This window comes from Seriola lalandi, unplaced genomic scaffold (assembly GCF_002814215.2).
Source record: "Seriola lalandi dorsalis isolate HSWRI2012SDOR001 ecotype SW California unplaced genomic scaffold, Sedor1 jcf7180002053753, whole genome shotgun sequence".
In the NCBI taxonomy this organism is placed as follows: domain Eukaryota; kingdom Metazoa; phylum Chordata; class Actinopteri; order Carangiformes; family Carangidae; genus Seriola; species Seriola lalandi.
In genome coordinates this window covers 92298-153245 of record NW_019524306.1, presented here as the reverse complement: position 1 = coordinate 153245, position 60948 = coordinate 92298, and the positions used below count along the sequence as shown (strand labels likewise).

Here is a 60948-nt window from a genome sequence, read left to right as displayed (position 1 = left end):
ATTATTTTCTTTAATAACAGATTGACTGGCCAGTGTGTAAGATGTCAAAATAGAGAAACATGCCATCCTTATTCCCTGAAGCGCAAGTTGACATATTCAAATTGCTTTTTATTTCTGATCAACCGTGAAAACTACCCCCGGGGTAGTTGCCTGTTTTGCCCTGGTTCCTGTTTTTAGAGATGACTGTGCATAATATCTCATGGATTAGTACATGGTGGAAATAACTCAGTGATGTCTGCAGGCTATAACCATAACAAAGGCACAAAACACACTCAACTCTGAGGTGTTTGTACTTCAGCTTTCCTAATCACTGCTATATTCTCTTTTTCTCTCACACACACACACACACACACACACACACACACACACACACACACACACACACACACACAAAGCATTTAAATGGGGAATCATGTGATAAAAGGCTTTATTAACCAGTCCTGCAGGCTGAGAGCAGAACACCACGCCCCACTGAAGGGGTCAAAGCCTCTTCACACTCAATTCAACATTCAGTAAATACAACAGAAGATCAGGTCATTCAAGCTCAGAGAGGAACAACCTGTCATTTCTCTGCGCTGTCACCAATAACGACCAGCTTTCTGGCCTTTGGTCCTTTTCAAACAGACTCGTCAACCTGCAAAATCACAGGGAGCGCAAGACACGAAACGTAGTGTATTCTCTGTGGAGGTGACTAGTCAGGCTTCATCTCATGACTTGCAAATGGAGTGCAGTCGCTTTCAACATGTACGCTTTGGCTTGTTTCCGATTAATGCTGGAGTGTCGGGTTGGCTTTAACTTTTGTTTTGCTTTCATCACTGATATGATACGAGACGAGCGCAACCACTGTAGCAGCTATCACGCAGCCTACTTGCTCTGCTCTTGCTAGAAAGAGATTTATTGCTTCATTAAAAGCTTTTTAAAAAAAAAAAAAAAAGCATCAGAAGCACCTCAGAGACACTGCCTTCTGACTCGCTCAGAATTAAGTGGCATCAGAGTCAAAAAAAAAGCCTCGCCAAGACGTCAAAATGAAAGAAAATACAATGTCTTTTTCTCGGTTGCATACGAGTGGGTTGATCCTGTTGGACATGCCGTGGGAGCAGCTCTACACGGTAGGCTGCAGCAGCTCCTGTAGCTGACACAAGGTGTCCTTCAGGGTGCCGGCTAATGTTTCTGCGTGAGTCTCCTCGCAGCAGTTGAAGGCGGTGATGGAAAAGTGGACGTGGTCTGCCTGGGGGTTGTAACAAATGGCGTAACCGTCGGGAACGAGAGGCCCGAAACACATCACGCTGTCCGTGTTGGCAGGCACCTGAGGGGACAATAGAGAGGAGAACATGACTGCACAGATTGAATGTAAACACTAGAAAACTAAGACTGTTTCTGATATCAACATTTTTAAAACAAATGTTTTTCAGCTTTAAATAGTAAAAATACTAAACACTTGTGTTTGGACCTGCTGTTTGAAGATGTCAACTTAGACTTCAGCAGCTACATTCCAACATTTTTTCGCCTAAAGGAATAATCAATCAGTTCGTATCGGGCACAATAATCACTAATGAAAGTCGTTTAGTTGCAGCCCGAAAAGATAACAGAATATGATCATATCTCTCTACATTGCCCAGCAAAATGAGATAATTAATCTAATTAGATAACCTAAATGAATTAAGAAATTCCGGGTAATCCAGAGGATCTTTCAGCTCTATTGTTGGTGAAATAAAAATGGATGAGGATGACTGTCTTGCTAATAGATTTTACTCTGCAGCCCGTTGGCATCAGCTCACAAATTCAAATCTACGAACAAAACATTCTTAAACTGGTTAAATGGGAAAAATATTAAATCCCTTAAAATTAGAGCATATAAAAGTGTTGGCTCGTAGTGTCATTATTCATTGTATGTAAAGGATATGTTACGCAGTCTACACTGAACACAGTGTGAAAGGGTGAAGTACTGACAAGTGTTGACCGTGATCCAGAGTGATTCACCAGATTAAGAAAGAGCACAGCAGAAGACAGCAGCTACAACACAATATGGGACTTATAATAAGCAGGAGCATAACAACAGGCCATAAAAATCACATGAACTTCAGCTTTCAGGAACATGATTAAAGCCAAATCAGGAGCAAACAAGACAAGAGGAGCAGCTTGATTACTGGAAACTCCCAAAATGCATTTTGTTGACGGTAAATGTGCCACATTAAGAGAATATCACATGCTCCAAAACAACAGGGGAAACTGCTGATAGAAAAACTCCTCTCATATGATGGGAGAAAAAAAACCAAAACAATTCTCACTTCCTGTTGCAACAGGGCTTTAAATACCATCCGTAAATCAACAAATAGGAACGCTGTCACACAGGAACACACCTGCCCCGTTCTGAGTTTCCAGTGCGTTGCCAGCCCGTACGCTGTATCCATGAAGATTTTGGGAATGCTCAGTCCTTCCTCGATGGCCTGCAGCTTGAGCCCGAGCAGGTGGCGGTCAATGCCGTGTCCTTTAAGTGCCTGAAAGGAGCAGGAAAAAAAAAAATAAATAAAAATAAATATATATATATATATATATATATATATATATATATATAAGCATTTATCAATTAAAAACAGACAAAAGCTGTTTGAGATTGTTCACTTGGCTTTTACCAGCTCAGTCAGAGCCGTGTAGGCATCAACCGCTTCTCTGAACAGCTGCAGTTTTGCTTCCCGCTGCAACACAAAAATAATGCATTCACTACGATTACAAGCAACTCCACATTTCCAAACTGTTAAATCAACCTGAAACCGAATAAAATCTGCGGAACAATTCCCTGGTATCATCGTGTTTCTCACCGATACAGTCGGATCGTCAAAGGCCTGTATGAACATGAGCGTCTGATTGGTTGGCGAGCGAATAAATTCTGTCCGTCCTCCTCTAAACATCCTCTGAGAAGCAATATCACAGGCCGGACAGACCTCATTGTGAACTCTAACAACAAAAAAAAAAGTATAAGGAGTAAAATATAAGAACAAAAACATTGATAATTTCAGTCTTTGGTCTTATTTGTTCATCACGACTCGTTCCAGCACAAACATTACAGACAGAAATGATCTAAATCAGAGGGTTTTTAAAATATGACACTGACAATAATAGTGTTGGTTTTCTAATGGTGGATTTTTCCTTTAAATATAAACAATCACAGCTTGACTATGACCCAAATCTTTTGATAACGTCTCATTGCTGACCTGTAGTAGGCGAGCTGCAGGGCGACCTGGATGAAGGAGTTCGGACTCAGGTTGTACTTCTTGGGAAGCTCCTTGCCGAACCTCTTGAAGTTGAACACGTTGACGTCGAGGTCGTTGATCAATCTGCAGGAAATTCATAAAAACATCATCCTGTGTTTCTAAACTCAAGGTTCACTAACTGGCTTTTTCTCAAGCTTTTGGCCGTATCTCACTGTCCTTCACAGCAAATTAACTTGTTCAGGTGTCATGTGATGACAGGCGGTCGTACTGCAGGGGAGATGCTTCAGGGATGATGACAATCTGAGCAAGTCCGTTGGCTGAATTAGGCTGTGAGGCTATGTTTAGGCTTTGTGTTCCTCAAGTTGTTAGACTCCATGATATCAGAATCAGAATCAGAAACAGGTTTATTATCCAGTAGGTTTTCACATACAAGGAGGTTGTGGTGCATAAGGCAAGAGAAAATATGAGCACCACTGCAATCATGAATATAAAATAGAAATTTACATTTAAAAAATGTGAATATCCTAGAGGTATACAGTATTTAATATGCTGCTCAATTATGACATTTTTTTTTTTTAGCACTTTTCATATTGTACTTTAATAAATTTTGGATTTTTTGAGACATACGAGTAGCTAGCTAGTTTTTAGTTTTTTTTTTCTCCGTCTTATAAAGAACTTGAAGCTGCAATCTTTGTATGAAATGTGCTATGCAAGTAAAGTTATTATCATTACTATTATTATTGTTATTATTACATATAAATTCTTAACAAATACAAATACAGTATGTCTGCTTGCAATTATATTGTAGTTTGTTATACCCCCTTCATTAAACGTTAACATACTACTTATAAATAGGGGGGACAAGGGGTCAAGTTAAGGTAACAGCTGTCCAGTTCAAGTGCATGTTAGAAAAAACGTTTTCCGCATTCACATCCTGACAGCTCAGTGATTTAAGGGAAACAGCAGACTGAGGGAGTTGTGTTTGAGTTGTGGTCAGGAAATAAAGGCCTGGACCACAATAACAACTTCCAAGTGATGCAACAAAGGCAGTGGATCCAGCGAGAGCTTTCTTTGCATCAAGGTTACATTAAACTCAGGAGGAGATAAGTGTGTTTACACTCCTGCTGCTTTTCCTTTTGGCCAAGTTCACTTCAGCTTTGCTTGATCGGAAAAGCAAACACCCAGCTTACACTAAGCAGCGAGGCCGTTCTTCTCTTATCATGATAAGTATTCTGCAGAGACCTTACGTTCACTCACTCCACCCAGTGCAGGAGAGTAAGTGAGGAGAGGGAGAGCTTACATATCGAGGTTCTGCTTGGCGTGCTCAATGTCTCTCTTGATTTCTCGGTCTATGTGAAAGTAAAGCTTCTTGGGCATCGGCAGAGGGACCAGCGGCGCCCTCTTCGGGTCTGGTTTCTCACTGTGGTCAAGAAAACACACATTACTTGCTCATGAGTACATCGAATGCAAAGCATAAATCCAGCTATTTTCCACCTCATATTATAATGATCCATTTCGACAACATCTGCTTGAGTTTCTTCACTACAGAGACACATTTTGTGTTGCACGTGTTAACAGTTGTTCTGTAATGAGACATTTAGCTGCAGCTTAAGTACAACCTCTGCGACTCGGTGCCAGCACCATGCAGCCTCTTCCTCCAGCGCTTTTTCACAGGAAAAATATTACGTCACGTTGGACAAAAGCGTCCACCAAATAAGCGCTGACACTTGTTAGGTTGTGGATAAAGGGGAAGTCAAAAAATCCATAACACTGATGCAAATAAAATGATTTCCTGCCAGGAATCATTCTTTTTTTTTTTTTTTACCAGCAAAAAATAACTTTAAAAACTCTAAATGTGATGAGATGTACAGAACCAGTGACATATGATTTTCTTATAATTTCTATCTAAATCAAATGAACTTAATCGGGGCCCCGCCGAAGGAGACAAGGACAAACCAAAGACTGTGTATTACAGAGGAACTCAAAGTGTCACAGGTAAAACTTTTTATCTGCCAAAGACAAAATTATCCACCAGACAAATTGTACTGACATTTGGTGCTTGGTGGCTGGCAAATTCAGACCCAATAATGAAAATAATTCAAACACAAAAACAATATAAAACACCACAAAACATCAGGACAGGACAACCCCACTCTTTATTAACCCTTTGTCTCACCAGTACTCCAGGATGTGGTCCAGCAGTGTTGCTATGGGTGGACCCTCAGCTGTGGCTTGTTCATACAGAAGACCCCATGAGCCGTCCTCGCCCACCACAAACTGTTCAAACAAACACAGACAAGAGTTAGTTACTTATGTAATCTAACCTTTCCTCGTGTGTGATTCTTCCTGCTGCTCACCTGCAGCGTTTTGTCGAACCAGCGGTTACCGCTGTTGGAGAACGTCCCGCCTCCGTGCAGAATCTGAGCTGCTTTACGGCTCGCGTACCTGCCAATCAAAGTTGGAACAAACAGGAAAAAACGAATTACGAGAAAAAATATCTGTGATATTGAAGTTATTAAAGATTTGTGAAACTCAAATCAATAACTGATAACTGATTAATTGTTTAAATCAATTTTTAAGCAAAAATGCCAAATATTTGTTGGTTTCAGCTTCTCCGGAGGATTTGCCATATTACCAGACTGAATATTTTGGTTTTGGATTTAATTATTACATATAATTAATATGCTAATGTTTTGCAAACCGAACAAGCAACCGATTAATCAAAAATATAATGAGATACTAAACATAAGTTGCAGCCAAATCTAACTGTGTAACACACTTTAGCTACAAAGCTGCCAGCAAGTAGAAAGTAGGACGATATTTAAAATGGAGGAAGGGACAATTGTAAATTGTTGCTTAAGATCCAATGTCAACATTCGACACAATTATATCTGAGCACACACAGAGGATTACCCAACATATTTAGCAAGCACAGACATACCTGAGTGTGGATTATGGTGTGTGTGTGTGTGTGTGTGTGTGTGTGTGTGTGTGTGTGTGTGTGTGCATGTGTACTTCTCATCTGATATCCTCATCACTGGAGAATCCAGACACAAGGAGAAAAGTCCTGTCTCTATCAGCCGCACTGATTCCTTGTTCAGTTTATCTGCGTCACACACAGAGAGAATAAAACCAAACACTGAGCATTCAACCATGTCCACATTTAAAGTTGGAGCCGTGTCTCTTGTTTTTTTGTCACTGTGCTGACACACAACAAAGACATTCAGAACACACAAGCTGAGGACATTTACCGTTTACCTTTGCAGGTCTGGATTTGTGCTGCCTGGGACACGTCGTTCATTACATTTAAATAATAGTTTTGATTATTTTGGCCCATTAACTACAAATCGAATACACTTTGACCGAAGTGTACCATTGATTTCCTAACTGGGATTGATTACCAGGTTCCAGTTCATGCCAGTATGGTATAAGAGAACACTTAAAACTTACTTGAGATAGGTAATCAATCAAAGTGATCAATTACTCAGCTTCCTTCTTTTCTGTTAAAGTCATGCTGAGAATCTGGTAACTGATGGTATTTGTTGTAAATGTTTTAATTATTTTATCTTGTATATTTGTATATTTTATGTTTGGGATTGTATTACCTTTATTCTTTGATAGTAAATGCTACATACAACCATTTGATGGGAGTGTGTGCAGTGCTGCTGTCTACCTCTCAGCAGGCGGTTGTAGGCCTGTCCCCAGGTGTGGCGGTGCTCGCTGGTCAGGATGCCCATCGGCTCCTTGTCGGTCTTCCAGGACTGAGACCTGATCCTCAGCAGCTGGGCGTGGATCTGACTCTCGGTCATCCGCGAGCCGTCGCTGTTGTAAACCTCCAGCTGGAAGAACTGGTGACAAAAAGACATCACCAGACGCTAGTGAGTATTTAGCGGCCAGTTTAAATTCATGTAAGTGTGGAAAGAGAGACGTTGGTCCACATTCGTTAATCATGATTTACACAGACCCGCAGACAATCATGTAAATATTTGCTGCTTTTCTTTTTCCGCTCTGATGGTAAATTAAACATTTTTGGGGTATGAACTGTTGCTTGGACAAAACAAGAAATTTAAAAATGACAGTTTGGGCTTTGTAAAATTGTGTTTTTCACTATTTTCTGATATTCTGTTGACCAAATGATTGGTTGATTATTTAGGAAAACAACTGACAGATTGATTAATGAATCAATCAATCAGTAGAAAATCACTCTGCAGCTTTTCTGATAATCAATTAATTGTCTATTGATCACAAATGCCAAACATTTTCTGATTTCAGCTTTTCAAATGTGAATATTTGCTGCTTTTCTCTGATTTTACATCACTGTGAACTCAACAAAACAACATTTTTATCACTATTTTTGGACACGATATAAAACAAATGAGTGATCAAGACAATAATATGCAGATTGCTTAATTATTAACATAATAATTTATTGCATTATTTTTGATTGTGAGCAGTAAATGTGAGGTAAGGGCTCATAATACAGAGATGACCATGTTTACAAAAACGTAGCAGTTTAACCTTTAAAACCTTTTATCAGCACTTAGTGGATCCAATTCTTCATTTTCACACAGAAATTCAATTGTAACTCTACCAAGCTGAGCATGAGGTGTCAGAGGCCGAGCCTGTATAACACTTGGGTTAGTGTAGTTTATGATATCAGTGCCAAATGTACCAAAGGAAAGCAACAATGTCAGCTGAAAGTCATTCTTGGCATTTTGCAAGAGGAATAGACTTTAAATTCAAAGGTTTAAGATTAAACTTCCATCAGGCTGAAAGCTGAGACGACTGAGATCTGATTTGTTTTGATCCCTCCGTCTGCCAGAATCTCTAGTCCCACAGGAAGAGCTGCTGCCAAAACTCCAATAAAAGAGCTTCTAGTGAGCCCACATGACTTCTGTTTACAAAGCTTGGTGCATGTGCAACTTGTTTAAAACTCCACCTGACGTGACTGCTATGTCGTAGAACCTGTAATCAGGCAGCCTGATGGATTATGCCAAGTCAACAAAAAGAAAATTATAAATCTGACAGCATCATCTGCTGTCTGCTGGCTCATCGTACCTGGTAGTTCCTGACGACCGTGATGTGTGTTGGCGAGCGCCGGGAGCGGCCGTGGCGGGCGATGTAGTCGTGTTTGGGACCGGGGACCCTGCAGGAGGAGAAGAGGAGCGGGTAGAGCTCCATGCACAGAGGCTTCCCTCGCATGTACTCGGCTGGCAGCTGGCCACTGACGGGGGAGAAGGAGACAGACGTGTCTGTTAATAGTGACTTTATTTAAGAAATTCATTCATTGCTCTGGACACAGGGTTTCGGTTCAGCGAGTTAGGTCTGCGATGCAGAAGTACCTCAGATACCACTCTGATATGTGTGCTCACTTTTTCACAAATTTAACATGTGCATACCTTAGTGCCAGGAGCTCAATGGAGCCCTTTGGTTTTAAGGTTACATGAGGCCAGAGATAGCTGCGGCACTAAAAGCAGAGTCAGTGACTTCAATTGATGTACGATAACTACTAGTGGAAACAAAGAAGCTACAGCACTCTGCAAAAGGCACTTCAGATGTTTAGACTCATGTCCACCATCCCAAACTCCTCCTGCAGCAGGACAATGACCCCAAACATGCAACCAGACCAAACCAGGAAGGAAACCTGCTTGGAAAACCATCTATTGACGCTTCCCTAGTTGTTATTTAGTTGTTATTAGAAACTAATAAGCCGCTATTATATAGTATTCTATAGATTAAAATATAAATATAATAGTACTTAAGACAAGAAACACTTGATTCCTGAGCTATGAACTGTAAATAATAATCAAATTAAAGTTCATTTTCCTCAACAAACTAGTTAAAATGGATAAGAAAGCTGAGAGACCACAGATTATTCAATAATACTATTATAAATGTCCTGATGTGGTTAACTTTAACACACTAAAACGAACACTGACATCTGTTTATAACTAATATTTCACGTGGGTCTGGGCCAAACAGTTTTCCCCACAGAGATGTTTCAGTAGTGTGCTGTTGGCTTTGTAAATATCCTGTTACGAAGAGTGGGGGCGAATAAATTTAGACAAAGATTAACTTCATACAGCAGAGAAATAGGCGATGCCAGCCGGGCTAAAGGTAGAGCACTAAAATAGAAGCTAATGAAAGAGACAGTTTAAACAACAGATTAAAATGACAACAGAGGATTAATGTGGCATCTGAGCAAACGCTGTTCAGAGCTGTGAAATCGGTTTATGGTTTATCACCATCTCTAATGTTTGTAGCAGATAACTATTATAAGCTAGTTTAAATTGGAATTAGAGAATATCCTGAACTCTCTGTGCTCACGAATGCTCACTGCATCTAATCCCACAGAACTTTGACACTGACTAAATTAAATTATTAGAGATTAACAATCTTGCAACGGGATCTCACCAGCAGCGACGGACCACATCTATCTTCGAACTTGACCTTCACTTCGACCTCAATTACACGCCTGTGAAGTTTTTGTGACTGTATCTTGCACCGTTCTGATTCATCACACTGACAAAAATCTGTCCACAGACGTATAAACATCTGCCAAAGTACCTGTTAGTTCCCGCTACAGTAGGTGTCTCCAGGACACACACACACACACACACACACACACACACACACACACACACACACACACACACAAACACTGAGGTCAGTGTGACATAGGAATGCATCTGATCCAGTGCAAAGTAGGCTACATTTACTCATATATATAATCTGTATTTTGTTGATTATTTTTCATACACATCGTATGATGAGCTTCTGAAACATGACACGCCGCTTCATCGAGTGCTTTTATATGTATAACAATATAACACAGATAACGCTATGATTACTTACTTTTACACTGCGGTATTACTATTTTCACTGACATTTAACATTTAAAACATGTAAAGGATTAAGTGCTACATTAATGTTGTCTTAGATTTGCTTATTAGCAGTACTTTTTATCTGGCTACATCTCAGTCATAAAATCAAGACTTACTTGTTTATTTTGGCCTTGAAGTCCAGAACTGCTGCGATCAGTTTGGATGCAAACCTATGTGGAGAGGAACATGTTGTGGTCAGTATTTTATCATGTAACACAGTCAGTCAGATTTCCTGTTATGGACATGCAGTGCTGGAAATCAATCACGGTTCATATTCAGTAAAAGCTATTGAATGTGTCGTATTAACACTCAGGGTTCACTAATGCAGAACAGAGCAGGACTAAAACAGCACCGTCACGGTTTTTCAGGTGAAAATGATGCATCATCACATCGGTAACTTGAAAGAAACTCCCCCAAACAACCAAATATTAAGCTTGACCTAAATGAATTTTCTCAATGTAATTAATGCAATTATCTTGGTAAAGGCTTAAAGGCTGTGGAGTTTCCCTCAGCACATAACAGGAACACAAGTTACAAGGTCTTAATGACGACAGTCATTATACACAAAATAAACAGGTGTGTGTATCCACATCATAGCAACACTGGCTAAGCAACTCCACGCATAACTGATGACCCAAAGACACAACACCAAAGTACACGCATTTTTTTTGTCTGCTCTTACTATTCTGCTGAGTGTTTAACGGTGTTTATACTGACAGAATTCAAGCTGATTAATTAATTGATTTATTGGAAATATGTGTATCTGTACTATTAGTGTTCCTTTGCATGTAAATGCAGTCATGCAGAAGAGGCTCTTAAAATCGAGTGCTTGTTAAGAAAGAACGCATATTTTAAAGTATTGATTGTGATAACAGAATTCAGTTTTTCAGTGACACCTAATATCTCACTGCCTATTTCTGAAAAAGCCAAGGCCAGTGTCAAACAATATACACCAGACTTCAAAGAAAAAAAATTGAATTCATAGTAAATTATCCGGATCTGCCCCAAAATCTAACAGGTTCTTCCCTGGCCCGTGCTCTGTCCCTCCACCAAGTTCGGTGTGAATCGGTTCTGTACTTTTTGCATATTCCTGCTAACAAATAAACAGACACTGGTGAAAAACAATCTCCTTGGCAGAGTTGACAGAGCTGGGCAGCTGCAGTTTTTATATGTTTTTTCTGTAGGAAACTGGGTTTATTGTGCTATGAAACTATCACCACATCCCTGACGTATATTTAAACACATTTAAATAATCGCTCCAAGCATAAGGACCGACATGTCACCCGCTTTTAGTGTCTACTCTGCTGCGCTGTGTCATTGTTGGCAGACCATATCAGTACGTGTTGACTCACACTAGCTGGCTCCTCCAGTCGTTATAATCTCTTCTCGGCAGAGAGATGGCCGGGTTCGAGTGCACAGGCAGGGGCTGTCTGCTCTCCAAATACGCCCACTGCACCCACCAGTCTGAGATCTGCAGTGGAGAGACCACACACACATGAAGGACTTCATGATTCTTCAGAGAGAACAGCAGAACAGACTTTGTCAGGACAGTCGGTGTAAACTTTATGGCTGGAACAAAACCACAGCAGTGATGTCAGATTTTTGGGAACACTGCTCACCGCTCAGATTTACACAGGAAATGGGGAAAAAAATTGTCTCTCAAATGAACAAATATATCTTTACCAAGGAAGTTGTGTTTTATACTAAAATACTAAATATAACATAAGTGAAGAAAAAGAAAACCAACAAATATTCACATTTGAGAAGCTGGGATGAGATTATTCTTCAATATCAACAGACTAATTAATTCACATTAATTGACTGTGGAGCCTTGTCTGCGTTTTCTGAATGTTTTCAAGTTGTTACATGTTTTTTTAATTGTGAAAGTTTTGTATACAAATAATCATAATAATAATTATTATTATTATAATAATAATAATTATTATTATTAGTAGTAGTAGTAGTAGTAGTAGTATTATTAGTATTATTATTATCAACGTTACTGGATTCACTCATGAATGCTCCAAACACCAGCTATATCTAAACTTTAAAACACTCCCACACAACACCTGTCAAACTTCCCACACTGATACAGGAGACACATACCCAGTTCTTGGTGTGTCTGGCTCTCCTCTCCAGCCCCTCCTGCAGCTGTGTACCCAGGCTGCCCGGCCTGCCGAACTCCTGCACCATCCTGCGGGTGTGGCGGAGCTCCTCGGGGGGCAGCAGGGGCTCCAGTGCCCTCAGGTAACCCTGCAATGTGTGGGCCAGCGGGGGCACCGGATGGGAGGGCACAGAGGAGAAGAAGCACACCTCCTGCCTCAATGAAACCTGGAAGGAGAGGGAGATGGTTACACATTGCTGCTAAACTGGGTGAATTATATTTATGTTATGCCAAAAAATAAAAAAGTTTAAAAGTGTAATTATAGCGTTCGCACAGTAGCTCTGCGCGAGAGCTTAACTAAACGGCAAAAGGGCACGACTAGGGCGTATCAAAAGTAGGAAGTGTGACCGCAGGAACATGCCCAGCTGCTTCGTACTGTTTAACTGTAATAAATACATTGTAAATGAGATTATGTGTCAGCTATATCCAACTCTAAAAGCAGAACTCGACTCACCCGAGACAGCCAAGCCCTGCAGGTTCCTGGTTGAATTTTCCTGAAAATCATGTTGCTTTAAATCACAAATCCACTCTGTGTTGCATCTGTGTGACAAAAAAAAGCAGCTCTGTGTTTATTGTCTGGTAACTTTTGCACAGTTTCCACAGGGTCAGATCGCCAAAACGAAGCCCAGCCCTCCTCCTACTTCTTCTCCACGGTGGCTGTGAGTGAACGTCGTCATCGCTCGATATATCCTAGTTTGAAAACATATGTGCATGCGATGAAAGGCAGACAACTCCACGCGGTGGTTTTGTTTCTTCAGACTGTGAACATGCAGATATTCACGTACCGGACTGCACTGAAGCTACATACAAGCCCACACACGTGTTGACGTAAAAATGTTTCCGTAAACAGCTACGTGACCCAAAACTTCGTGTGCATTACCGCGTCTGTCCACACGGTGTCGCCGTTTGAACTCAGGATGGCGTTGTGCTCTGAATGTAGTTCCGTGTTTGTTAACCTGTTAAACAAAAGCTGGTGTTGGATTTTTAAATGGCATTTCGGTCTGAGTCTTTTAAAAGATAAAAAACTTTCAGAAATTAAGAGTCCAAATAAAAGTAAATAAATCAAATAGTGGTTCCTGCTGGTACTAAATGTAGGTGCAGTGCAGGAGAAAACAACGTCATGGACAACACTGGAGTAGCAACAAGAGTAAAGGCAACTCTTTCAGAAATGCCCTGGGCCACACTCACACAAATTCTATCTCTGTGAAATGATATCACCCCTCTTAATATGGTCATGAAAAGTTCTGAAGAGAAATTAATTTTCAACCTCGATATATTTCATATATTTAAATTTTTTTCACCAAATTAAGATTTTGGGGAATTCCAGCCTTATTTGATATCAACAAACAACAGAAGACAGAAACCCTTTTTTTTGCAGAATTGTTTATTATTTTTTTTCTCTTGAAGCCAGCTTCTTCAACTGTCATAGAAAAAAAATATTTTCAAAGAATTTGCAGATAGTTTGCATATAACACATCTTTTACCAATTAAAATATTCATTTACAAACAAGAAATATTTTGTATAGATTATATTATAAAGGTAATACAGCCAAAAGTCAGATAGCAGCTGTAATATGACAAAGTTAATCTGGTAACTGAATTGTTTATATTATACACTCTTCTTCCTCTCAGGGACTTCCACACACACAACTCTCTCCACTTCCACATGACAAAAACATCAGTTTATATCCATACACATTAAGTGAACTGTTACCAGACCTCTTTTTTTATGAACAGTAAGGCTCAATTAAACCCCACATAAGACATAGGACGCCACACACATTGCACCATGACATGTGCCTGCACTGTTCAACGCAATGCCCGCTGAGAGGAGATTTTTCTGAAAGGCTTCAGACAAGAGTCAAATATCTACATGAACTGATTCATATCATCTGTATGGGCAAATCCAGCAGGCACATGAAACCAGATGATATGAACATCACTCTTCTGTGCTGAGGCAGTGCTGACTTAAATTTAGAAAGTAATTAACATAGAAGAAACTGTCAAATATATTAACTAAAAATAAAAAAAATCTTAGCAGTTTCATTATATTGCATAGACAAGTGATCCTTCATCAGCCAACAGTGCACACCTGAGGGTCTTTTATAATATTTTTACAATATGTACCATTCCTTTACATTCATATTTGTCCCTCAATTTCCCTGAAAATAAACTAGTTAATATTTTGTCCAGTAAACACAATTATGTCTCTTTACAACTGCATAAATCAAACTGAACTGTACATTTCCTCCACAACAATCATTCATCATGATGCTATTTACACAAAACACCACAAGGATTACAAAACACTCACGTCAACACTTAAGTCAATTATTCAAATGAAAGAAAACAACAAAAATCACAAAATATTGTTTTAACAGATGTCTCATCACATGGGAAACTTTGGCGAAGATGACTGGCTTCTACCGAGGGCAAGACTCATCTGGAAGACAGAGAGGTGGAGATGGAAGGTAAACAAGGTGAATCTAGGATTTTATTCTATTTTATTTTTTATATTTAGCGCTGATTTATTCCCATTCACCAACAGTGACATTTATGGCTTTGTGAGAACCACAAATGCGACATTATACCATTCCATTTGTTCTCCAACAATCATGAATTTTTCCAAATTTAGTTTTTAATTTTTTAATTTAAAACCAATGTAGCACAGGATTTTTCATTATTATTTCTTCACTATGCTGAAACTTGCCCACATTGCTATCCTGCCACCACCGACAAGATTCTGAAAATTGGTCAGTTTGTCTATTTAAAAGACAAGACTGGTGTTATTCCACATTTTTCTTATTGCCATGAAACTCCATTACACAAAATATGCTGAGGCCCAGTCACACCAGCATTTAATATTGTGAAACTTTGCAAACACAGTCTGTGGATTCACTTGTGGGGACCATGTAAATCTGTGTGATTTTTTTTGTGTGTCTAGTTCAACTAAATTAATTTGAAATGCAAAGTTGTGCTGTTGACAAATAACAAACCATGTTGACAGAGTTGACCAATGAGAAATGGAGGAACAGGAGTTAATGGTATAAATTCTTCTTTGTCTATCTTTGTCTATCCTGGTAGTGACAAAACTGACATTTAGCTTTCTAACTGACTGTTAGCTGACAGTTAGCAGTTAACCGCCTTTTTCCCCACTTTGATAACTCTTCATTGAATTAAATGATGTACATTGCTGACAGCTGTATGACAGTAGGTGAAATACATGTTTTGAATGTACTTACTGCCCCGTTAGCAACCAAGCTAATGAGCCTGATAGCTTGGAAATCTTTTTTCCCCTTCAATAAGTATTTTGAATTAAATGATTTACAATCTAAAGATCAGTTACAAGACAGGAGTTGATGGTGCAAATAATATTTTGAATATATTTATTGTCAAGTTAGTGAACAAGCTAAAGAGCCTGCTTAATGAAAGCTAGCTTGGAAGATAATTTTTACTACCATCAATAGCTTTCTTGAATTAGCCTGAATGTCCTGAGGTTATGAGACAGTTGGTACAAGCACATTTTAAATAAACTTATAGAGTAGCGCTTTCCGTAAATACTGTCTGAATCTGTGGCACTCAGCCCAAAACTTTAACTTCAGATTATTTGGTGCGCTAGTGAGTATTTATGACGTGTGCTCACGTTCTTTGTAATGAAGAGACATGTCGCCCAGTGCTCCGGTGTGGCTCAACAATGGAGCTGCATGGCACAAAGCAGTAAGCTATATGAGGTTTTGGATACACAATCAATACTTCTTAGTCTGATAAATTCATTATTGGTTTTGGTCATTTCATGGAATTTGGAGAAAAATAGAGAATATTGCCATTCATATCTTTTAAGGGAAAAGAAACAGAAAAGAAACAAAAAATTTGTCATCTTAGCCTAAGCAAAGTCCACACCTATGGAGAGTTTCACAGGAGAGCGGCAAAGTCTGTAAGACATGTTGAAAAGCAAAACAACCTCATTACACATTGTGTTTTTTAAGAAGGGGGTGACATTGACCCACTCTTAGACCCCGTCCTGTTGCAGTCCCAACATTACTTGTGCTTTTGGACACTATCGCTCCTCCTTCTACATCAGCTTCCTCCAACTGCGCCTCCTCTCCTTGCGGCCTCCCCAGGTCATGAGGGTAGGGGGTACACACCAGCATGGAGGTCTCTGACGGGTACTCACACACTTGCTCCAGCTGGTCCTCATCAAAACACACCTTCACCTGTAAACACGAGGAGAGGGAAGTTATTTATTTCACTTTTAATCAGCTCCAGTCCAATACACTTTTAAATTTGTTAATGTTATTGTTGTGATATTGTGATTTGTTGTCACATTGGTTAATTTTTGAAAACCGCTTTTCAAAAATTAAGATTAACATTAACAAACAGACACAACACTTTGTGCAATCGTTATGCAATGAATTATTTTAGAAATCAAAATTAAAACGAAGCACTGCATGAAAATAGCAAAGAAAATGACAGAAAGTTTAAATTAAAATGCCAGCTGTAACAACAGATTTTTGTAAATGTAAACACAGGCTGGAGGCATTGAGGAGTGTTTTTACACTGTCAGTACAATGTTAACTGACAGCATGAGGCTTAACACAGCAGAAATACTCCCTCTCTTAAAGTGCTTACTGACAGAATACTTCACACGCTGACTTATTTATTATTCAGGGAAATATGCATCACGTTGATACAGTAAGTGATAAATATTCAGTAGAAGCAGAAACAGAAACACAAGTTTGGTTTACAACTTCTCTTAAAGTGTTGAAACGGAAAAATGAGGCCCTGTGGTGTTTAGCTTGTCTCCACCTGGGCTAGTAGATGCTTGCATGGAGTTTGTTTACTCAAAGGTCAGCATGGTGTACACAGACGGCCTAAATCTGACAGGAAACAGCAGCACATCCACACTGCGTCTTATAATAACAACAGCTTAACCCTGAGACCCAGACCTTTACAGTAGTAAATACACCCAGAGGTGCAGACATGATCTGGATGGAGCCTGAAACGTATAGACACCAGACAGCACACGCAATACAAGTTACTGCTGCTTCACCCTGTGACTGTGGCTGTCTGTAGAGGAGTGCAGATAATAGCTTTGCATTAGAGAGGCTGGGCGAATCATGCTAAGGCACAGGACGCTAATCCTCCTTCCCTGAACCTGATTAACCCAGGCAGCACAGCAGGACAGCAGAGGCACCCAGTGAGAGACAGAAACTGAAACAGTTGGAGAATAACAGACAGAAGGAGGGACGCTTTAAGTTATATTTAACCGTACTTCTTCACGGGTTCAGTGGGGCAAGATTAGAGACACTGTTAAAGTTTCTACCTGTGTTCAGAGTTCAGGTTTTTAAATCTGGTCTGCAAAGTTTTCACATATGAAACAGACAAAATGTATGCTTTTATAGTTTAAGAGGCCAATTTTCTACTCTCTCTCTCTATATATATATATATATATTAAATATATCATATATTAGAATCTATCTATCCATCTATCCATCTATCTATCTATAGATATATATATATATATATAATTATATAATTATATATTTCAAGAGTCGATCCAGGGAGGATTTGATGCACGATTGTCAACATAAAAAGCACATGTATGAGGAGAAACTTAAGGAGGAGGAGGAGGAAGGCGAGGATCAAGCAGATCACTCCCCCTCTTCTCTGTGACATGATGGCGTGGTTCGAAGGGGGGAGGAAAGAAGGCCTGACGTCAAACAGTCTGAAGGGCGACAATGTGAGAGCGACAGGTGGTCAGAGAATCGCAAAGTGGTCACTCACTGCAGCAAAAGACGACTGTATTTACAGATGGAGAGAGAAAGAGAATTACCCAACTATGTTCCAGGGAGTAAAACAAAAGATTACTCGGAACGATTTATTCACAAAAATGTTTGGTTAATTTCTTAGAAGTCACTGTAACTTGGAAAATGAGACTTGAAGAAATTCATTCACAGACAATTTACAGGGAAGAGCATCAAATCCTTCTCCACCAGTTTCTTTTGAAACAGATGACCCTGTAAATAAAACAGTTTAATTTACTGACTGAGTTTAAAAAGGGTACCACGTCACTTCCTCATGTTGATCTCTGTCTCTTGTTTGGAAGAAGTGAAAAGGTCTAAAAGAGGAAGTGAGCAAAAACAGTTTCTGGTAGACCAAATAGCACGCCTTCAGTCACCTTTAATCCTCTCAATATGTCTGTCAAGCACAATCATTTGTCTCTGCCCTCCCTCTCCCCTGCTCTTTTGTTGGCATGTTAGACCACCATCGAGTTTTTCCTCACATCTCTCTGTCTTCTTTCTCTTTCCATTTCACCCACGTCAAACTAAAGAGTTGGCGGCCTGCTGTCAGAAACACTCAGCCATACAGTGGAAGGTCAGTGTGGTCAAAATCTGTTTGCCAAGATTTCAGTGTAACAAACCAATCCCCCGCTAGGAAACAGCCAAGAAGATACAAAGAGAGATTTGTCTGAGAGGCAGGGAGGGCTGACTCAACAAAAATGGCAGAATTGGTGCGAGGGAACAAGGAAGCAGTCTGCAGTACACTCAGATGCAGACTAAGGGGAAATTACCAGCAGTTTGACAACTCTTGTACAGTATGGTTCTTCTGGTAGGCAGTCAGATGCACTGAAACCCTTGAATACACCATCCTGTGTGTATCTTCACAGGATGCTGATGTATATTTCTATTTAAGCTGAAGTTTAAACTTTGTCACCCAAATCTTCCCTTTATTACATAAGAGCTCATCTTCCACTCATTATCAAACAAACACAGGCTTCAGAAAAAGTAAAAAAAAAAGAGGAAACACAAAGTCCTGATATAAACTTTGACTCCAGCGAAATTCATTTGTAGTTTCAGTTGACACCGATCACATTGAAATTAGCATGAACACCAGTATGGTATACCATGTGATGTTAGGTAGGCAGACAAAATACAAAAAGGCAAAAAAGAAAAAAGATGAAGGAAGGAGCTGGCTGTCTATCATTGTGGTTTCCCACTCAACGTTTCTGTCTCCACTGAAGCCTGCACTGTAACTGTTACTGTTCTCTTTCTGCAGAAGCTAAGGAGTAGTATGACCAGCGAACAATAGCTTCAATGACTGTAATACAAAGCATCAAGCATTTTACTTTGTATTCTTCTGTTTCTTTGTGTCTTTTTTTTAAAATAAACCATTCATGTACCCACAGCCTACACGTGTTCGGCTAAATATGTACAGTGTGGTGGATCATTATCAGAGGGTAAAAGTCAAAAGTCTGCAAAGAACTAGACTGCAGAAGCAAATGGCAAAGCAGATCACTCCAGGATTTTATGGCTAAGAATCAAGATGTCGTGCTTGATAAGGCTTTAACAGGCTTAGGTCGGTCTCAGTGATCGCACTTCTCAATCAAAAGGGATGTTCTCCCAGTGAAAGGGGATTCTGCCTGACGACAAGGGACCATCAGGCAGGTGACCTGAGGTGAAATCCTCTGGCCCCCCTCGGGTGAATTTTAGAAAAGCAGGGGAGTGAAGTCTTCCAATGTTTGCTCAAAGACATTAGACAAAGACAAATTATCGGGAAGCTTGTTCCTTTGCTTTTGTATGAGGGAAAGAAACAAAAAAGACTGTACAGTTTCCACTCACCTTTTTCGGGGTCCCTCTGTTTTTGACCAGACAAGACTTCTCCAGATTTTGATATCCACCAATCACCTCAATCTCCTCCACGGTGGGGAATTTCTTCTTTGTTGGCTCAGCCACAGCTGTGGTTATTTGGGCCTGCTGCGATGTCGTCTTTGCAGGAGTAGTCCCTGCTGATGTAGACCCTGTTGTGGACCCCGTTCCTCCTCCTCCAGCAACATGCTTTTTTGGGGTGATTGTGATGGTGGCGCCTCTCTTCACTTGACCCCCAGAGGCACTCCTGATGGAGAAGAGCGTGGGCGATGGGGTGGGCGATGGAGAGACACTGGGAGACTGGGCAGGAGACGGGGAGCTTGGTGAGGAGGCTGGGGTCGGGGCGCAGTCAGAGGGTTTCAAGGTATTGTCCGGGGATTGGCTCCTGAGAAATGAGGGGTTGACGGTGATAGTTTGTTTGACCTGAGATGTTGGAGAACAAACACGCTGAGGCGACATTTTGTAGTTTGATTCTGACTGATCCTTCTCCTGGGTCTTGACATCGTCCTTTACCTGGTGCCTTAACACTCGTCTGGGGCTTTGCTGCCTTTTTGTGTTTGGCGATGTACAAGACTTCTGCGCTTCCTGCTCTTTCAGCTGAAACTGCTCTATCTGTCGTTGTATCGTCTGAACCCCACTAATGTCTTCACCTGTTAAAGCTTTACTGTCGCCCTGCTGTGCGTTTGATATGATGGGCTTCACTTTAACAAGGTGCACTGATGAAATGTCTACAGTCCTCTCCCTCAGACACAAACCTGACCTCGAGCCGACAGTTTCCAAGTTGTAGATCCGGCTCATGGCTGCAAGGGAGTTGGGATGAGGGGGCGATGAGGATAGGGATTGTGTGGGATCGAGAGACGATGTATATTCCTCCACCTCCTCCTCTGACAGCTCCTTTTCTTCCTCCTCCCTCTCTTCTTCTCTGCTCTCGTGTCGGCCCCTGTGGCACCTCAGCTGTTCCGCATGTTTCAGGGGGTCGTCTTCATCCTCAGATATCTGAGAGCTATCAGAGATGACTTCAGAGGCAGCAGTGGCGTACCCGCTTGTTACTTCCTCTCCTCTGACAGCTGGTGAGACAGAAACAGGAAGCTGAGGGCTGGTTTTCAAAATGTCGACTTCCTGCGTGACGTCAAACGCAGCCATGGATGTCTGTGCTGCATTGTCTTCCTGTCCCCTCTCAGCCTCAACCATCCTCTTCCGCATCTGAGCTGCAGCTTCCCACTCTTGCTCTATTTCAGTTTCCCCCTCGTCCCCAGCTGTTTGAGTCTCATTGATCTCTGCAGCCTCGACCCCGTCTCCATCCTGTGTCTCTCTTTGTCTCAACCTCTCCAGCTCTCTTTGTCGAATTTTCTCTCGCAGGGACTCGATGCGGCTCAAGGGCTTTCCGATCCTCCAGCTATCCCTCCTCTCGACCCCTTGTCCTCCTTCCCAGTCTTGCCCCTCGTCGCCTTGACCTACAGCCTTTTTTTTCTCCACCATTTCTTCCGCAACATAAAACACGGTCCTGGGGATCTGAATTTCGAGGGGACCTGGAGGGATTCCTATAGGTGTGAGCCTTTTTGGAGATCTGGGTGTTACGTCATGAATGAAGCCTTCCGATCCGACGTCGCTGTAATGTTGTCCTTCTTGTTTGCAGTCTTTGGCCAGTTCGTGATCAGCCTTGTAAGCCCTCTCTCCCTTCTCGTTGCTATAAACAGTTGTGTCTCCTATTTTTTCTATTTTACTGATGAGATCCTCTGTGTGCTGGGACAAAACAGAATGTGTTAGGAAGGGTCCTCGTGGTCCGATACCACTCCACTCTGGCCCTCTGTGGGGGTCTCTGGCCCTATCTGTGATTGCACAGAGTAGACTGGAGCACTCGGTGAAAGCTGATTCCTGTCTGTAGTGACTCTCAGCAGCGGGGCATGGATTTGCTGTGTCTGTCATGTTCTGCACAGTTTCAATAGGGATTGTGCTTTCAAATCCATCTTCTCCCAGAAAATCAGACCCCTTTTTGTCGCTATCTTGTGCCTCGACCTGTTCTCCTGCTTCTGAATCTTTCTCCATGCTCAGCTCCCTTTCCAAACTTTTCTCACCTGTCAGCCGCTTCACGTCTCTCTCAGCTCTTGCTTTCCCATCCTGCCTGATTGGCACTCTCCTGGCAAACGAGATTCCCTCTGTGTTTTTGACAGAGGCAACCGTGAACCCCTCGTCTCCATCTGCATCACTTGCCTTCTCTGCAGCCCTCCTATCAACAGGCTCAACTTTCTTAATCTCACTCCTGTTTTGGATAGAGGTACTCATTTCTGCCTCATTTCTGCCCTGCATGGACCCCCCCTTTTCCCCCTCATTTTTAACATGTCCATCTCTATGCTTTCCAAACCTGTCTTTATCTAAAAGCCGTGCACACCCCATTTTAATCTTTGCTGTGGTCTCCCTCCCTAAACCTGCCAGGTCTACCCATGGTGCCATGCTCTTGTCTGAATATATCCTCTCACGCATTTTTCTCTCAAAACACGATTCGTCACCTAAACCATTCTCCTTCGCACAGATGACTCGATCAGAGAAGCTTAAAGAGCGCTTCGGCGCGCCTTTCATTAGCATATTCCTCCCGTCTGCCTTCCTCTCCTCAGATTGTTGGTCATCTTCATCTCCTGAGTATTTTCTCCTCCCATGTCGGAGGAAGTTATCAGAACTTTTGGACCGAGACGGCGGCTTGGGGAGCTCTCCGAATTTACTCAGCAGCTGGCTAACCCTCCCTCCTTTCTCGACAAACACATTGTCATCCAAGCTTTCTTTTCTGTCTTCTTTAATAACTGTTGCCTGGCCCCATGGTCTTTCTTTCTCCTTTAGAGGCTCTTTCTCTTTTTCTCTTAGCCAGGACATGTCTGTTCTGAGCTCCCTGCCGATACTCTCCCTCCTTACATCCATGCTGCACTTCATCTCTCCATCCTCTCTCCCTTTTCCTCCTGTATTCCTCTCCTCAGGGCTCGCAGAGGGCTTTATGATTAGAACTTCAGAGGCTCGGATCTCGGTGACGCTCCCTCCTCCGGCCAGGATCTCCCTCAGGTCCATCTTCATCCCTCGCTTCCCCTGGTTGTCCTCCTCGGGCCTCTCCCTCTCCGCCTCCCTCCATCTCCCCCTTCTCTCATCGCTGCCTTTCCTGTCCTGTTCGATGATGATGATGTTGTCGGCTCGGATGGTTCGAAGACCAGGGACGAGGGGAGAAAACGAACCAGACGGTGGATCTGTTTCTTTTTCCTCCTCGTCTTTTCTAACTTTGAGCATTTCCCTCTCCCTCATTACATCTTTAACTGACTCTTTCCATTGGCTTTGACTTTTATCTCTTTCCAATCTCTCCCTGCTATTCTCTCGTTCTCTTCCTTGACTCCTGTCCCTGCTTCTCTCTTTTTCTCGTCCTTCACTCAAATCTCTGAATCTCTCTATTTTCAGCTCTATACCTCTTTCTCTTCCTGACTCCCCATCTTGACCCTTGGGGCTTGATTTTTCTTTCTCCTTCTCCTTAATCTCTGGCTCGTTCCCTATATCTGCATCCCTGCCCTTCCTCCATGCACTCTGTGTGCGAATAAATGGGTTTTCATGGACTGGAACTATAGTTTCCAGAGACACCTGACTCACTGATTTGGGGTCTGCATCCAGCCATTGCCCCGGATCTGGACTGAGTGATGGTTCGCTTCCCAGATTAATGGTTACAGAGCTGTCCGTGTCACTCAGACCATCAGAAGGAGATCTGACATCCACCTGCAGGAGACAGGCGTCTCTGTCCTTCTCCTTGTCACCCACACTCTCCTGCTTGGCCTTCCTCCGCTGGATGATCCCCCGCTTCCAGGCAGGCATGCTGGCGAGCTTCTCCTCCTCCTCTTTTTCCCTTCTCTCTCGCTCCTCCTCCTCTCGCCTCTTTTTCTCCAGCAGGAGCTGCTTCCATTCCGGCAGAGAGGAGACAGACATAACAGAAAAAGTGCAACTTTTTGGACAAAATGGTTGGTGCTGGTCCTCTTTGAAGCCTCTGGGACAGGTCTGCAAAAACAGGAAATGATAAAGTAAAATCACTTCTCTCTCACAATCATATTAAATAGAGGTGTGCATCACCCATAATAGAAGTTTTGGCCTGTCAGTAAGTTCAAGTTATTGGTATTCTATTAGTAACATTTAAGCATCTAGGGATATGTAAATCAATGCACTATCACAAGGTGATACATCATTTGTCGATACTTTCCAGCAGTCCTAGTTTATCTGTTGTCCACTACGTTCACACAAGATAATATCATCAGCTTAATCAAATTAACTTGCAGCACATTATGCACATGTAGCCTCACAGAAAAACACTTTCTGCTTTAATGCAGTATTGCTAACGAAAATCTTAAATTAAACTCACCAAAACCCCCAGTTTTTACGAAGATGTTATCAAATCCGCTTCGACTTTACGGTTGTCATGTCCACTTGTGCGTCTTGGCTGTGCGTAATGCGCTCCACTCCTCGACGGAAAATCCTCCTTCGCCAATAACTGACAGACTAATCTATGCTGTCAAAACGGAGGGCTTAAAAACTCTGTACGACCCAGTCAAATCACCCCGCAACCCTAACTGCGCATCAGAGCATGAAAACGCCTCCGTCGTCCGTATAGTAGTAAATATTTCCAGCTTCGGAGGCGCAGCACTGTAATCCGATAATTACATTAAATTCCGTCAGGAGTGTTTAGTGGCACACACCATATTGTCGGACCTAAGAAAAGGCGTTTAAAGAACATAGCCGCCTGCCCGGGCACCAACCCCCCACCCCTCCTTCCCCTCCCTAGTCTCATCCCTCCTTCCCGCAGGGCTAATTGGAAAAGAAGTGGAGGGAGGGAGGGAGGGGTGGAGGGGGATGCGGCTGTGAAACGGGCTGTGGTTCACCTGAGTTTGACCGGGCATCATCAAACTCCCTCATGTGACATGTATTTACTTCACTTTATACTTTACTATTTTCATCCCGATTGTTTGCATCTTTCACGCCAGGACCTGACAGTGGGAAGAAGTAGAAATAGTTTACCACACTGTAAAAAAATATTCTGTTTACAAGTAAAAGTTTGGTTTCAAAATCTAACTTAGGTAAATGTACAAAAATACAATGTTGCTGTTGTCAAATATGATATTATCATATTTGCTGATTATTACAGATGCGTTTTAATGTTGTCGCATTTTGTTCGGTGTTAAATTTGTAATAATGGCCACTGTTGGTTATTATCTATATCTTATCTCTTGAAGACTTCCTGGTGCTGTTGAATTGTACTGCTTTTTCAAATATTTTTTAATATTTGGTAGACTATCTAACACAAACACTTCATGTATAATGCCATTCTGCAGCACCACAAACTACATCCTCCAAAATGAAAGCAGAGTTGAAACAACACCTCTGAACATGAACATTTTTATTGCAGAGCTGCTGTATTAGACCATTTTAATTTGCTAATAAACTGGCAACTGAGTGTATTTTCATCCAGTTTTTATCTTAAATTAACAAATTAATTTCAAGAACTCAAATTTCAATTGTGTTTTCGGTATTTAATCTGCCAAAGGCAGATTCTCAAAGTTAAAAATAAGCAACCTGATAAAAAAAAAACATAAATAGAAAGAAGAAATAAACATGTCACACACCTACAATATACAGCTTATTACATTTATTCAACACGGCCTTGAAAATAGTTGTTATCATTGTCTTTAGAGTTACTACTACTACTATCAGTCTACTATCTGCCCACAATACATATGTAATCATACAGTACTTTGAAGTTTGAGACTCTGTGACATATTTAGGAAAATGCAGATCGCTCTGCCAATAAGCTGTTAGCTTCTGACACGAGTTACTTGGATTATCAAGTAAGGTGAAATGGGAAAATCATGACATACCACAATTTCAAGTGGCTTAAAACTGGTCTGACAATACTGCAGATGCATCCACAAAGCATAAGCACATAAGCAAGAGAGGAAATACATTCAAAATCTGAGAAATGCCACTAAACTTGTTTTCATTACAGCTACAAGTTGTGGAAAAATCAAGTGTGTTTTTGTGCTTTTGCCAGTGTGAAATCTTAACATTACATTCCCCCCAAGAACAATTAAATTTGAAATCAGTGTGCTGAGAAATACAGAATAAATGCACTTGGCACATGGAATTTAACAGCCTATAAAAAATATACTCTGATAAACTAAAACATATCCAGCATAATTAAAAAAAAAAAAAAAAAAAAAATATCTGGAGGGTTTCATTGCAAAATGTCCCTTTCATTATGTATCTTGTTAACAATTTAAGAAAAAAAACCCTAATATGATCCACATCAAGTTGTTTACTATTGGCAGATAGTATATACTTATTGGATTATTTAAACTCCCAGATCTCAGTATTAGCTGCAGAAATGAGGTATTGGTCGAGCTACACAAAAGATACATTTTATATGAATCTTTCCTCTTAAATTTCATCTGAAGATAGAAATATCAAAAAAAAAAAACTGTTACATTAAGTTGGCTCAGAAATGTTACAGTAATACCAGCCAGTGATAATCATAATTAGTTGAGGAGGTGTTCATGTTTTCAAATGGAATACGATCTCCTTTTGTAATAAAACTCTCCCTTTCTAAAACAATATATACAGTGAAAAGAAAATGTTAAAAAAATGTAAAAAATACAGCGTCAAGTTGCAAACAATTCAGTTCAAGTGTTGTCGTTGGCCATTAGTAGAGCAGGCTTGTTTCAGCACAGCAGGTATCAGGCTCATAGAAGATCACAGAGGCTCTGTTGAAGTTAGTTTTGGAACAATATTTCTGGTTAATTTTAAGACAGCAGTGAGCTTCACATCTCGGCAGTTTGAACACCTTCTCTTCACTTCTCCTTGTGGTTGCTGCTGTTGTCCCTGCCGGTGGTGTCGGCGATGCCCCGGTGTGGCTCGGCAAGGAGCTGCATCTTGCTGTTAATCTGGATGCAGAGGTAGGCTAAATCCTGTTTGTCCAGAGAGTGTGCCAGGGCCAGGTAGGCCGACAGAGTCCCCGCCAGCAGGAGCCTGTCCAGGGACAAGGCCGGCAGGAGCCACAACACGACGCCCAGCTCCAGGCAAACCGGGTGGCGGAGGTGAGACAGGAAGCGCTGGGCGTGGGGTGACTTGTGAGACAGGGGGTCTCCTAAACCGAGACACTCGTAATACACCTGAGAGAGAAGAGGGGGGAGGAGGGAGGAGCGCAGGGTGAGACAGTATGAGACAAATTAGGTTAAGCAGCAGCGCCAATAATGAGTCACCTCTAAAATGTTTATGTAACATTTTAGAGGTTTTCATAATCACTGTCACAGATTACCCAGTCCCTGTTACGCACAATTAGATCTTCTTGTATATGTCATGATGCTATTTTGGCATCAAATCCAAATGAGGATATTAATCCTTTTTCTTGAAGGATGGGGACTGAGCGAGCTGCTGAATTAACTGAAATGCTGATCCTATTGATGTTTTCATCTGAGCCCAAATGAGGTTCAACTGCTATTGGTGAAGTTCAATTCTGACTACCAGCCACTTTAAAAAGTCTTGTTTCTGTAACCAGAAATGTGGCTTAATATTCACAACAATTACAAGTAGGCTAAGAGCCCTGCATTTAAATTCTTACTTAAGTAAAAGCTTGTCAGTATAACCAGCAAGTATTAAAACTAAAAACACTCAATGGGGAAAAATGGCCCTCGAAAACCTCAATTATGTTTTTATCTGCAATTTTGACATTTTTCATTATTACCCTTATAAATAAAGTAGTAGTGCTGAATAAATAATTTGACTGACTAATTAGACTGTTTCTTGTATCTAACCATGTATATAAGAGGCTCTATTGGGGTTTATGGGAGCAATCCTGTCGTAAAGATCAACTGCAGGCCCATCATCACGCTCCTTTACTGTTACTGAGGATGTCAGACAAGCTGAGCCTGTACAGTCTTTTCAAGCAGTTTCAACTGAGATCACTGAAGCTGCTTCTGTACAGGGCCAAGATTTTTGTGCTACACCTCTGCTGAGACTACAGTTCGAAAGAGCTGCTGATTATACTGCAGACCAGCCAGAGTCCCTTCAAGTAAATAAAAAAGAACAAAAGGTGGAACTACTGATGACCTTTTTTCATGTGTTGTTTAACATTTAAAGTAATAAGACATCCGGTGGCCTACTGTAATAACAACATCATTAGTTTGAGTCAAGTGATTACTGTCAAAAACAGGCAAAAGTGCCCACAAATGTTTAAAACAATATGCTGTTAAAATGTAATTCTAATAAAATCTAATATCTCACTAATGAAGCCCTGGTTACCTGTTTGATGCCCAGCAGTTCTGGGTAATCAACAAGCATGAGGATGCTGCAGATGATTGCCCAGCAGAGGAAGTGCAGAGAGAAGCAGAGCAGAGGGAACCAGATACTCCAGGGTGCATGACGCACTGACCACAGACAGGGGGCGCTAGTCACAGGCTGCCAGTACCTCATCATGATCTAACATTGGAGAAAAGAAGAATGATGATGCAGAATGTAATAATGAAGCATATGTGGTGCAATATAGAAGTTTATTATTACATAATGATTGTAACCAATGACTTATTGTTCACTATGGCAATAAAAGCAGCATTTACATACTATGAGAGTCTGTTGCTGTACCTGGAGTGCCAGTGCAGTAGTGAAGCAGTATGCTGTCCTGTTCAGTGCCCCAAGCACTGACTGTAGGGCCTGTTTGACAGGTGACCAGGAGAGCAGACTGTGCTGTATGGTGAAGAGAGCCAGCAGCCCCAGATCGACAACAAGAGACCTGAGGACAGAGCTGTCCTGCAGGGCCACCGACCATGGTATGGAGTCTTAAGTGTGGGCAAACGATGCAAACAAGAGGAGAAAGGTGAACATTGTCATGAATTATGTTTCTATTGAGCATGAAAATATTGTCATTATAATCTTTCATGATGTAAAGGAATGGCAAAACAGCTTCACAAAGTGGCCACTATTGATTGATTTACTGACTTAGGTCTTCCAACATCACAAAAAAACTTGAACTAAGTGTTGAAACTGAGCATCAAAATAATGAATCAACATAAAAAAAAAAGAGATTATAGCAATTACCAAAAAGATGAAAGATGAAGCCATAATTCATTAAGCCTACCTTTCTCAGAATACAGACATTACTAAATATGTGGACAAATAATATAAATAAAAGTTAATGATGCATATGCTGTACGCATTCAAAGACATATATTTACATAGCCTAAATTGTATGTACATACCCACAGGCTAACAGCAAAAACTGGTAGCCTATATAGCATTATATCAACAGTGTAAACAAACTAGTCCTACTAGTGTAATAGTGTACAATCAATTCATAGCCCAATAACACGCTGCTTTTTGGGCCATGAATGGACAACAACTTCTGTTCACAAGCACTCAAGCATTAAACATGCCACAGTAATATACAAGACACACAACCCTCTAAATAGATCTACACCATGGACCCTTTTCACTGTAATGCAGGTGAACATTTAGTGCGTGTAAGAACCCATTTTCACTCTTATTGTGTTGAATTCCAGGAAATTAAATTAAAGTTTAATCAAACTGTTGAAAATTTTCTGACATCTTCAGTAAATGTTTTTGTCTCCACCCAGGAAAATCGAATTTTGGCGTGTACAAGTGAACACGCCAAAATTCGATTTTCGTTCGAACGGGTAAGTGACGCGATGAGTTCGGTTTAAACCACAGCGTTCGAAAAACTTTCGTACACTGTAGTGAAACTAGCGTAACGGTTTTCGAACACTGTGGGTATGCGCCTAAATAGAATTCGGTTTCGACCAGCTACGTTTTTGAAGACAGTTACAACCGTTACAACATTTTCAGAAGAGTCTACAACACATTTTGAGGATCCACTTTTTTTTTTAGGATAACAGCCTAACAGCACTGGGGCTAAAACGAAATCGACGCCATTATTGTGGATGTAGCCTTAATTTCAGAACCAAATCTGGAGGAATGCGGGGAAACAGACTTCCAACTAAAATATTCGGCCCCAACAAAAGCTGAAGTTTACTGTAAGTAACAATGTACAATTCATATGTAAGTCTCAATAAATGCAACCGTAAACGTCTAATAATAGGTAATAATATTCTGGTTGTACATTATCATAACCTACTGATGGGAAAATGACACCTGCATTCAGATAAAGTTCTGAAACAAACCAAAATTAAATACTCAAAAGTAAAATACTCCAGTCCAGCAAACAAATTATGTGCTTGTAAAACTATGTGGGTGCCCACTGAAAAATGCTGACTGTTAAACCTATCTGTTATCCCAATGCTCGAAAGTAGTCTAATTTAACTAGTGAAAAAGTTGTTCGCCCAACGTGGGGCTCGAACCCACGACCCTGAGATTAAGAGTCTCATGCTCTACCGACTGAGCTAGCCGGGCGGTAGCTAACGAGGGGAAGTACGTCACATATCAATTTTGCAGTGATAAAACGAGGGATTGTTGTATTTCATTGGGGAGCGAACTTAGGACATTTTACTCACTATAAACCATTACATAATTCATGTTATAAAGCACCTTCAGAATGTTGTTATTACCTTTGTAAAAGAAACGAGTCAGGCCCCAAAGGCCAAAAGTGGTGTCTTACAAACAAACTTCTCCTGCCAGTCGTGGCGCCTGCCAGGAGTAGTTACAGAGGCTTACCTTGACACAGTGTTGTCTCCCCGGTGATGTTATGATAAATGGCTCGAAATGATATAAACCGAATAAAGTCTGCACCAGATATGAAAACAAACGCAAAGTTTAGCAGAGACACGGTGCAGAGAGCCCAGCCACGTACCGTGACTGACGCCATTTCAATCAGCGTTTATCTTCATTTGGCAACTTCCACAGTGGTCTCTTCCGGGAGGGGAGTTGGTGGTAGTACCTACTATTGACACACGGTGTCGGTATAACCAACAGGGGACAGTTTCTTTTCGGCCAGACTGGATTTTATTTGTGGATATTTTCATGGACGGTTTATAAGAAAATGCACCTCTGGATCCCAGACAGGTCTCTCTGTGATCATTTAGTGTCTCTCTTTGGTCGTTTGGCGTCTCTTTGTCGCTGTTTTGCCTGTGATTCCTTTTCATCTCTTTCTGGTCATTTTGTGAGTCCTTGTGGTCACCTGACAGAGCCAAGTACAATGAAGTTGTAGTCCTAACCGCAGCAGCAGGGGTTCGAGTCCAACTCGTGGCTCTTTGCTGCATATCATCCCCTTCCTCTCTCTCTGCCTGACTTTCTCCCCCTGTTGTTATCAGAATTAAGGCAAAAAATAACAGAAAAAAAAGGTGATAAATGCACTTGTTCAAGGCCCAATTGTGACTTTTGAACAAGCCTTTTAGTGTCCCCTGGAAACAATTCTGTTGGGTTGTGAGTATTTGCAGCGCATGTGATGTCAAATTGATGATGTCTTCTGAAATTGTTTGTGTTTTGTCTATTTGCATGTGTTTTCTTGAGTTGCAGTGTGTTGAGTCTCAGGGTCACCGTACCCTGACCTCTTGGGCCTCTAGACCTATCTGGACCTGTGTCCAGTAGGCACGTTCAGTAATTCATCTATGGATATTTGGTAGTTTACACTGAAGAGGGCCTACTAAAGACAGGCCCCCTGCATACACCTTATTATTTAACAAGACAGTCATTTTCGTACAAAGATAATAATACAGGAGAAAGAACAGATCTTTACAAGCACAAAAATCCACAGATAAAGCAGAGAGAAGTCTTCATCATACTAAAACAAGTAGTAAAGTGTATAAAGTATGAAGTGAAAATGTGGGTCACCAAAATACAGTACACCGTTAACGTACTTAATCTGATATTCATCGGTTTTCATTATTGGCTGCATGCCTCCCAGCTAAAAGGAAATAGAGTGCACAAAGGAATACTTTGACTTTGTCTGTTTGCAGTGATTTAATTGCAGATAAGAAATTGTGCAAAGACTCATAAATATACTCATACATTTACAAAGAAAGACCAGCAGAAAAACACAGAAAGGTGTATGTCAGCCTGCAGTTTTCCTTAAATGAGGTTAACCTCACCGCTGTAGCACTCTACATGGTAATTTCTGTTAAATGATACCACTCGAATAGACTCTGTTGACCCCTGCAACGATTAACAAATAGGTGGAAACTGTTACAAACATTTCTCCAAAAACTAATTTGTAAAAATACATCATGTCTTTATCTGTTATTTAAATTCAGTTGTACCTCACCTCAGTTGGCAATATGGGTGTTCTGCAGGCAGCACAACAGGGAGCCTGGACCCTGAAACCATGAATAAATCTCAATAAAAGGTCACAGAAACTGAAAAACGAACTCACTCTGGGTGTGACTCATCTCATGTGCAGCCTGTCTGGCAGGATTTTGTTTAATCTTTTCTCAGGAGTGTGAGAAATCAAAGGGCTTGGCCCATTGTGTTGAGTGAGTAAGAAACTCACTTGTAGTAGTCGCTGACACAGTAAACCCTGTTGTCTGAGTCTACAGTGAAGGGCTGACCCTCTAGGCTCTGTTTGCAGACGACACAGCGAAAGCAGGACGGATGGTAGGACTTCCCACGAGCCTGCAGGACCTGACGGGGCACAAATCAGATCTTCTTTACACAGTGTGAGAGCATGCACCACATATGCACTCATATTACTACACATACACACATAGTAAATGAAATAATACTTACCATATCCATGATTAAATGTCCGCAGCTGGTACACACTTCAGGGGATGGATGAACTCCAGAGTACTACGGCAAATAACAATAATTGTAGATTGCTGTAACTTCTCTCAAACTGGATACAAATCATATGTTTTCTTTACAGCCATGTCAAAACAGAGTATTCTTACCAAAAAGTCATTTTCACAATAGATTCCTCCTGACACTGAATAAAATGGCATGCCAGTGAGCTTTTTATCTAAACAGGAAACAAAGGACAAGGAACAAGGTCAATATGGGGAAATGGCTTGTTTTCCTTAATGTGACATTTGATGATATATTGATGATTCAATTTAAAGACCAACCATATTGTAACATATTACTGTACTATGTACAGTTAAATAGTATATCTTTGATTATGTTTTATTTAGTTATCTAATAGAATTTGGCATTTTCAAAACTAAGCTAAAACACTGTTTCTCGGGAAAATTGTTGCTTGACAAAAGCTTCGGCCATCGTTACGCTTACAAAACAAGAGGTGATAATACTAAATGAATAAAAACAAATTTTCCAAGTTCTAATCCTGCGTCCCTATGTTAATTGTTCATTTGTCTCTTGTTACATGTTGCATCTTTTAGAAACAGATTGCTCTTGGTCGCTTTGTTAGGTTAATTCAATACAGGCTTTTCACAATAAAACTTGCCTCTCTGAGCCAGAAACACCGCTCTTTTTTGGTCACGAATATTTAAAGTTATGAAGAAATACAAAAGATTTGAAGTTAGATCTTGAGGAGCTTTAAGATATTTTGGCGGCACAACATTCAACTGAAACATCCACAGCGACAGGACTCACTGCAAACACTGCAGGTGAAACAAGTGTCGTGGAATAAGTTTCCCAAGGCCCGGCAGGCTCTCCCCGCGCCATACACCGCTTTACTGCATCTCGTACAGCTTCCTGAATATATGCAAAACACAACACAAAGGAGAAACACATACACACAAAAATGGTTGCTGTGAAACCTGACACACACTTCATTCACTGAAAACAAACTGTAAAGACTGGCAGCACACTCACACACATGTTGAATAATGATCCGTTTTCAGCCTACAGAGAGCTGGAATATAGGTGACGCATAAAAACTATGCTAGAAAGGTAAATATTAAGAGTATTCCTGCCTTACCAAAGTAAAGACTGGCACTATAACTTGGGTCCATCTTCTACAGTATTTTTCCCAGCTGTCTTCTCCTGGTGGAGTCTACAGTACAACTGTCTGGGGGTCTAATTTTATGTGCAGTGCAGACAGCTGTAAGAGGAGCTGCTATCTGGGTTTATGGGTGTTGCATTTGGTGCTTTTGGTCTCTCCGGGGGCAACAACTCTTCAGACCCTCTGACTCCTCCAATGCGGAGTGGGTGGCAACAAGCGAGGCAAACTGGTATATTTCACTCACAGTATTAAGACACTGCTAGTACTGGATCTGGTATTTCTCATTAAAATGGCTGTTATCACCATCTTAAGCCCTGGGTGTCATTAATGTCACTAAACTCTCAGAATTAGAAGTTATTTCTGTGCTTACAGAAACACACTTTAATTTCTGTCATTCCAGCAACATGGTTTTGATATGGTGGACGAAATAAAGGATGTTCATTCACCAGATTTTCAAAAGCGAGAGGCAAAACTGCATGAAACTCAGGAGTCTCATTCGAGGTCTCAGTCTGTACACTTGAGAGACATTTGGTTGCAATTGGATGAGGCATTCAAGAGTTACAGCAGGTTCAATTGATTCGACCACACTCACAAAAGTGAGAAACAATGCATGTTATCTCAAATCAGACATGTTAGCTCATTTGTCGCATGGTGGCACTATCACTACCATTATTTAGTATTTGAAGAACTGAAGCATGAGGAAGCTGTTCACCAAATTCAGCGTCTTGTAATCTTGTAGCGTTTATAGTTTTAGAGATATGTATCATGTTTCATCAAGTTTCTCTTATTCCCCCATAGAAAACCTTACAAAAAGTTACAGATATCTGCATCAAAAGTCATATCAACGTTCTTCTAAATATGCTTCACATTTTGGCTTTGGAGCATGTTTCTAGCAGCAACCGTGTAGGGCTGGTTAAGAAAAAACCATCCAGACTTTCATCTCACCTTAAGTGGAAACTGCCGTAGCTTGGTGGGCAAAATAGCAAAAAATATCAAATGGGAGGGCTAGAATTTCTTCACTCTGAAGCCATAAAAAAGATTTGTAGATGATAAAATTATACTGCTACTACAGGCTGTGTTACTGCCCTCATGTGGGCTGTTCAGGGCTCTTCACTTAAAAACTCTTGACCTACAGTCAGACCCGCCCAAATAACTACACAGAAACAAATGCAAATGCTGGTCTTTGTGTGAACCTGCTTGCAGTGCCAAGTGAGCATGCAGGGCTGATGTAACTGAACGGTTCATTGTGTCTTTATTCAAAAAGTTGTCAGTCTTTCTCGTTTAAATTCATACATTTGATCTTTGTTTTGTTCTTTTTCATTTTTCATTGGTCTTACTTTTATTCATGTCTCACATTTTTATTTATACCATGTAAAATGTATGTAAATAGAAGAAGAAGAAGAAGAGTCGGAAGAAGACACCAAAGATGACAAAAATGAAAGATGACAAGTATTTCACAATCTTTGAGTTCAATCTAGTATTCATAACACATTTTGAATTATTACTCAAGATACAATATCTCCAGAAGGATATCTCAGAGTTAAAAGTGCTTTATTAAAAAACAAAACAAACTCTGGTCATTGGTATGAAAACCTGTAGACTCGTGGCCCTCCGCAGCACATGTTCGCCTGTTCTGGACATACAGTAACATGGGAGGGGAGGGGAAGTGTGACAGCTGCTGAGTCTTCACTGAGATCCCTTGTTAGGACACAGTGAAGCTGTCTAAACTCACCACACCGCCCACTCTGCATGCTGTCAGACTGGTTCAGCAAAAAACACTCGGTGTCACTTGTGCTTTGAATAATTGTGTGTGCGTGTGTGTGTGCTTGTGTTTTGTCTCAAAGACAAAAACATTCAGTCAAATGAGAGCTTTTACCCCCCCCCCCTTCATATATCATCATCATATATTGTTTAGTGTTGTGTTTTAGGTGTAGATCAGAAAATTATAAAGTTGAAATAAGGATATGGGGTTAAACTGAGGCTGTGGTCTTTGATTTAGAGCTAATTTTAGGTATAAGGGTAAATCAGTTAGGTGATGGACGTCTAAAGCATTCAAAAATGTAGCACAAATGTGTTTGCTAGTGGTCTTGCCCTCAGGTATGTTTCTGTGCAGGAATGTCTGCGTCATGAGGCATGTGGAGGCAGGAGGGAGCCTCTGCAACACAGGAGTGTTATTCACAGTATAGACCTGCTAGCAGACAACAACTATACACTGTTAATCACATTTTCATCATCATTTTACAGAGAAAAATCCAGCTGGCTGGACACAGCATGATTTTTTGAACATGAACATGTTGCATTTGCCCATTTAAACTGTCATTAGTAATATTCCTTAAGGGACCCAATTTAACCTCTCAGTTTCATTATATTAAAGATATAAATATATTAAAATCATTGTATTCAAATCTTACATTCAGTAATGTTTGATGCATACAAAACTATGAATTATGGGTGATCAAACACAGAGAAACTTCTGCTTTAAGCTCTGTTTCCACACCCTCCCCTGCCTCATTTTGGGGATACACAGCATCATGCCAACAATCCTTGGCATGTCCGGGTCTGTATAAATAGGGCGCCCATTGTGCCACAGCGAGGGGAGTCACACAGGGACTTATCATTAGTCTTATCAATTCTATATTGCATGTATTAGCTCTGCGTTGTTTCGGCGTGACGGTAAAACGGCAGGACCTGCTCCTCCTCATTCGTCAAGTTTGGACAGGTAACCGTAAACCACCTGTGGTCCACGCCCTCCTGCGCTGTGCTGTTGCACACAGGTAATGTGGAGCAGGAAGTGGCTGTCAATGCCGTCGCTGTTTGTGTAATGCGAGTGGAAATGCATCGGTGTATTTGAGAGATACAAGAGCTGCTTTTTAAGTCCCTGTTTTTAAATTTTGGATATTTAAAAAAAAAAAACAGGAAGATCCACCGTTTTGTGAAGATGCGGCTCTGTGAGACCTGCGCGCTCCTGGGACTTTTATTTTTAACAATCTTCGAGGCATCAGGTGAGAAAATACAGGATGTTATTCTGTCTCAGCAGGAAACATATGTTAGTTTATTGTTTGGTTAACCGTTGCTTTCCCACTTTTCTTCTTGCTTTGTTTATTATTTTTTCCAGTTTTCCATTTCATAGAACGTAGCCTACTGAATCACTATGAAACGTCCTGATATTGAATTGTGGCTTCATTTCAACTTTGTGCCAAATGGATCAGACTGAGATAAGTGCATGCTGTTCATTGAGGTAAAAATTGCTCACAAGAAGGCGAATGCAGAGATGCACTCCTGCAAAGCACTCTGGGTAAAAGGAGCTGTGTTTAAAGTGCTATGTCAATAAATCAGAAGATAGCAGGGGGACATTAAGGCAACATTACAGCAGAGTTGAAAGGCTGAAGCACATTTTCAGACTCGGTCTGAGCAGAATAACTCTGAGCCCTGACTTCTAGACCTCCATTTTCAAAAGGTTTATGAGGCATTTATGGAGCTTCCTGGAGGCATGAATCCATCATAGCTTCATTAATGATTGACCAGCAATCTGCTGCTGAGCTGTGGATCTGGCGGGCGCTTTATCACATTTTTTTGCTTAAACTCGTTCTCCCAATTTAATTCATTTTTGGCGGCAGAAGTCATCAGCAGGATGGTGAATTTATTCTCCCTCATAGCGTTTGATGAGTTTATCTCTTTTGCCACTAAATATGACTCTTTGAACCCTGTGACATCCCCAACACGCCCACTGTTCTGGCAAGATCAGGTTGTGAGTTCCTCCTTTATTTTTTATGTCAGTGCAACTTCCCACATGTTTTTAAAAAACATTAGTGTTTTCAGTCAATGCCACAAGAAAACTGCTGAGTTAATGTAAACACCAGTGACATTATGATTTATGAAGGTGCCCTTTAATTTACACTTAGGGATTTTTTAAGTTATAAATTCAATTTAAATCCTAGACTATATGGGTGATCCATAAATAATGCTGGACTGCAGAGAAGCTCCAGACAGCCTTGATAGTGGGAAGGCAGGTTTTGTTTAGGGGCTTTAGGGGAAAGTATCATTCAGGACAGGAGATTATGTGACCTTTTTAGAAATACATTTATCTTAATGCTGTGTTGCAGCAATGAAATACAGTACAATATAGAGGAAGTTATAAAATTCTAAGAAGTACAGGATACTGGAAGAGTCTGTGGAAAGCAGGAGAGTAAATATTTGTATATGGAGTTATTTAGGTTCTTGTGTATGTAAGATTTGTAGTTGTGCAGGCATGTCTATATGGTATGTACATCAGTAGGTAGCTTCTGTTTTGCAATTCCTTGTTACGTTTCAGCCGCTATATACACCGATACAATATCTGCAAAGGTTGTCATCAGCTGATGTATCCGTCTAGTTCTTGTATGAAAGTAATGAAATAGGAAAGACAATGTTTTTAGTCACTCAGGCTGCACTGAAACCACAACTGGGACTAAAACACGGGGATAAATATGAAACCAGTGCTGCAATGTACTGTGGGTTCACATCTGCTGATGTATAAAATTACAGAGGAACTAGTTTCATCTGAGATTGTAAAAGGATAAGGCTGCATATGAATAAGTTCTTCAGTAGGAGCACTTTGCATTCACCACAGGAGAGTCTGATATCACAGGAGCAGCAGTTACTCATGGGTTTTAAAAACAACCTCTCCTTCCTGTTCCTGTCCTTACTCTGCGCTTACATGACTCACTTCAATCAGAATCCAATTAATTTGCTTTGGTCTGCCACAATTGCATATATGGGAATAGGTGTGCCTGGAACCAGTGTGTTTGCCCAAGTGTCAACAGAGAGCTGTTGTTGTGTGTGTTTGGTCCCTTTGGACAGTGCTGGACAGTGCTCTAATCAGTGAGAACATAGCGTTCACGTATTGGTTTACTCCCTCCTCTCTGATGTTTTAAGAGTTGCAACTAATAGTTATTTTCATGATCAATTAATCTGTGAAGAATTTGTTCAATGAATTGTTTTGTCGACACAATGTCAGACAGTAGTGAAAAAAAAGTAGTAAGTCGCTATATTTAAGAACCTGAAACCAGAGAATAGGTGGCATCTTTGCTTGAAGAGACTAATCTGCAACCATGCTAACAGCTCTATGTAGGCACAGCATTGTGTTGAGCTAAATGCTAACATGATAAGGTATAATTTTTATTCATTAGTTAGTGTGTTAAGATCCTAACATTTGCTAAGAATCTTTGTGCGTCATCCATGTTAGAACAAGACTAAGGTGGAAGGTGTAATGGTTGCCATGTTCACCATCTTATTGAACATTTGTTAATGAGCACAAATTAGCACAAATTTAAACTACAACATGCTGGTAATCCCTCTAATATTGTGGAGATATTTCATTCTGGACCCACTGACCGACAGACCGACACCGCCATCCCTCGAGCCATGCTGCCAGTGTGGCTAAACTATCATAAACTGTTACTAATTAAATTTCTGTAGATCAATTTATGAGCTAATCATTTCAGCTTTAGTTTTGAAGACCATACAGCTCATATGAATCATATTTGAATGAATGGATCAACTGGCAAGAATGTGTTTGTGCAATATTCAAAAAGACTGTCCAAGAAGTCCAAATATGGAGAATCTGTCTAAGCATGCACTCAAGCAGCTGTTGTGCAGTTGAAACAGAACAACGTTGGCAATAATGCTTTAATCTTCTCCATAACCTAATGATAAATCACATTTTTACATTACTGATCACACTTTACAACATCTTTAGACTATTGGCAGCTAACTCTCTCTGATCTGTTTTGTCAGAATGCCTACAGACGGTGGTCCGGCCAGACAAAGGCTCCATGGTAACGGTGTCCTCCAAGCTGGATCAATGTGCTGTGTGTACAGTCAGCGGGGTGAATGACACACAGACTTCCTGCCACTCCTCTATCACTTTGATACCTGAAGTGGATAACAAGCTTCTGTTCAACTGCTCTCAGCCGATTGAACAATCATACGCTGTTACAGTAACTCGGACTATTGGTGAGTTTGCAGGTGGTCTTACAGGTCTGAGTGTATATTCAAACGTACTCAGGACAAAAATGATGCTTCACGGTGCAGTGCTTACTGTTCGACAGCACCTGTTCCTTCGTTCAGTTCAAGTACTGCAAACTGGCCTCATTTTAAGTTTTTCAGGAATTGTTTTGTTAAGGGAAACAACGTGAACCAATGTACCCAAAACATGAAAACAACATACTTAAAATGAATTGGTTACTGTTCTTGAATGTTTGTGATTACAGTCATGACCTTGGTCTATTCTGGAAGGTAACTCTTTGTAGTTTACTTAAAACGTCAGAGTTATTCTGTCTGAGTTGGTGATACTGAGTCAGATTTACACCTGTTACAAAATAAGCAGCTGTTGTCACATTGATATTGGGATCTTAAGATTGAACCAGTGAGATGCAATACCAAATAACAAATGCCTATCCTTGCTCATGATAAGGCCATAAGTGTTCTGGTTAGTTTCAAATTAGCTGTCAGTAAACAATTAAATTGTTTTAAAATATTGCTGCCTGGGGTTAGTTATTCAAATGAAATAGTTATAAGTGAATAGGCCTGAATTTATGTGTACTTGCAGTTGCAGGTGTGATCATTTTACAATCAAAGAGTCGACTGTTGTGGTAGCTACCTTGAGATGATAACCTAAAAAATCATGCTAGTCCACACTTCAGTCCACACTGCCCTAGACAAAGAGAAGGTTGTTGGGGTGCTCCACTTTATTTAATTCCTAATGACTCAAAGTTACATCTGTTTAATTCACATCAAAATGTAATTGATAGACTTGTATATGCACCCTATACTGTAGAAATTAAATTATTAACCATTCTGTGCTTCGTTTTTTGTTTTTAATTGTAATCCAGAATGTACGAAGGACGCCTGCAGCCCTACAACAGCAGAAACTCAACCCTCCATCCTCACAGAGTTCACCAGAACCTTCACCTGGGAGCTGAAAGCACCAGAGAAGACTGTCGTGAGTCTGGACATCCTTGGGGACGGACTGATGAAGACATCACAACCATGCCCCAATGGATTTCAGTATTCAGTGGTCACCTCTGAAACAAACAGCAAGGGTCAGACTCAGTACTGTCAAGGCGGTTCTCTGACTCGTTTAGACCTGCCCAATCAAGCTGCTGTGTCTCTGCAAGTGAAACCAAAGGCTCAGGTGGAATCTGTGTTGTTTCAGGTCTCCGCTGGACCATTAAGTAAGAAAAAATTACTTAATCTTCTTTTTTTAAGAAAATCCATAGTTACACTGTTGTTTTTATTTGAATCACTTTGAAGCAAGCAAGTAACAAAACCTTGGGCAGGACTTTACTAAAATGATGGATTTACAAATAGCTTGAGTGTCTGTCTCACTCTGCTTTCTACCCCATTCAGAGGGCCGAACAATGGTTTTAACTGTTGATTCCAGCACGACTGTGGTCTTTACCCGGGATCCTAAGGGACCAGAGTGTGAAGTCTGCACCGTTGATGGCTCCACTCCGAACTGTAACCCAACAGAAAAGAGACTGAGCAATGCTGAAAAACACTCACTGGAGTTCAGCTGTCCAAAACCTCAGGACATGTACAGTGTGAAGATAAAGAAGAAGATAGGTGAGAGCCATGGAGGCTACATCATAAAATTTGCATCACTTACCAGCAGAATTTGGGATTGATGCTTTTACTTCTGTATTTATTTTTGTATCTCTGTCATTTTTCGATGAATAAGTCATTCATTTTACAGTCATGCTGGAAGTGCAGGCTCTTTCTCTTTCTAATGTCTTCAAAAAATCTCTGTAAACTATGTAAAATTCAAAAATGTATTATTTTCTTTGCTCAGAATGCACCAAGAACTCCTGCACTCCTGCGGCAGGGGAAATCGATCCCAACCCCTTGAACGACTTCAAAAGATCCCTAACATGGGACATTAGTGTCCCAGAGAGGACTGTGTTAACTTTGGACTTCCCTGGTAATGGACTGAAGGAGATTTCTGGGACAGAAAACTGTCAAGATGGCTATCAGTACTCAGTGAGTACAACTAAAAGTGACGGAAACATCAAAACTAACAGCTACTGCAAAGGCGGGACAGTGTCTCATCTGAATCTGCTTGGAATGACGACTGTGACTGTTGAAGTGCCCAAAGAAGCAGAACTAGACCAGACGGTATTCAGTGTCAAAGCAGCACCAAGAGGCAAGTAGCTATTAGCAACGTATCATTTTATCAAACAAAAGTTTTCTTGTATAGCACATCAATGCCTAACAACTGAAGATATATGCTTCATTAATTATACACAACAGTATAGTTTTTCATAGTAGTGTAAACCTCTTCTCACAGTTGGTCAACTAAGGATTTAATTTAATTACTTGCCTAGTTTAGTTTTTCAGTTTTATTTGTTTATTTGACAGGGAAATCTGTAGATGAGCTATAATTAGCATAAAAAAGCAAACTTAAATTTGCTGTGTCCAAATGTTCAGAAAGACACCATTAAAATAAAATAAAACAACACATCTTATAAAAGTCAAGTAAAGAACATAAATTAATATGCACAACACGGTGTGGAGGGTATTTTACAGCAGCTTCCATAACTAGACTAGTCTACAGCCATGCTAGCAGGTCTGTGAGGCTGTGCTTGAGCTGAATGCTAACTTCAGCCTAACGCTATGTCAATGACAGTGGTAACATGCTGATATTTGAGGGAAGGCTATGATGGGAGAAATTCCCTTATTTAGTGTTCTCGTCATAGGACAATTAAAGATGGCAGCTGTTAGTCTTCTTGTGCTACTGCTTCTCACTCATTACTGTAGATTCCAGTTTTCCTAACACTAATAAACAAATAGAAAGCATTCTAATTTAATTGAACAAATCATAACAATGTTGAGTGATGGTTGTTTTATTGCTGAGTTGACAGTGTGAGTTTTAAGAGTACACTGACATATACCATTAAAAGAATATGTGATGTGTCATATTTTTAACTATTGTTAATATGAATTTAACATGTAACAGAATCTCTTTTTGTACATTTTACTTTAGAAGCCATTGTGCTGACAGGTCTAGGCTCATTGGTGTGATCAGTTTGTTTTTCTTTTATCTTTAGGTAGCAGAACCATGCCTGTGACCCCTGACCCCAACACCATGATTGTCATCAGCAGAATGTTAGATGAGCCAGACTGCAGTGTGTGCGTGAACAAGGCGCCAAAACAGATATGCAACCCAAGACATCTAAGAATCACTGATACTGGCAATACCTCATTAGAGTTTACCTGTCCTCGACCTCAGGATATTTTCAATGTGGAGATCAACAGAGAAATTGGTATGAATATCTACTATTCAGTCTGTAGTGAATTTTCTTCTGATTACGGTGCAAAGATTTAACTTGTTTTTATTCTTTAACAATTCAGTTATTTGAATCTTTGTCAACACAAAACTCTTTGAAAACCTAAATCACCATCTCTTATTTGTTCTTCTGACTCTATAAACTCCAGACTGCACGGAGACCTCATGCTCTGGTAACATTGTTCAGGCCGAGTCCTCAATGTTCCCAGACTTCAACCGCACATTCACCTGGGACCTGAAAGTTGTCTCCACTCGGGCTTTTCAATTGGCCTTCCAAGAAACGGGAATGCGACAGATTCCCAATGAGGAGACGTGTCCAGATGAGCACACATACTCTCTTGTTACCTATCTGCGCACTGGGCCAGCAACCATTGGTACCTTTTGCAAAGGGGGAACTGTGACCACCATCCTGGCACGATACAAAGGCCGTGTGTCTCTGCGGGTGCCTGGGGACACGAAGCTGAACCCTGTTGACTTCAAACTCAATGTTGGGCCTGAGACCAGCAGTAAGCTATTTTTTTATTTTTTATTTCTGTCTTGACAAACACCTGGCCCATCCCACACTGGATTGGCGGACACCACTACAATATATATTAAACAACAGACATATTCCAGTACACCTAGCTGAAACTAACACAGTCCTGCGTTAAATCCTCCTTGATTAAGGTTATAATGTTCAGTTTTTATTGAAACTGTTTCAGAGAGGTGTTGTTTGAACTTTATGATCATTTTTGGAGACAGCAGTTTGTGGTTCTGTCTGGTTCTGGTCTAAAATTTTACAGAGAGGTGGTAATGTTATTAAGCCTATCCTTATTATTATTGTATTATTATTATTATTATAAGGTGGATAAAACAATAGAAACACCAGTTGAAAAACACAATACAATTCAACAGCATCAAAACAGATTCTCAACTGGGCACAAAGACCATCACTCATTGTATAAATTCTAAACAACATTCACAACAAATTCACATTTTTTCATTCTAAATACATACAGTTTTGTCTTAGTGCATATGTCTCAGCAAACATGGCTTCTTTTAAGTTTTTTTGTTTTGTTTTGTTTGTTTTTATTATTAAAGAATAAATCAGCTAAATTATAGTTGTGAATAAGTTTTCATCATCATCTTATATAAAAAGAGAACTGACTGAACAGTTTAGCCTTCAAGTATTGCTGTATAAGATGAAAATGACAGTTAGGTACCTATAAATGAATTTAAAAGCTATCCAAAGAGATCTAGATGACTCCCTGTGCATATTTGTAACCACAATATTCTCACCTTGTTTCCATCCAGTGGTGGCCATAGTGAAAGTCAATCTATCACGAGGTGTATCAGACACAGACTTCATCACGGCCAACTATCCCAGAGATTTCCCTGATAACCAGCAGATGCAGTGGGACTTCATGGTGCCCGGCATGCACAACTACACCATGCATTTTCGTGATCACACAGCTCCAGAGTGCCTCAGCAGTGAAGTGGAGGTGGAGTACAAGAAAGAGAACAAGAAGGTGACCAAACTGACTCTGACAGATCCTCAGCCGGAGCATCAGCAGGGCAACTTCAACATGGTGCTCAAGAACTGTGAAACCAACAGGACGATACAGGGACTCGCCTTGAAATACAGAGTTTCTGTAATGAGGAGTGGGCATCCAGGTACAGTGTAAAATCTTACATGATCGTTGTTATTGCACAGCCAAGAATGTCTTCACATGCACTGCAGTAGCCTGGTCACTGTAAATCCACATAAACATTAAGCAGGTCAGAAATCAGCTTTCTCCCCCTAACTTCAGACCTTATTTTGGACCCATGGCTTGCTTCTTGTTTCAGTTTTAGTCAGACTTTGAATGGAATTATTTTACATTCGAGGATCCCTCGCTCTGTCTTTTTTTCATCCAGCTGCTCCGTTGCTACTTTCTCCATCTGCAGTCTTTTGTTGTGCACAGACAAATCTGCGTTCTGGGTATCTGGAGAAACCAGATTTCTTGTTTTCATTACAGTTTAAAAAAAAAAAAAAAATCAGCTTTACTGGAGAAAGCCGACTGTAACCTGGTTACCCAAGTGCATGTAAATGCACTGGTGGTGAGTTGGCTGTTTCCAGTTCTGTTGAAACTTCAGATTTGATTTGAAACGGATGCTTCCTTGTGAATGTCATACTGTGCATAAGAGGCACAAGCTGGGTCTATGTGAGTCGATCAAAATTAGACTCAGATCTGACCTGTCTGTGATGTCAGTGTGCTAATTTAATCATGTATGTTTTTGAAATGAGACAAAAACAGAGTAACACATAATATTGTCATAATAAAAGCACAAGTCAGGATGAATACTCAAATGATGCCTCCATGTTGTATTTTCTTTTCAGTTCTGTGTACGGTGGATCTAACCAAACAGCAAGGAGTGTCCCTGCAGATAGAGAAAGTGGGTTCTGATCCATATTGTGAGATGAGCATTAACTCCAAGGTGGAGAAGAAGATAAACATAGCTGCAGGCACAAAGGCCAGCCTCTCCTTCCTCGACTGTCCAAATGAAGATGTGCGCCTGACAGCCACTGAAGTCATTGGTAAGATGATTATTTATGTGTATATTCGTGACTAGCTAAAATTATTGTAGCATGTTTTTTTGTTTTCTTCTTACTGAAAGTCTTTTTGAGTGATGAGAAGACTGATACCAGTCTCATGTCTATGCAGTAAATACAAAACTTTTAACAGAGCCAGGCTAGCAGTTTCCTTCTGTTTCTAGTCTTTAAGCTAAGCTAAGCTAACTGGCTGCTGGCTGTGTTTATATATTTACCATACAGACCTGAGAGTGACATCAGTCTTTTCATGTAACTCTCAGCAAGAAAGTGAATTACCATATTTCAAATATGTTGAACTCTATCTTTGTATTTGTTTCTCTGGGTTTCCTTTAGTTTAGAAACTTAATGTTCTCAATCTCTTCTGTGCCTTTTAATACCAGGTTGCCAAAATGTGGCGTCATGCCCTTCGACTCTCCTCACTGTGCCAAAACTGGACTCCTGTCTACCGATGTCGCTCCACAGCTTCACATGGCACCTCAACATCCCTCAGGACGGCACAGTGGACCTGGTGTCGCCCACGGGGAGTCTCCAGCAGTCCATCCCTGGCCAGAAATGTGATCAGTCTGTCTCATTGCGTGTGTCAGAGGAGGATGGGTTTTCTGTTGGTGATTTCTGCTTTAATGGAACCATCCAGAAAGTTCAGGTGCACGCCAACGTCTCCATCACAGCTACAGCCCAGAATTTTACCAGGACCAGGGGGCCTTTTCTCAATGCCAGCTTCAGTCAGGAGATCCCAGGTAAAACATAAATGTAATAATAGTATAGTATAATTTCCCAGAGCCCTATGTGTCCTCTTCCTATTAATGGTTTTGTTCGACTAACAATCCAAAACTTATATATATATATTGTATGAATATGATATATTCATATCATATTCATACATTCATATGATTTTGCACTGGGTTAGAGTTATTGTGTTACTGCTAATGTTAATGCTGCTGCATGTCTGCTGGATGTGTAAACAAGCAATTGTGTGCAAACAAATTTGTCATATCAACTTTATAAGGTGACAATATGTTGTTTGTTAACATTGTAGCCATTGTAGATAATGTAGGAAAGAAGTTCACGCACTGTGGGTGAGGCGGATGAGGGTGGTTAGATAGGCAGCTCCATTAAAAAAAGTGAAATGCACTGAACATCTAGATTTCATCCAATATGTGCACAACAAATAATCAGCAGATTAATCGACAATGAAAATGAAATTGTCATGCTGTAATGTTCTATTCATTGTGCTCTGTAATTACGGCCTAGTGAAACATTCACTTTACTCCAAAATGCCACACGGGGGCACTGTTGTACCACGGATGCTGGAGACACCTTTTTAAACGTAGAGAGAGATTAATCACGCACAGGATACAGTACCAACACTCAGCATTATTTCCATCCCCTTTTCAGAGACCATTATTTACCGAGTCAACCCTGGGATATTGTCTCCAACGCTGCTGGCCACCCCCAACTGGCCCCAGGGCATGAAACCTTCCTCCACCATGTCCTGGATTGTCACCGTGCCGAGCCACTACCAGGCACATGTGCAGTTTGTCAACGTCAGCCAGCCCAAATGCCTCGAGCGACACACTGCCATCATAGTGAAGATGCTGGGGTATGAGGAGGAACTCATGAGCCGCCGGGAGGACGAGCAGGCGGAGGACAAGTTATTGATCCCGCAGAGTTTCTATCTCAACATGTCCAACTGTATACCAGAGGAGGGACACTTTGGTGCAGTGACCAAAATCGTTCTGCAGAGGAAGACCAGTAAGCAAGCACTTGTCTCAGCCTTTTCATAGGCACGAAAAAACCCTTACTGTGAAAACTAAAGTAAACAAATGAATTCTCCCATATTTTCCTTTTTCCTCTGTAGATGTCTTAGCCATCATCCTCGGGATAGTAGGAGCTCTTTTGCTAATGCTGATAGTGCTGGCTGTAGTATGCATCATCACAAAGTGAGTACAAGTATAACAAAACTCTCAAAACATCTGGGCCCATATTTATGAAACCATTGAAACTGACATTCTACAAATCCTTCGCTTTTACTTCTACTTGTCAACTTAAAAATTAATGCTAGTTATCAAAATTGTTGTGTCTTCAAACGCTCATTGGTTGTGATGATTTTTATGTTGAGAATATATGATCAGGGGTGTGAACAACAAGAACAGAGCTTGAGCTCACAAGATAATAAGTGTTATGATCGAGTCAAAAATGTAACTGCATACACATATTAATAATGTTACTTAAATAATAGATACATTCTTTAATCAATACCAAGACAAAAAATAAAGGTAACTGAAGAGCTGAAAAATAAAATGAGTGAGATCAGGAGATAAAATAATTATGTTTTAATTTATTTTATCAAATAATAAGTGGTAAAGGAAAAAAATCTTAATATTTCTTACTTCAGTTTTATTTATTGATGCAATCAGTTCTATTTTTGAGGCTCCATACATCTCTACAAAAGTAATATGAGCTAGGGAAATATAAGTATAAATACATTTTGCATGCAACAACTTTCTGTGGTTATTATTGAAAATATTATTTGTTGATGTATTCAGTTTTATTTTTATTAAATTTTATATTTTACTACATTTTGTCAGTTTTGGGGCTCCATACTTGAGTGCATTCTTAGTAAAGTGGTAATTATTTGTAATTTACCCCTAAAATTAGCCTTTAACTGACGACTTTTGTTGACTCTTTCTTATTGATTCCACTCTGCGTTCATCTTTTCAAACAGGAAAAAGAAAAAGGAAAGAACGAATAAGGAGGCCTCCATCTACATTGGAAAAGGGAGTTTCTTCCGCCCAGGTGACAAGCACTTCACCAAAACCCGACCTGAGAACAACTCCCACGTCTACGACTCCATAGATGAAATGATGGTGTACGGACATCTGCTGGGTGAAACCAGCTACGCCGACAGCATGCAGGACCACTTCACGGGGATGCAGGCGGACTCTTATAACACATTTACAGGCCCCACTGACGGACAGCTGCCTGTTATCAAAGAACCGGACCCAGAGCCCAAGACTGACCAGTACAAGACGTTCCTGGACCCCTCTGAGACTTTCATCCCATCTCGTCCGCGGACTCCCATCGACCGGCAGGACAGCCTCGGCTTTCAGGACCGCAGGATGGTGGACAATGAACTGTACACTTTCAAGAGCACAGGGGACATAAACACAATCCGGCTCTCTGGAGCCGACATGGAGCCACAGCCGCCGATAACAGAGGAGTCCTTGTAGTGCATTAGGACTGTAGCTGCATGATGGACTGCTGCTACTCTACTCTCATTACAGCACCAAGTATTATCTGGTCTGTACTGACGCGAACTTTGTGCCTCGATCACACTCAGTGATTAACTTTTAATGTGGGTGTTTGTCATCTTTGTCAGAACTTCAGCTTCAAGAGTAGAAGTGTTGATCCTCTTTTTTTAAAGGAATAGTTTGACATTTTGGGAGATACATTTTCACGGTCTACAGTATATAGTAGATATGAAGCTACTGCCAGCAGCCGGTTAGCTTAGCTAAGCATTCAGGCTGGAAATGGGTAAAATGTTAGCCTGGTTCCGTTTGAACACCACCACCTACCAGCACCTTTTAAAGCTTATTAATTAGATTAGTGTTATGTCGTGTTTGTTTGTAATCCATGCAGTGATTTCCTGAAGTCCACACAAACATGAGGATGATATTGATCTTCATGTCTAATAAAAGCAAGAATACATATTTCCCAAAATGTCTATCTATTCCTTTAATGTTTGATATGTTTAGTTTTATTAAATTTCAGTCCATGTGACATGGATTCAAGAGCAGGGACTATGGAAAAAGATTTGCAAGTACCTCTGGTGTTTGTTTTTAAAAGTGTTTGTTAGATTGTTTTATAGTTTTGTTTTTTGTTTTTTTCTTTACCTGTAAATACAGTTTTTTTTTTTTTTGTTTGTTTTCCAATAAATTCCAGGTGAATAGCTCGGATGGGGAGACATTTTACTTCTTGAGGTAATGGCTGCCATCACACATTAAAGCAGTGACATTTAACTTTCCCTCTTATGCTGAAACATTGACCTTTTGCATGGTGAAAACAATTTCAACCACAGGAACTCCAGCCATGAAAAACAGAGTGAAGGAGGGTGTGGAAGAGAAGACTGCAGACTGCAGAGCAGTAGCCAGTGTTTACTGTGGAGAAGTGTTTTTCACTGGAAACAATGACTGCAGACGCCAGGTTTACAAAGCTGCATCCCATTTCTTTCAGCTGCAAGTGGTTACACCATATTCTGTGACCGCTGTGGAGTGCGACCGCAGGGGGGCACGTGAAGGAAAGGTGAAGTACCTGACTACATTTAGATAGTGCTTATTTTATTCAGTCTTCAGGCACAGTAGGTGTCAATTTATGACACAGGCCTTATAGATGATCCTGCTGTGCCTGGAAATTGAACAATTTCATTCTGCTGCGCCTCTGTCGACCTGCACCTGAACATTTTTGAAAAAATAAAAAAACCTACATCTAGTAATTCTCAAATACTTGCGTGCGGTACAGTAATTCCTGTATTGCATCCCAAGTTGTTTTTGCAGTTTACTCTCACATTTTTTGTATAGATTAACCAAATGAGATTGACCGCATTATAATTAGTGGGTTTTAGAGAAGCTGGTCAGCAGTTATTGTTGTTGTTGTTGCCATTATCCCTGTTTCCAATGTTTGTGCCCAGAAGAAACTGAAACTGAACAAACTGTTTAGTGGCTGCTGTTGCTGTAGCTTCACATTTGCCATATAATTACGAGAGTGGCATCGATCTTCTCATGTAACACTCGGCAAGAAAGCAAATAACTGCATTTCCCAAAATGATAAGAGGATTTTTGCATTTTATTGATGTTCATTTTCAGGTTACATCAGGCTAGATATTACAGCAGAATACAAAACTAGCAAACTGAAATAATCTCTTAAAAGAATTCTGATTGAAGATGATGAAGATTGAGTTTAATGCAGTATCACTTATATTATTCTGGCTCCTTGTGAGTCTTGTCGGTAAAATACAGTAGTTAGTTGTGAGGGGTTGCCTGAGTTTAAACCAGTGGTTCTCAACCAGTGAGTCACGGAGCTGTTGTAATGTTGAAGCTTGGATGTGTGGACATAATGGAAAAGTTACACCCAGTTTTTACATTTGTGAAAGGTGCCAGCACCCACACACATTTTATTGCAGGAACACTGGTATTTTGAATTATGAACATCTAATAAGCCTATATATGTTTTGATATTATTGGAAAATTATAATTTTGTATATTTTTTAAAGAGGATTTAAACAAAAATCTATAAATGACTGCAGAAGTCACTGATGCCTAAGTGAAGATATGATGTCCCATAATCTCTGGCTTATTCTTGACTGGACTTTGTTCTCCTTGGTTTCATTGTGACCACAAGGAATCCTGCAAATTACATGTCACCAGATCCCTTTTGTGAAAAATATCAACTTCACATATCAATGTGTCCTGCAGCAGACCGTGACTGCTAGATATGAATTTGGTCACGATGCAAAACCAGCTGAGAACCACTGGCTTAAAAACTCCTTTGAGAATAGCAGGCAAAGTGGAATTGCAGATAGAGTACACAGACAAAGCAGCTAAAACCATGCGCAGAGTCTATGGTGAGATAAATGTAATCAAACAATGTTGAACTGGCAGACAGAGGCCTTCTCCTCACGGCAGTTCTCGTCAGACCACTTCCCACGGGAGGCCGCGGACAGGACGACACAGTTCTGGGACTGGCCGCCGTCTGGCTGAGGGGACCGGGAATTGGATGTGTCCCAGTTTTTGTATCCGATCCTGACGCCGGTCTGGTCCATCCAGGTGCCCTCGGTCACCATGTCGTTGACGCCCAGCCAGATCTGCTCATCCGGGCCCAGTCTCTGGCGGATGTAATCTCTGAGCTGGTCGTTCTCATCGCTGGACGTGGGCGTACCGAGGACACCGCCCAGGGCGTTACAGTCTTCGCTGGCAGTGTGATAGCGCTTCTTCACAGGCTCAGCTAAGAAACACTTGCCGTGGGTCTTTATGCCTTTCAAACAGACTGATGGGGGGGGGGGGGGGGAAAAGGGAGAAGATGTTTAGACAGTGTCATCTTTCTTTTTTTTTTTTCCTCAAGAGATAAAACAGCTATCCTGTTATCTCTGAGGACTGCCCTTTGATAATATGAATAACAGTAACCCTGCGGTATTTTGAGACAGGATATAAGCACAAGATCCTCAGTGATAATGAGCAACATGATGAAAAAAGGTGCTTTTCATCAGCGCTGAGGATGTTCGGATTGGCAGGAACAACTGGATATCATTTTGTGTTCTGAACAAGAGATCAGCCAAAGGTTTGCCATGTGCTTCCCACATTAAAACCTGCAGTTTCAAAGACTGCACATGTATCCCATCTGTCTTTATTTTTAAGAGAGGCGTAACACAGACTATTGGCTGAGACTTGAATACATCTTTGGTGCCCTGACTCGTGTAGCTCATGTCACGATATCAATGAATTCTCTTTAAATGTTCGAGTTTTAATCTCTGCAGCCGGAAGTGAGACTAAGAGGTGTTTTTTGTCTGCACTGATGGCTGCTTACCCCCCTCCACGCGTGATCAGAAACTAAGTTGAGCTGCTGATGTGCACGTCTAAGGCTAGAGGATTTGTCAGTGGGTTTCCAAAGTTGCCGTTTGATTCACATCTGACATCACACATACTATATAATTTCCTCTTAGTATATAAAGGTAAAGTACAAGTGCATTTCCACCAACAGGAACTTTAGTTTCCTAAGAACTGATGAGCAGGAACTTTCCCAAGGGTAAAACTTCCTCCAGTGTATTGTCTAAGGCCAAAGCCACATGAATATTAAAAAAAAAAAAAAAGAGAGACTGATGTTGTATCAAAAGCTCAACTTTCACCTTTCATGTCACATCAAAGATTATCAAATGATTATCAAATGATCAAAGTGATGACGACATATAAAGCGAAAATGGCCAACAAAGCCTGGGCTTTCTCATCGTTCCATCAGTAGTAAAACATCTTGAGCTGCTCTGTCCCGATTATTGCCACAACTTACAAGCAAAACAACGGGTTTGCAGTTGCAAACTTTTAAAAACGCCGGGTGTATAACAGTGTTGCTTGACCAATCAGTGACGTTCAGTGCTCCAAGCCTCACCCAGAAAGTTCCTGAACCATCAGAAAGTATGACCCCTTGAAGAAGGGACTTGTTTTGGTTGGTTAAACCGTCTCCCCAGAGCTTCATTTACACCCTGGTCCCTCTGGTGGAAACGAATGCAGGGGAATTAAGTTTCTCAAAAGGTTCCTGTTCCCTGGGAAACGTTCCTGCAGCGGAAACACACCTTATGTTGCTATTTTTGTAAACTAACTGCTACAACAGTCTGCTATGAAAGTTCATGTATAGTACACAATGTACAGAATTAGCATATAGTATTGATTTGGGACACAGGTAATAACTGCCTGGTGATTTGGACCATGCACCGTGTGAGCACTTCATGAACTAAAATAAAGCTCCTCAGACACGGGGCCCCTCTGCAAGACAGGGTCTCAAGATGAGGTCTTAATGCAGGATCCACCTTGGTTGACATTGTGCCTTAGTATTGCATATTCCTATTAAAAGACTTTTAAATCACACATATTAAACACAATTGATTAAAATGCAGCTCTTCACTTTGCCTGATTAGTAATCCAGCCTTACTTCGGACCACTTGGTCAACCATCAAGTTAACACCGCTGCTCCTGGTTGTGGGGTACAACTTAACAGGAATTATTTTTGTAATTTAAACCAGATCTTCATAGCTCAGTTTTACCTGTCTGCAGGGCTTGTTGTTCCTTCAGGAGGTTCAGCTCCTGGACAATGTCGTTGATCTGTTTCTGCAGCCCCTCCATGGCAGCATCCTTTGTCGTATCTGGAGTCCGGCAGCACCAGGGACACAAGAACATTCAAATCAGGTCATATGAAATTTTGTGGGAATCCGTGCATCAAAGAGCAACTAACTAATGTTTGAATAAAGACTTATTTCAGGGTTTTTAGCACATGATTATGAGGAAAACAAATAAAAAAATAAGGAAAATAAAATTTCATAGCAGTATCTCAAAGAACAATCACATTGTCCAGATGTTGTCTATCTACCTTTTTTCACGAGCTTCTTCCTCGATGGAGTCTGCTGAAGTGAGCAGTTCACCAGCAGTAGTACTCCCAGCAACACACACACTCTGAACTCCATGGTTAGACCTGTTGAATGAGGCTGCTCCAACGTGGAAGCTTGATATTTATCGCTCTCTCTCGCTCGCTCTCTCTCTCTCTCTCTCTCACACCCTCCCTCTCATCGCTCAGAACAGGGAAAAATACTGAGGTCCAAAACTGCCATTTGCAGGAATAACAATCCAACCTCAAAAGCATTTAAGGATGGTGTGTGTGTGTGTGTGTTTTTTTCTCTCATCTGGCTCCAGACGCTTCACATGGAGGAGCAGTGCTAACTAGAGCCAAGTCTGGAGAGCAGGTGGAGACTGGCAGACAAAGCGAGACAGTGTGAAAAAGTTATGACATAACCCTGTGCGGCTTCCATCAGAGTGTATGAAAAAGTAATAAACAAACACTGATTCATCTGTTGCATAAAAGTCTAAATAACTTGGTTACAGTTTATTTCTTGGCTCTAAAGACTGGTTAAGACCTAAGATGGAATAAGACTTTTTTTTCCTAATAGCTAGCCAAAAGGTGCTTTGGAAGCTCCTAGATATGGTCTCATTTGGAAAAATGTTCATATTTCCTGGAGTTTTTGGCAGCGGTGAAGAGTTGAAATCAAAAATCTAATAAACATTACCTGTGAAGTCTCTTATCTTTTTTTTTTTTATAAATAATTCTCTGCAGTCATTTTTTTTTTTTTTTTTTTAATTCCAAACTCTCTGGCCATAAGTAGTGAGTTTGTTTTGGCCCTTTCTGCTCTCAGCCTGTGCGCACAGTCTGAGGGAAGGAGAGTGGTAACGATCCAGTCACATCTGGTCTTTCTGTAAGACTTCCACTGTACACAATCCTCGTACTGACACGTGGCAAAGACAGAAGGACGCAAAGAGGCTGTTGTGAAACTACAGCACTGACTTCACATCTGATAACTTTTGTTTCTTTACCAAAAGAATAATGAACTCAAGCTTAACGAGTGTGGAACAGAAACGAAACACCAGGATACTGGAACGTTTTTTTTATTTTTAATATGTAAAATATGTTGCTCAGTGACACAATTTCATGGACACACTTAATATTTTTATGAACACAGTCCCTTCTGTAATTTCCTCAGCACATTCGGTTATCTTAAAATATTCACTGGTTTCAGCTGTATTAGCTGTTTTTAGTCTGCTCTGACATTAACTGCATGTGTTTAGTTTTCAACTATTCGTCAGCTTTCTGGATTTTATAAGCTAAATGATTCAATCAATCTGCAGATAAACTGATAAAGTAGTTGCAGCCCTAAATCAGACATTTGATTGATGGGATCCTAATATCTTCTACACAGGATGATGTATTCTGATTCAAATGCCAATCGACCCCCAATAAAGACAAATAAAACAGGCTGCTATCTCCATCAGGTTTCATACAGGTGTTTCGGTGTCAATTAAAACATTAACACCATACAACAGCATATATAAACGTCAGAAAATTCAAAGACGAGCAGACTGTACAAATTAAAAGTTTTATTAGAAAATTACATGTACATACACGCTGTAGATACAGTGGTTGATCTTAACCAAGGAAACCAACTTTCTGTTTCTTCTTTCCCAAACTCTCCTCCTGCTGCAGCAGCTTCATGAGCGGAGCATGAAGTGCTTTCCCGACCCGTTTACCGGCCTGGAGACAAGAAGATGCTTTAGTGCAGTTCTTACGGTACAGCCTTATTCATATGTAATCGCATTCAAATACAGTATTTACATTTTTTAAAAAGTCAGAACCTTTATTGTCAATTTAAATCTAACTTACCTTCTGTATTTTCCATACATTTTGTAATGTAATAACATAAATGTTTTACATGTTCTTAATGTCCTAAGAATCATCAATGCAAACATGTTGAAACTTTACAGGGAGAGTGTTTTTATTAGTCTTCTGACATTGAAAAGAAGCTTGTTTGTGTTTTTGCTGAGAGTTAGTTGAGAAGACTAACACCACTGCCATGTCTGCACAGTAGATATAGAGCCACATTATACACAATGTTAGAGGAGAAAGAAATTGTACATTCAAAGCAAACATATGGTATTCCTGGGTCTTTTAAACCTCTGTGCACTATAAAAATGCAGCAGCAGATTCACCCAGCTGACATAATAACCTGGTTATTGGCTCAAGGTCAACTCTCACTGCTTTTTGTGCCGCAGTTAAATAAAAATGGAATAAAACCACGTCATGCTAATGCATCAGCGGTGGTGAGAGGAGAACAGATGGTGGAGAAGGAGGGCCGGAGACTCACCTCTGTCATTTCAAAGATGCTCTCTGGATCCAGGCTGCCTCCGCCCACCTTCCTCGTGCAGGTGACCGTGCCCTTGTGTGTGACAGAGATAATCAGGCTCGCCACAGAGCAGGCCTTCTCCTGCAGAGTCGCGTCCACCACGTGTCTGTGGCCCACCTGCGGAAAAAACAGTGTATACGTTTCAGTTTGTGCGACAACGGGCTTCAGAAATTCTTCCTTCTGAGTATCAGCAGGTGATCTTACCTTGCACAAGGTGACTATACAGGGGACATTTTCTACATTGAGTCTCATACAGTCATACGGATCATCTGACAGCTCGATTTCCTTTCCTCCTTCGTCATCTGCTGATATATGCACTCTGGGAATTCTGTCGGTGAGGGAATCAGAGGACTGTCTATAAGCTTATTCAGTCTGTATGGACAAGTAGCTCATTAAACTGAAAGATATGACAGCTGTAAGAGATTACAGGATTAAAAATCCGATCATAAAAGCCCCCAAAAAATACCAGAATGACACTTAACTTACTTTGTGTTGAAGAGAGCTGCCTTGACAGCTATTGAGATGGCATCATACAAGTTTCCATCGCACTGCAGGAGCTGGGGAAACACAGCAATGTGAGATTTGACCTTAGTGAAGACAATGGAACTCAGTACTAAGAAGAAATAAGCTGCTCCAATGTCAAATGTGCTGCTTTGATTCATTCCCCAACTGGAACAAGGGAGAAACACTTCAAATCAAACAATGATTCACATGCAAAGATGAGTTTTCATATTGTATCATACAAGTACAAATAGATTAGAAGTACAAACACTAAATCTTGCTACGCATGTGGTGTCTTCGTTTTGTCAATATGAGCAAAAATCTAAAACAAACTAGCTTGAAACAAACTAATCCATGCATGGATTATTACATTGTCCGACCACCCACCAACACATCCACATAGAGCACCCAGCAGTGTTCTCCAGCACTGATGCAGAGACCCTTCAGGTCCACACTGTGTTTGTTGTTGAAGACTTTGTAGAGAGTGTTACTCAGCTCCGTCCCCAGCTCCTCGCCTCCTCTGCCCTCAAATTCAGGGGTTGCGTTGGCTGAACTAGTGATGAAAGGAGAAAATAAGACAATAAATATGTGTGGTAACAGAATATCTATCAGTCTGAGAGGGGTCAGGCTTATTCTCTCTTGAGTTAGCGGGAAAGAGGTAAGGCAGAGTAAGTAGGAAAAGCAGTGAGACCGACTGACCCTGCTACACCTTACCACATGCATGTATGTGATATTTATTGTAATATAATAATATCTTTTATTTTGGTAAGTTCACAGATCACTGGAATCTGCTGGAGACACATGTCACAGGGAACAGACAATACAACACCACCTCCTAGTGGCAGGGAATCCAATAAAACATTCCCAAAACCCTTTTCACCTAGTATAAAATTAAGATGAAAAATTATTTGACTTTTTACAATGAGAATCTTCATTTTTGTTCCTGTTGGTTACATTAACATTTTTGTCTGACACACTTTTACCTTTGATTTCAATTCAAATAGTAATAGGGTTGAAATTGATTTGTTAAAAAGGTAGATGTTTTTAAATAATACCACTGTACAAATTTCTTTGATGGTTGATTATTGTGATAATGGTATATTCTGTTTTAAATCTATTCTGATGAGAGTCCCCACATCCCCCTGCCTCTATCATGAATATGACAGTATATACCTTAAGACAACATATATCTCTGTGCGTATTCAGTCATTGTAGTCAATGCTTCATATCTGTAAGTAGGACTGATTTGTTGCAATACTCAATATTTATATGATTTTTGATTTTTTTGCACCAATGTAATGAATTACCTGTATTTGGCCGGTATTATACCTTTCTAAATTAGCCAAAAACAAATATTCCCTCTATGCGTTTTGTCCATAAACAGTTTTACAACTTATTGTCCATGCTTTGTATGCACCAAACTTACCAGTCAACAAAAAACTCCAAATAACCTTCATTTGGCACCATGGGCCTTGGTTTTCCTATTTCAGCCTTAATCCCAACTAGAACTACTGTGTGGCCCTGACAGAGACAAAACAGAAAATAATTATAGACAGTTAATCAGTCAGTGAAAAAGCAAACAATAAAGAAGGCAGCCGAAATTTGATAAGCTCGAGTCTAAATAATAAGCAGTAGTATGTGCAGATGGAAAGATTTAGAGCGACTTCTGCTGCAGATAGTGTAAGTTTATCGTTACCAGTGAGACTTTGGCTGATCCGTCTGTGTTGGACACCACATCAGTCTCTACCTCCATGTGTCTGTAGTCCTCACAGCCTCTTCCGTCCACTCTCAAATCATCCTAATGACAACAATCAACATCAACAACACAGGCTCAGCTAGCAAAATGCTAACTCAGCTAGCCTTCCAGCGTCGTGGAGCAGAAATCAGTGCCGTGGCATTTATCGAAATCATTTGAATGACAGAGGTCAAAGGAAGCTGAAGTATGACTGTTAAAAACTTACCCGTATACCGTGTAAAATGTACACTTTTTCAGCCTCGCTGACTTTAACTGTTGCCATAATGATGTGAAAACACTGGTGGCATGTGTGTGCGTCCCTCTTCTCCTACGTCATCCAAAGACGACGGAAAAAAACGTCATCACAACCGTTAGTTGTGATGTTTTGCTCATCTGGATGTCCCGGAAGATGGAAAACCCCGCCCCGCCGGTGCATCAAGTCTCAAAAACAGACTGAAATCTAAAAGTACAAATATTTCACGAATTCATCAGGGATACAGAATAAAACAACTTAAAATCACTGTTTTGAATTTTTTTTGTGTGCATTCAAAGCATACTTTTATGCACCAGAATTGCCACCTCTGTCACTTCACAGTCACAAAAATGAATGAATGAATGAATGAATGAATGAATGAATGAATCCTTATCTTGTAATTATGAATTCTGTGTCATAATAACAAGAAAAGATGCTCTATGACTTAAATACCACCATAATACGTGAAAGCAAGGCCTGATTACCAAATGGCCATCATGGACGACTGTCCAGGGACCACAAGAGCCACAGGTTTACTCTACTCTTCTGTCTACATAATGTAATTAATCACAAACGTATATGAGATTTGCACCATTGGAGTAGAATATCAGCTATAACAGGTCCTCCGTCCGCCATCTTGTGACCTTTGTCTTCAAGATGGAGTCTGTCTCAAAATCTAGTTTTCAGATCTCAAATGTTTCAACTCCTTTGTTGTAAAGTTGTGTTTTATGAAATCACTTTAAGTTTTCCTTTGTGTAAAGTAATTACATAACTCAAGAAGCCTTTGGAATATAGTTATCCATTTAGGAGTAAGGCTACAACCAACAATTATTTTTGTCATTAGTGTATAAAAATTGTTTTCTTTAATAATAATAAAATGTCAGGAAAATAATGAAATATGTTATTTTTTGTTATAATTATTATTCACAGAAGCCAAAGGGAAAATACTGCTTCCTCCAGTCTGCCCCACAAACAAAACCCCAAATTTGGGAAACTAGCAAACATTCACGTTTAAGAAACTGGTATCAGTGGATTTTTGGCATTTTTGCTAAACAATGACTCAAATGATTGACCGGTTATCAAAATTGTTGCTTTAAAATCCGCAGTCCTAGATTACTGGTCGGGGTTAGCAGGTGCCCAGTAACTCACTTTTTGCCCCAGGGCCTAGTAGGACGTTATTCCACCCATGTGTGCAGTGCACAAACTTGGGTTGAAATACAGAAGAAAAGAGTATCTTATAATGTGAACAGAATCCCCCAGTATGAGGAGAAATTAAGTGGCTCACTCAGCTTAGCTCAATTGAGCTCATTTAGCTTTTAATGGAAGACAGCGCGAGCCTGGGAGAAGGTGCTGCCTGTCAGACTTCGCTCAGGGCGGCACCGCTCAGATAAAGGCAGGAGAGACTTCCTGGTTGGCTCTGTTGGGTTTTGTTGTCCCACCGCCCACAGAGCCTTGTGGACCCGACAGAGAAGCTAGGCCCGTTTCGAGTCTCGGTCTTCGGCTGTAGCTCGCACACGGATAAATAAGCCAACGAACACCTCGTCGAAACCGAGGCGGCGGTGAGAGGGGGAGCCGGAGCGAGGGGCCGTGGAGAGCAGCTGTCCGGGGATCAGTGAGTTAGCTGGGACGGAGCTATCCGGCGGAGCCGCGGAGGAGACTCTCACTCTCAGTTTGGTCCGTATTTAACTTCACGAGCCTCCAAACTACGTGAAGACTTCAAGAAACTTTTGTAGACAAGCTAGGAGACAGCGAGGTAGGTCTTTATAAACAGCAGACCCGTCAATTTAACATAATTTTAATAACATACAGTAGGTGTAACAACTGGAAATCCAGACACCCCGATCCAGCTGCCACAGTTACTTCCTGCTCTGGTTTATTGCATTAGCACTTTCTGGAAGTTAATTTAATATAGCGCATTATAATACCGTAATATACATAATTCACACATAACATAATAACCGTACAAGCCCTGTTAATCATTACACATGTTAGCCGCAGAAGAGGCTCTGCCCGAGGGCACTACAGCAGGGCAGCTGTGCACCGAGATATAGATTTTAATTTCCTAGTAAGTGCCTATGAAGTTGTCCAATATATTTTAGTTTATGTGTTCTTATCCTCCACTAAATCAAATCAGCCTAACTCAAAAAGGGTGTAAACGAAGTTGCCAAGTATGTCTCAATCAGAGTAATTAAACGTGGGGCTGCAACTAACAGTCATTTTCATTATCAATGAACCTGTCAGGTTTTTATTTATTTATTTTTTATTCTTTACAGGTGGAAAACATAAAAGTGAGTAGG

The 60948-nt window shown here is 40.6% G+C and overlaps 8 protein-coding genes and 1 non-coding gene across 17 annotated transcripts in view; 2 read left to right on the top strand and 7 right to left on the bottom strand.

Moving 5' to 3' along the window:
- Nucleotides 1-410: 410 nt before the first annotated feature.
- cratb (carnitine O-acetyltransferase b) lies at nt 411-13111 on the bottom strand. Of its 2 annotated transcripts, XM_023401760.2 has the most exons (16): nt 12902-13111; nt 12715-12800; nt 12203-12427; nt 11449-11567; nt 10213-10266; nt 8271-8436; nt 6886-7060; nt 6228-6318; nt 5570-5657; nt 5389-5489; nt 4513-4632; nt 3213-3335; nt 2820-2955; nt 2634-2696; nt 2361-2498; nt 411-1306 (listed from the first exon to the last, which is right to left on the bottom strand). In XM_023401760.2, the coding sequence occupies exons 2-16, from the start codon at nt 12763-12765 to the stop codon at nt 1103-1105; spliced, it is 1854 nt and encodes a 617-aa protein (XP_023257528.1). In that variant the 5' UTR covers nt 12766-12800; nt 12902-13111; the 3' UTR covers nt 411-1102. The 2 variants fall into 2 exon arrangements, with proteins under 2 accessions (XP_023257528.1, XP_023257527.1); XM_023401759.2 differs by having other exon boundaries at nt 12715-13110.
- A 515-nt stretch (nt 13112-13626) lies between these two features.
- On the bottom strand, nt 13627-24703 carry ppp1r18 (protein phosphatase 1, regulatory subunit 18). Of its 6 annotated transcripts, XM_023401757.2 has the most exons (5): nt 24282-24703; nt 19880-23923; nt 16303-16474; nt 16161-16192; nt 13627-14703 (listed from the first exon to the last, which is right to left on the bottom strand). In XM_023401757.2, exons 2-4 carry the CDS (start codon nt 23852-23854, stop codon nt 16173-16175), a joined length of 4167 nt encoding a protein of 1388 aa, XP_023257525.1. In that variant the 5' UTR covers nt 23855-23923; nt 24282-24703; the 3' UTR covers nt 13627-14703; nt 16161-16172. The 6 variants fall into 6 exon arrangements, 5 of the variants coding, with proteins under 5 accessions (XP_023257525.1, XP_087028904.1, XP_023257526.1 ...); XM_087172778.1 differs by lacking the exon at nt 16161-16192 and having other exon boundaries at nt 16268-16474; nt 24282-24702; XM_023401758.2 differs by lacking the exon at nt 16161-16192 and having other exon boundaries at nt 24282-24702.
- An 844-nt stretch (nt 24704-25547) lies between these two features.
- nrm (nurim) lies at nt 25548-30852 on the bottom strand. Its single transcript, XM_023401762.2, has 4 exons — nt 30593-30852; nt 28550-28743; nt 28211-28387; nt 25548-27081 (listed from the first exon to the last, which is right to left on the bottom strand). The coding sequence occupies exons 1-4, from the start codon at nt 30741-30743 to the stop codon at nt 26761-26763; spliced, it is 843 nt and encodes a 280-aa protein (XP_023257530.1). The 5' UTR covers nt 30744-30852; the 3' UTR covers nt 25548-26760.
- Nucleotides 30259-30331, bottom strand: trnak-cuu (transfer RNA lysine (anticodon CUU)). The gene has a single exon. It is a non-coding gene; the product is annotated as a tRNA-Lys (tRNA).
- A 966-nt stretch (nt 30853-31818) lies between the features above and the next one.
- Nucleotides 31819-33877, bottom strand: limd1b (LIM domains containing 1b). 2 transcript variants are annotated; one of them, XM_087172777.1, is made up of 7 exons: nt 33753-33877; nt 33425-33526; nt 32764-32831; nt 32600-32662; nt 32364-32494; nt 32134-32190; nt 31819-32029 (listed from the first exon to the last, which is right to left on the bottom strand). In XM_087172777.1, exons 1-7 carry the CDS (start codon nt 33784-33786, stop codon nt 31978-31980), a joined length of 507 nt encoding a protein of 168 aa, XP_087028903.1. In that variant the 5' UTR covers nt 33787-33877; the 3' UTR covers nt 31819-31977. The 2 variants fall into 2 exon arrangements, with proteins under 2 accessions (XP_087028903.1, XP_023257552.1); XM_023401784.2 differs by having other exon boundaries at nt 32139-32190; nt 33753-33873.
- A 2667-nt stretch (nt 33878-36544) lies between these two features.
- Nucleotides 36545-49629, top strand: cdcp1b (CUB domain containing protein 1b). Its single transcript, XM_023401764.2, has 13 exons — nt 36545-36778; nt 39552-39770; nt 40649-40990; nt 41166-41381; nt 41608-41958; nt 42863-43078; nt 43251-43607; nt 44395-44754; nt 45461-45658; nt 46054-46410; nt 47069-47425; nt 47532-47613; nt 48399-49629. Exons 1-13 carry the CDS (start codon nt 36715-36717, stop codon nt 48901-48903), a joined length of 3624 nt encoding a protein of 1207 aa, XP_023257532.1. The 5' UTR covers nt 36545-36714; the 3' UTR covers nt 48904-49629.
- Nucleotides 49630-50497: 868 nt separating this feature from the next.
- clec3bb (C-type lectin domain family 3, member Bb) lies at nt 50498-53930 on the bottom strand. Its single transcript, XM_023401763.2, has 3 exons — nt 53804-53930; nt 53481-53579; nt 50498-51715 (listed from the first exon to the last, which is right to left on the bottom strand). Exons 1-3 carry the CDS (start codon nt 53895-53897, stop codon nt 51309-51311), a joined length of 600 nt encoding a protein of 199 aa, XP_023257531.1. The 5' UTR covers nt 53898-53930; the 3' UTR covers nt 50498-51308.
- Nucleotides 53931-55344: 1414 nt separating this feature from the next.
- On the bottom strand, nt 55345-58760 carry exosc7 (exosome component 7). Its single transcript, XM_023401745.2, has 8 exons — nt 58625-58760; nt 58360-58461; nt 58090-58184; nt 57051-57216; nt 56649-56719; nt 56367-56490; nt 56124-56279; nt 55345-55513 (listed from the first exon to the last, which is right to left on the bottom strand). Exons 1-8 carry the CDS (start codon nt 58679-58681, stop codon nt 55409-55411), a joined length of 876 nt encoding a protein of 291 aa, XP_023257513.1. The 5' UTR covers nt 58682-58760; the 3' UTR covers nt 55345-55408.
- A 1302-nt stretch (nt 58761-60062) lies between these two features.
- zdhhc3b (zDHHC palmitoyltransferase 3b) overlaps nt 60063-60948 on the top strand; it is a 13090-nt gene continuing 12204 nt past the window's right edge. The window contains exon 1 of one of the 2 annotated variants that reach the window (XM_023401782.2): nt 60063-60325. The gene's annotated coding sequence lies outside the window, so the exon portion shown is untranslated. Of the gene's footprint in view, nt 60405-60948 lie in introns of both variants that reach the window. The other variant, XM_023401781.2, reaches the window with a different exon arrangement.

Excerpts from the sequence above, each read along its gene's own strand:
- cratb (XM_023401760.2), bottom strand. The coding sequence starts at position 12,765 with ATGATTTTCAGGAAAATTCAACCAGGAACCTGCAGGGCTTGGCTGTCT. Across the intron at positions 3,336-4,512 it reads GCCAAGCAGAACCTCGATAT|ATTGATCAACGACCTCGACG; the intron begins GTAAGCTCTCCC and ends AATTTCCTGCAG. Across the intron at positions 2,697-2,819 it reads TTGACGATCCGACTGTATCG|CGGGAAGCAAAACTGCAGCT; the intron begins GTGAGAAACACG and ends TTTGTGTTGCAG.
- ppp1r18 (XM_087172778.1), bottom strand. The coding sequence starts at position 23,854 with ATGTCTGTCTCCTCTCTGCCGGAATGGAAGCAGCTCCTGCTGGAGAAA. Across the intron at positions 16,475-19,879 it reads ACAGAGGGACCCCGAAAAAG|GTGAAGGTGTGTTTTGATGA; the intron begins GTGAGTGGAAAC and ends TCGTGTTTACAG. Across the intron at positions 14,704-16,267 it reads CAACAGGACGGGGTCTAAGA|ATGAGTCTTGCCCTCGGTAG; the intron begins GTGGGTCAATGT and ends TCTGTCTTCCAG.
- nrm (XM_023401762.2), bottom strand. The coding sequence starts at position 30,743 with ATGGCGTCAGTCACGGTACGTGGCTGGGCTCTCTGCACCGTGTCTCTG. Across the intron at positions 28,744-30,592 it reads GGAGACAACACTGTGTCAAG|ACTCCATACCATGGTCGGTG; the intron begins GTAAGCCTCTGT and ends CCCACACTTAAG. Across the intron at positions 28,388-28,549 it reads CTACTGCACTGGCACTCCAG|ATCATGATGAGGTACTGGCA; the intron begins GTACAGCAACAG and ends CTCCAATGTTAG.
- limd1b (XM_023401784.2), bottom strand. The coding sequence starts at position 33,786 with ATGGACCCAAGTTATAGTGCCAGTCTTTACTTTG. Across the intron at positions 33,527-33,752 it reads TAGTGCCAGTCTTTACTTTG|GAAGCTGTACGAGATGCAGT; the intron begins GTAAGGCAGGAA and ends GCATATATTCAG. Across the intron at positions 32,030-32,138 it reads CACCCATATTGCCAACTGAG|GGGTCAACAGAGTCTATTCG; the intron begins GTGAGGTACAAC and ends TAATCGTTGCAG.
- cdcp1b (XM_023401764.2), top strand. The coding sequence starts at position 36,715 with ATGCGGCTCTGTGAGACCTGCGCGCTCCTGGGACTTTTATTTTTAACA. Across the intron at positions 39,771-40,648 it reads TACAGTAACTCGGACTATTG|AATGTACGAAGGACGCCTGC; the intron begins GTGAGTTTGCAG and ends ATTGTAATCCAG. Across the intron at positions 41,959-42,862 it reads TGTCAAAGCAGCACCAAGAG|GTAGCAGAACCATGCCTGTG; the intron begins GCAAGTAGCTAT and ends TTTTATCTTTAG.
- clec3bb (XM_023401763.2), bottom strand. The coding sequence starts at position 53,897 with ATGGAGTTCAGAGTGTGTGTGTTGCTGGGAGTACTACTGCTGGTGAAC. Across the intron at positions 53,580-53,803 it reads GAAGAAGCTCGTGAAAAAAG|ATACGACAAAGGATGCTGCC; the intron begins GTAGATAGACAA and ends GCCGGACTCCAG. Across the intron at positions 51,716-53,480 it reads ACAACAAGCCCTGCAGACAG|TCTGTTTGAAAGGCATAAAG; the intron begins GTAAAACTGAGC and ends CCCCCCCATCAG.
- exosc7 (XM_023401745.2), bottom strand. The coding sequence starts at position 58,681 with ATGGCAACAGTTAAAGTCAGCGAGGCTGAAAAAGTGTACATTTTACAC. Across the intron at positions 56,491-56,648 it reads GCAGCTCTCTTCAACACAAA|AATTCCCAGAGTGCATATAT; the intron begins GTAAGTTAAGTG and ends CCTCACCGACAG. Across the intron at positions 56,280-56,366 it reads GTATAGTCACCTTGTGCAAG|GTGGGCCACAGACACGTGGT; the intron begins GTAAGATCACCT and ends TTTTTTCCGCAG.